Source organism: Rhineura floridana, chromosome 9 (genome assembly GCF_030035675.1).
Source record: "Rhineura floridana isolate rRhiFlo1 chromosome 9, rRhiFlo1.hap2, whole genome shotgun sequence".
Lineage (NCBI taxonomy): Eukaryota > Metazoa > Chordata > Lepidosauria > Squamata > Rhineuridae > Rhineura > Rhineura floridana.
Genome location: NC_084488.1, coordinates 48,857,644 through 48,929,121, shown reverse-complemented (window position 1 = coordinate 48,929,121; position 71,478 = coordinate 48,857,644). Strand labels below are relative to the sequence as shown.

The window sequence follows — 71,478 nt, the reverse complement described above, 5'->3', positions numbered from 1 at the left end:
TCCCAACTGCCTCACTGGAAGAGCAGCACGACAAGTGGAAGGCTAAACAATTCCAGCCAATCATCAACCCCCGTTCATTTCTCCCACTTGAGACCACAGGAACTTAGCCTGCAAACCTACACGTCCTTAAGTGGGAGTACGTTCCATTAACTGAGCTGGACTGACTTGTGGGTGAACATGCATGCCCTCTGGTGACATATATGCTAAACTTGGTTTGAATCCTAAATCAGTTTAAACCCCTGGGTCATCATTTCTCCGTAATTGGCTTGGGATGGGCCTGAACATTTTACTGGCTTGCCTTGTATTTTGAGGATGGTGTTCTGTAACAGTATATCTAGCTACAATTCCTATAGTTTTTTCCTCTGGATGTGTGTTATCTGCCACCTCCTCTGAACGTGGACCAGTATAAAACGAGCTCTGCGGTATAACGAAGGAGGCATGAGCAGGGAGAAGGCGCCGCTACTGATTTTCTGTATGCCAAATAAAAAAGTGGTGTGTGTTTCTTCCCCCTCCAGAAGAAACCCACTAAATAAGCTAAGCAGAGGAAGAGGAAAGTTACATTAGCAGGTATGACTAAGGGTTAAACTGCCACTTTGATTCTGAAAAATTCCAAAGTTCAACCAAAGTGTCGCAAATCAGGGAGCACCAGAACTCTTCATCAGGCTGGGTGTTAAGCAAAAGTGAAAGGGGGAGGGACCTGAGAAAAAAGTTGACTTGGTCTTCAAACGAGAATGCCTCCATTGGGCAAAAAAAATCATTTGTGTTGTAAACTCTTAGACTGGGCGTGGCTATGGAGTTCGTCAGGAAGAGGGCATGTAGCTCCAGAATTTCCCTCTCCTGACACTGGAACTAGGAGGACCACCGCACCCAATGGCCCTCGCTCTGTTTAATAAGCCCTATGTTTTCCTTTCGTCCATACTGATCTGCAAGAACAGTCCCATTGATTTCAAACAGCCGGCGTATAGGGTCGAACTGCCAAACTGTCAGTCCCTCAACTTTGAAGAGGCTGCCATTTCCCTTTCCTCACATGCCGCAGCCGGCACCCTTAGGAATAGCAGTCGGTCTTATCCCAGGTGATATAGCCCAGCATTGTCTGTATCAGCCTTCCCCAACCTGGTGCTCTCCAGATGTTTTGCACTACAGCTCCTATCAAGCCCCAGCGAGCCCACGGCTGTGCTAAGCTAGGGCTGATGGGAGTTGTAGTCCATCTGAGAAAGATTGATCTATATTCTGACTGGCAGAGGCTCTCCCAAGTGTGTTGTTGGGTCCTTTGTTAGCGCTAGAGATGCCAGTAAGAGAACTTAGGGCTTTCTGCCTGCAAAGCATGTGTCCTACCATTGAGCTAAGAAATTCTCAGCATTTCCATCTGAATATTCGGGTGGTGTTTGACTGGCACGTGTCAGTGCCGCAAGCAAACCATCTCATGGTAGGATTTGGCCAGGGCCACCCAAGGAAATCTGTGGCAGAGAGGAAGGAGCTGAGCGCCAGATGCCCTATGACATCCAACGCATTCCAGAAACTGAAACAACCCATAGCTTCCTTCCGTCTGGAGCCCCACGACAGACATCTGCTGTTTGCAAGTTGTAAGCCACCGTTTACTTTACAGACGCTGTGTAAGGTTGTCTGTAATACACACGGCCTTTTTATCAGTAAGATACTACAGGGATGGTCCTCCCCCTCCCTCAGGGGTCCGTTTCTTTCTGTGCACCTATCAAATTGAAAAGAGAGCATCCGATGTCAAGAAGGATTGGATCCAGAGCAAACGATCTAGTCTTACTCTCCTGCATCTTTTGAAATGCCCTACGGATATGTCTGCAAAGGAAAACAGCAACAGACAGCTCAGGAATTAAAATAAAGGCATATTTACTCAGAAGTTCCATTGCCTCTCTTAGGGCTTACGTCCAAGTAAGTATGCAGAGGACTTGATAGTGCACTCCCGTTCAGTAGGCAACTTTAAATAGCACGGATCCAACGCCAGCCTAAAGTCGGGCTAATGTTTTCAAGCAGGATTACAAGCATAAGACTTGTGGACGACCAGATAAAAATAACAAAACGGTAAACAAGCTTTCCATGTCCACAGGAAGCTTCCCCAAGTTGAACAAAAGGAAAGGCGGGACACGAGCGTTAGCCGGGAGAGCAGAAGCCTCGCTCTTGCTCGCTACACAGTGCCAAGGTGGCGATCCAGAATTTCTGCCCATTGCGAAATATCACAGGTTGGCCCAAAGCGTCTTGGAAACAGTGGCATCCTGGGAAGCAAAGCATTCTGGGAGCAGAGAAGCAGTGGCCGTTCTCTCTCTCTCTGAAAACATAAACGCCAGCAGTTAGTGGAATCTGTTTTTTTGGGAAGAATCGGAACTCACAAGTAGCTTGTAAGTCAGAATGGAGAAACATTAGAACGGGGGTGGGAAAGATTAGAATGAAAAACACACGCGCAGAAAACTGTGGCAGGCTTTATGTGAGAACAGCTGGAGATTTTAGACGAAGCACTGGGTAGAGAACCCATCAAAGCCAAATTCGGTAATATCAGTCCTAGTGACTGGGGAAAAGCATGTTAGACATAGTTCCTAAGGTTGGTAGTAAAATGTCACCCGCCTCAAGTTTTAGGATCCGGTTCCTGCTGCATGGCTAAACTGGGTATTCTCCAAAAACAGTCCAAAACGCAGACTGATTGTTATTGGGAGGCCAAGGAGGAGGAGGGAAAGAAGAAGAATCCTCCCATGTGCCTTGATGCAGCCAAACCAACCGGCCTGCAAAGACTGTCTTGAATCGTCGTCTGAAGAATACCACGTGTTGCAGAAGGGGCTGCAAACGGCCCCTCCAGGAGCAACCCGTTTTAAAAAAATCCCCCTTGCCCTCCCCTTCCTCGTATTGTTGAAGAGAGGAGGTGCGTAAGACGTTCCAGGAGGACAGCGGGGTTGCGGGTAGGGGGATCTTGTGGCACCTTCAAAACAGAGTATTAGGCAGAACTCGAAAACTAGCTCACTGTTTTTGTGATTTTGAGTAGCTCCAAATAACGGTATTCTCAGTCTTATTCTGTTCCTTTAAAAAAAAAAAAGCTGAATAAGAACCAACCAGCCTTTCTGCACTTTTATATTAGTTTGCCTAAAAGTTGCTTCGAGTTAGAAGATTCTCCTTCCCACGCATCCACAATCCAATTCAATGCAAGTGCATTGCAAGGATTTGAAACCCACCGACAGAAGCCAACAAGGCGTCTTGAACAGGCAAATCGGAAGCGCCTTCTTTGGAAGCTCGTGCCGTGGAAATCAAAGCAACGTATCCCTCTCAAGTAAACGTGCTTAGAATTCCGGGGATGCCGCGACCCTTACAGCGGATTACGGCTCAGGCCTCAATTGTGCTCTAGCTTTGGTCCCGATTCTGCATTGCTGCACAATATTTTCGGTGCAAGTCTATGCAGATTGTCTCGGAAGTAACTCCCACTGTATTCAATGGGACACACACCTAAGTAAATATGTTTAGGACTGGAGCCTAAGCAGTGTTTTCTATGCATACTTCTATGGCATATGAGAAGGAAAGAGGGGGGGGGACAAACTCGAATGAGAAACTCACAGAATGCAGTTTAGGCTACCATCTTAGACTCATTTCTCTGGCTGAGAGTAACCCTCATTGAACTCAATGGGCGGTACATCCGAATTAACTTGTACAGAGAGGATTGTGCTGTTGCTGTTATTAAATAAGGCCATAGTCCAAAACATCCTTCTTGGAAATGTGTCCCATTGGATTTAGTGGCGGTTTCTTCGAAGTAATCGTGCTTAGGAATGGCTGCAACCCTACAGCATCTTGTTATATAGTGTATAAGCATGTTGTTAACAAGGAAACTTTCCTGGACTTGGCTGGAATTCTGAAATTCTTAGAGGAGTCCCATTTATTTTGAGTAAGAGCTTTGAAGATCACTGCATCCCTGTCTTTGGATATATAATGACATACTTCTTGAATATGGTATTCTGTTTTAACTGTTTGGCCAGCTGATCATTTATTTTACTTACAATCATGTGTGTGTGTGTGTGTGTGCATGCATTTGTGCCCGCAATTAGGGCAGCACTCTTTGGAAACTGTCAATTTCTCCATTATAAAAGAGATTATAACACATCAATATTTGCTCTGAGCAGAACATTAATTTACTAGATTCACACCAAGAGCGAATTTTTTAAATCTAATTATTTGTTTTACATTTAGGGGAGGAGCCAGGGAAGCCAGACTACATTCTTTCAGACTTTTCTAAATGTTATTATATTCATACTTTTATTTATATGCTTATATTATATTTAAAACATCAAGCCTTTATTCTTTCAGCTTTTTTAATAGATCATTTTATCATGTTCTCATGTATTTATTTCAACATACAACACACCCTGGCCTTTGACACCTGAGATATTTTAGCCCCCACTCTACTCTCTTGTTTGTAATATGTTTTAGCTGTTTCTAATATCATATTTTTGAATTGTTGTACCACACGGTGGGACCTCATGGTGAAGGTTGTGGAAATTTATTTGTTTGTTTGTTTACTTATTTATTTATTAACCTTTCAGTGAAATGTATCTCAAAATATTTTTTAGTGAACATTGTGTGAATTTGTTTTTTTGAAATGCATTCATTTTCTAACCATTTATTAGGAATGCAAAGCAAAGGGTATTATGTTGCTCCTTGAATACTACTACTTCCCTTCCTGGGGATTTTTTTTTTTTTCATGAAATCTTTCTACTGAGAACAGGAATTGATGGGCCTTCCAAAGCCCCGGACTAACTCTGCTCTAGCATCTATGTTGTGTATTGAGACATTTATACATTCATTTCAGAATCTTAACTGGACACATACACAAAAATGCCACCAAGAATTAGAAGAGATAAAAAAAGGGAATGTTTGAAAGCAATGTGGACAGACATGAAGATTAAGAACGTGTGCCATTAGGCCTATTTATTTATTCATTTTTTAAAGGATTCAGAAAGTAATACAAGATGCTAGGTACTTAGGTTGTGTATTAGAGGTCGCTGATAAAGGTGCACTTGAAGCACAGCTTAGACAGTACCATAAATAAGTGATGAATGATGTCGATTCTAGACCTAGATTATATCAAGCCTTAGACCATCATTCATAAATCATGAGTGCCCTGGATGAATTTAATATCCCAAATCAGGGTGAGTGGATTTACATGGGATTTTAAACCGAATTTTGGAAGGAGCGCAGGGTGGCATTCAGACATCAGTGGAAAAAGGGAAATCTGACTTGGGATCCTAGCCACCTTTTTTTCCTTTTTACTCATGAGAAACAATGGTCTCTGGCAGCTCAATTCTGCATAATAACAGAATTACTGTGCCATATTTCACAGGGTGTGTTTTCGAATGGGACGTTATTTCTTCCTTGGAGAGACTGGAATTGTCCGTTTATTGAGGAATTAACGTTTTCAACCAGCCAGCCATTTCACTAACCCAATCCACCACCACCCCAAAAAAACCACACACACAAACAAAGCACAAAACCCTAATCGATTCACTGAACTAATTTACCTAGAAGGTGAAATGGCTGGGCATGGAATTGAAAATGTTTTGTCCTGTATGAACAGTTTCAAATACTGGGGATTTCTATTTTTTTTAATGCACGTCTTGTCCCATAGTCGCCTATAGCCCTCATTTTCGGTCAGAATAAAGCTCCAATACAGAGGGTCGGAGTTAGTGGGTTCAGCGGTATGCTGGCTGCAATCGCAAAGTTTCTGGGAAGCAAAAAAAAAAAAAATCCCATTGGATTCACTTTGGTCTCTGCTCGGAGGACTTCAGGTGCTTATGTGCATAGTTGAAATAACTCAAAGTGGCTCAGTTAATTCTTACAACATTTTAACCACGAAAAGGTCTGCTTCCGCCCCATTGATTCCATTCAAGTTTATAGATGGCAGGAGCAGGGATTCCAGGCGACATTTAAAATCAAGATGGCCAAACCATAAAAAGCCCCCAGCATCCGTGACTGTGCAGAAGATTGGACTGGGCACAGCCTTCGAAGACTCGTAGGATCCTCCAAAGGGCTGCGATATTACCCAGCTGGGGTAACACAGAACTGCAGAGGAGCATGCTGTGGTACCTCAAACGGAAGCAATCTGCCCAAGCGGATTGAAGTCCATGGAAGATCAGATCACAATAATGTGAGATAGTCTTTACGGTGCCATAGATCTGATCCGGTTCTTCTATTTCTGGGTGGGGAGCGGAAAAAGAAGTGTGCAGGGGTGGACTTCAGGACTAGGTGTTTCAAAGCAGGTGTGCTATTTAGCAAGGATTCGAACACACACACAAAGCTCTCTCAGGTGCTTCTTTGCTACTCTGCAATATCAGGTTTGTTTGTTGTTTGTTTGTTTATTAGATTTATATCCCGTCCTTTCTCCCAGTTGGGAGCGTGGCAAGAGAACTCTTATTTGGTTCGTGCATTCCTAAGGGGAGACAGAGAAAGGATCCTCCAGAAGCTCTGCTGATTGTACAAGGTTGACAGAAAACAATGAAACTGTTTGGAAAATGATAACTTGCAGTTTATTTTAAAATGCTATTTATTTTAATCAAGACACCCCTGATACACCATTCATTAGAGGACAGCAGGACTCCATAACTAGATGTAGATTATCTAGATCTAAATATTTCCTGGCGGTATGTTTTGCTAGGTTTGTTCAACTCACCTCTGGGCCTGGGTGCTTCATACTGAATAATCGCCCACGAGGGGCCACAATTTGGCCGTGAGCCCATATCATCTGTCGGGCTCTCCCTTCTTCTTGAGTTGTAAGAACTCAGTTGCTGGCTACATTTGCTGATCCAACGATTAGGCGGAGTGAGGCAGCAGAGAGGTCTAGTCCTTCTCTTATTTAAGTTATGATTATATTCTTAGTGCGGGGTAGCATTTGGATTTCCTGCCTCGGGCACTAAAGCCATTCTGATCCTTCTCTGGTTGTTGATTGCTGGTAGCATCCAGGAAACTCTCATGCCACTCTTGGTGTTTGTCTATTATCTGAGGCGGCTTCAATTTCCTGAACTTTTATTTATTATGTTATTTATTATTTGATTTATATCTCGCCCTTCCTCCCAGCAGGAGGAACTTAGAAGCACTACCTTATAAAGCAGCAACCCTATGCAAGCTTGTTTGGAAGCAACCGCCATTGAACAAAGTAGGACCTCCTTCCTAGCAAACTGATTTAAGATTGGCCCGTAAGGGGACCTCCGGAATCTGAGAGGATTACCTTTGCGTTGGGTCATATACTGTGGTTCTGCCTGGGAGAAAGAGGGAACATCAAGAAATATCTTAAGGAAATGGCCTTTGGGAAACAGGACTTTTTTCAAGTATATCACAAGGGAAGGGATTTCGATAAGCTGCCCTAAATGGCGGGGACAGGGAGGGAGAGTGGACATAATAAAATATGGGGAAAATTAAATAAGAGCACACAAAAAATCCAAAGCAAACTAAATTATTACAATGCAGGTAGTGCGCTGATAAGAAAACAATTCAAGAGTTTTTAAAGATTGTAATGTCCTCGGAACAAGGACCTGTCATGCGATCATGCTCCCCAAAGGCATGTGTGTTGATGGCCTGATCAGAATCAATTGGGAATAAATTCCATTAGAAGCAATCCCACTGAATTCCCTTCATTAGAAGCAATCCCACTGAATTGCCCTTCACGTCACAACTCAGACCGTTATTTGAAGGGATATGGGACGGTGTGAAATGGGCAACAGGTCATCGTGAAGGAGTCCTGGGCTCCTACTGGGAGGAAGGGCGGGATATAAAACTAACAACAACAACAACTCAGGTAGTTCCAACAGACGCCTTTTGATATCTCGCCTACGAGTTACAAGCGTTTCCCGCAAGTTCTTCATATTTCACAAGTTACTGGCATTCCTAACTCTAGTTGAAACGCTTTCAAGAGATCTTACAGAAGGGGTGTTGGTGGGGGAGGGGGGAGATGTGTAAATATACAACTTCTTGAACTACAGCATTTTATATGCATGTAAAATAATCGAAATTGCCCATAAGGTTACTCTGTGTGTATACAGTCAAGTTATAGCGTAATGACGCATTTTATGTTTCAGATCGCCGTCGGAGTAAACCATTTCTCAGGTGTGAACGATTACAAAAGGCCACTGTTACACGCAATTTACCGCCACCCCTTAACTCCACCCTCTTTGTTCAGTTTGTTACTTGTTCGCATACTTGTGATGTACAGACCCGACTGGAGCCAGAGGGGCATAGGCTTTGATTCCAACATTAAGCCTGAGCCAGTAATTCCCTAACTAGGATAGACGACGGGGAGGAATCTGGCTGAAAAAGGATTTCAACAACCCATTCCAAAGCCTAGAGGTGCGCTTTAAATCACGGATGGATCGAAGTGCAATTTCTAGTTGGAAAGAGAAATCCTTTGCTCAATGATTTCTTTTTGTTTTTTGACACTGCTGAATGCAAAGAATAACAACAACAAAATAGAGTCCCGACTTATTTAAAACAAAGCACCTGGATTTTACCATATTTTCAAGTAACAGCTGAATTTTTCACTCATTTTTGAAAATGATCTTGGCAGTAAGTTCAAGTGAAACCAGTCGTGTTTTGGACCGAGATGTCATATCGGTCCCATTGTTTACTGAAAGCAAGATGTTTCCAAGAAAGTTTTCTTAGGATCAGCTGAGAAAGCCCATCTAATCAATGTAATTTATTCCCAAATTAATATGCTTACTAAGCAACGCTAGTCCAGAGATGGACGTGAATCTTTGCCCTTTGGCTTAACTGGACTGTGAATTCGTTGTTCACCCAGAGCAAATCAATGGGCAGATGCTTGTTGGGTCTCCAGACTTTTCAGAGTTTTTATGTTTCAAAAAGTCTGCTGTAGAATTTATTCCCTACTTTGTATGTCAAACAGAATGTAATTGTTTACTCTGCCTTCAGTAGATTTCCTTGGAGGTATCCCTGGGATCTATTATTAGGCTGTTTGTCTCAGCTTAATAATTGCGCTTGTGTTTCTAATTGAAAATTTCATTTTAACTCAATGGGGATCACCTGACCAATTCTAGGGTTTTGAACCCTCCACTAACTAGCATATATAAAATCCGCAACTTAAATGCACATGATTTGGCTGCAATCTTATACACACTTACTTTGGAATAAATCCCATCGAACTTACTAGGTCTTACTTCTGAGTAATCATGCAGAAGATTCCGCTGCTAATCGATTTGTGACTTTGGTTCTTAATGAAAATCTTTCTCTCCCACACAAATGAATGAAATAAATAAGTCCAGCTGAAATAATTTCTAATAGCGAATCTTGTGCCAGCCACCTGAAAAGCCAACAGATTTATTGTAGGGTGAGCATTCATGGACTACCTTAATCAGGTAACAAGTAGTGCAGTATGTACCCACAGAGGCATACAGGAGGGAAAATGGTGAACGGTGGGGCCAAAGGCCCATAAAATGCCAGAAGTATAGTAGATCTGTGTACAAACTAAGAACAAGGCGACTCATTCATAAAATATGGTCCAATCTATTTTTTTGGATGCCCACCAAAACCTTATACCGCAACCAATCTAAGTCTTACCCTGAGTCTGCCGCTGCCTTAGCTGGGGGTGATTTGGATGCGGCAAGAATTACTTAGCCAGAGCCTTGACTCACCGGAAAGACCAGCGGCTGCAAAGTACCTATAAGACTATTTCTACCATCTTTCCAGTGGGAGGATCTCGGTATTGGCCTGTCGTTTGCCCACATACAGCCTGCAGGGCACATTGCTGTCCTACACGCGATGGATTCCCTGGCCAGCTAGCGCGCGCGAATCAACTCAGCGGAGCCGAAGACTTTGAAGTTTGGCTCTTTAAACTGAACCATTTGTAGGGGGACGTGGCCTTACTTGCAAGCAAATCTTGTTGAATTAAAGGGATTTACTTCCAAGCAGATGGTTTTTTATTGAGGTAAAAGTCCAATCAAGCCACGCCGAAGGAAAAATCGGATTTGTATCCACTTTCAATCGCACCTTAATCATGAGGCCCGGCTCTTGGACCAAATACCATGCATTCTGCTGGAGCTGAGAATCTTGGGTGATCTCATAGGGGGTTACTTCCAAGTAAGCTTGTTTTGGATCTCAGCCTGTAGAAACTGTGCTATTATTCGTTCATTCAGCTTGCCCAGCCCTTTCAAATAAGTCAATCCACGAAAAGTATCATCTGTCTATTTACTGTACCTATCCATCCATTCTAGCTTCGCCCTCACTCCCAGGAGAAGAAATCAGTTTAAATGCAGACAGTTTGGTCTCACCCGGTTTGCAAATCGGATGACTTCACGCAGTGCCATGCTAGACATGTTTACTCAGAAGTAAGTCCAACTGCTTTCAGAAGAGCTTTCTCTCAAGTGCAGAATTCGGAGAAAACGGTGTATACAGGACTGCGAGCCTCACAACCTAAGCCGATGGACTTTTACTCAAAAGTAAGCTTGACTTTGTTAGGTCTGTGTCGGTAATCCTCTGCACATTAACTCCACTGAACACAAAGGAGACTTACTTCTGAGCAAATCTGCATGGAATTGCATTATAAGTGTAGTTCTAGGCATTTCGATTCCCCACCCCTCACTTTGCAATCCCCACGAAAATTCCATTCCTACATGAAAAGGAAGGCTCTCTGAAACACAGCTATGCCTGTGCCTTGTGTGTGCTGCTTAAGCGGCACACTTTTTAAAAAGTAGCAGATTCCCCCCCCCCATAGATAAATACACACATATTTCACGCGATGAATTATCGTCACGCTGCCAAGACGCCCGGAAATCTAAAGCATTCTGCACCCCCCAAAAGTTATGAAAAGAACGACTTCAGATTTTGGATCTCTCTGGAAAATCAGATCGCGGAGAAGAGGCGGAAGTGGTTGTGTGTGTGTGTGTGCGAATGAGATTGTCGCTGTGTAGATTTCGGAGGGGGAGCGGCAGGAGGGGGGCGTCTCGCAATTGTTTACTGTTCTCCCCGTCGCCGCCAAGACAGCCCCATCAGCTCCTCGGTCTTTGATGCGAGCGCGACTGGACGATGAGCAGAGTCCCCCTTTAGCTGACACGCCGGCCGGAGCCGCTTGGGAGGTCCTGCCCAGCTAATGCAGCCACCGCTAACTACTCCCAACAGGAGACTTTGTGGACCAGCCCAGGGTCACAATTAAAAGCAAGCGCTTTTAAAAAATGGGGGGGGGGGCAAAGGCAGTGGAGGGAGGAGTTTGGAAAGAAAAAAGCCCCTGCCATTATCAGAGGCCAGGAAGGCCAAAGCCTAGCCCCACCCCGCCAGTTTATCTGGAGCCTTTTTGAAGGCTGTGTTTGCTTGCTTGCCCACCAGCCGTCTTGAAGCTGCCAAATCCTATTGAATTCCACGAGGTTTGTTCCCCAGCAAAACCGCTACTCCAGGATCGGGCTGCAAGCAACGGAGGGTGGGTCGTTGGGTCAAATTTGACTGGAAGAAACTATCCAGGATTCGGGGGTGAGGCGAGGACTGTCACAACAAATTCACAGGAGGAAAAGAGAGGCATCACAGATCCAGAGTGGGTGAATTCTTGTCTGAGGCACCCACAGGATCCTCGGCATGCATACAAGCCTCTTTGGTTTCTCCAAAGTTCCGTTAGGAACTTTTCTCAAAATAAGGCCGCAATCCCCTTGCTTGGATTTGGCAGAAAGCCCCACTGAATTTAATGAGGCTTACTTCTGATGAGCCATCTATCATCCACAGCATTGACCTGCCAGTGTTGTGGGCCTCTCTTCCCCCCCCCGCCTCAGTAATGCAAAAGACAGCCATGATCAGCTACCAGCCCTTCACTTTCTAACAGCCGCAGAACCTCCTACTGCTTAAAGTCGCGATTTTCACCTTTGCAGCTGTGCGACTGAACCCAGAACCCCGGGAAGGCTGCAATCATACGCAGACTTATTTTGAAATAAATCCCATTCAACTCCATGAGACTTACTTCCGTACAAAAGTGCACAGGCTGATAGGGCTTCACGCCTAGCAGTATTCCAGCTTGATCCTATGTATGCTACTACCAAAGAAGCCTCGCATCCACTTTAAAATGTGCCGGCTTACTAAACCTTAATAGATGCGTCAAGATCTTTAATAGACTTTCTGTTCCAGTCGCTTGCATTGCGTTGTGGATAGCCGGTCCACTCCACGGTTTCTGGAGGCCAATGGCCACCAGTTCCACTTGATCTGAGCCCAATTCATTCCCAGGTTTGAACTTCCTCTGGATTGGTTTGTGGTCTGGGCTGTTAACATCTAATATACACACCTTTATGACATACGAACAGGACTTCGGTGAGGCATCCTTGGACATATTTTACCTACAGGAACAATGACAAGTGATAAACTACACCGTATATTTGGGTCATCGGATCTCTTCCTTTGTTAAAATGAAGCTGCGACAGGGTCGTGTCATTTTTCAACAGACTATTCCGACTATTATTTTTTTATGCTCGGGTGACCACTAAAACGGAGCATCTGTCCTTATTCGAAGGAGCAAAGATGCTTTCTTTCTGGCCTGGTCAGTTTCCAGACACTCCTGCCTAAAAGCCTCGAGTCTAGGCTATCCTGCAGAGTAAACACGAACGGGGGCGCAGGAGCCTCCTCACCGCCTCGCTCCATTTTCCTCATATGGCGCTTCCTTGCCAGGGAGAAAAAAAAAAAGGAAACGGCTGGTTTGGAATGGCCAGAGGCTGAAATCAAAACCGAACAAAGGATGCCATTTATAGGGCGATCCTCTGCATGCGATTGCTCACAAGTAAGTCCCACTGAGTTGTACTGACTAAACCTTACTTCTTAGGATGGGGGCTTAAGGTTGCAACCCGACATATTACCGAGAAAGGGGGGGCAAATAACAACCACCACCACAATAATAATAAGGCTGAGGTCCAAAGTAAGCCTTATTGAACACTTAACTTCTGGGTAAAAATGCATAAGGATGGCGCTGCAGGATTGCGGTCCTAAACACAGCTACTTGAACCCAAGGATATTCCAAAGGAACACCCACTGGATTTTCTTTTAGATAAAATGTTTTGAGAATCGAGGTGCAAATATCGTTAATAATAATAATAATAATAATAATAATAATAATAATAACCACTTACTTGAAATCAGAGCCAACGTGTCCACTGACTTTAGTGGAGCTCGATTGCAACCCATACTGCTAAGGACATTTCCTAAATGAATGGAGCCTTTTAAAAAACTTATTCCGAACAATAATATAGTGCCAGCTATATTTTTTAATCCTAAAATCTCTTGGGAGAATAGCAACTCGACTCAAAAGGAAAGTGAGTTCAGCATAATCGCTTCCCCCTCAAAGTACCATAGGATTCCATTAGCAGAATCTATACCCTATGATATGTAACTGATGAGAGCAGTGACCCCGGAAATCTCACCGCTCGGAGATTGGAGGCGCGCACCACTATCTACTAGCGGAAGAGAACAGCAAAACGCCTGAATGGATCAGACTCGCTCCCGAAAGTTATAAAGCTGCAAACTGGAGGAATTGTTAAATAACCCTTTCCTTTCTCAAGGCAAGAGCCTGTCTTGAGGGAGGGCAGGATCAAGGGTGCGATCCTCCAATGCTCTTTCTTGGAAGTAAATACTTATGATCTGGGTACATATCAACATAGGGCATGAGAGTTTATCTATAATTACACACAAGCTTGCATACACACACACCTACTTCGGAACTCTCTGATCCTAAACCTAGTTTAAGCGCCGCTCCTTGACCACACTGACGTTGACTGATCAGGAAGTCGAAGCATACCAATTTAGAAGACAATCCCGTTGAAACCAGTTGGAATTACTTGCGAGTAAACAGCCACACCCAGCGTCCTCCCACTTCAGAAACCTGAGGTCCCCATCCCATACTCACTGTCTGCACCTTGAGTGGTCCTTGAACCACATGAGTAAACTTCGTGAGGACTACATTCTTGGGCCAGTTTAGCAATCCAAGTCGAAATCAATTTACATCCCGATCCCAAAAACTTGTGTGTGTACCTGCAAGACACACTTAATGACAGGCGCTGACAGAGGGTCATTCAAGGTGCTAAGGCTGCACTCCTATGCAAAGTTACTTGGGCGCAAGCCTCACTGAAGTCCGTAGGACTTCTTAGGTTTTGCTACATGGCGATTTAAATCCAAGGACTCTTCTTTAACGGTGTGGTGGATCCTGCGAGTAACATCTACATATGCGGCTTAATGACTTTGTGGCATGATAGCAGGGGCGATCCAGACTGCTCATGGTGACACCTCCGTTTTTCAGGATGTGGAATGAGGGATCGGGCCCCGCATTCAACCCACAATGCAAAAGCTGCAGATTATCATCTCAGAGCCCGAAGATAGTCGGGCTCAAGAGTGAAGAGGATGCCTTTCCCGGAGGCAACCGAGAAGCCCTAGTCACCCGCGCCCCGCCTTCTCTCCCCCTGCCCACCCCTCCTTTTCTTGTGGGTGAAGAGGCCTTCGCTCCATAGCAGGAGATCACAGAGAAATGCCGAGCCCCCTGGGACTCCATTTCTTGTTCTGCCAAATCCTCAAGGCCAGGCCCTTTCGGCCTCTCCAGAGCGCGCGGGACTGCTCGGGGTGGAGGAGGGGTGGGGTGGAGGCCCCGTGGAGCTGTAGAGGGGTCGATCAGGGAGCTGGGACAGGGAGCGCCCTCCTCGTGTCAACGCGCGCCAACCGGAGTGGCCCCCTCCCAGCCAGCTGTTTGTTACCTGAATTCTCCTGGTGCGATTCCCTGACGCGGATCTCTCGGGTTTAGACTGGTTGGTGAGGGGAAAGAAGGTGGGTCAAGAGAGGAGAACGGGGGGGGGAGGGTGGGGAGAAGTCCCTAAAACGGAGCCCTGAAAGCCGCCCTTGACTTTTCCCGCTTGAGCTCTCTGAGCGGGGCTGCAGGATCTGGGACACGCTTCTCCTTTTTTCTTTTCCTCTTTTTCTGGAAGACGTCGGTGGAGAAGGGAGGGAGAGTGGAGGGAGGAAGGACGCGAGGGTTCGCCTGGGAAACTTAATCTGCCCTACAGTAGCGCCTGAGTCTGGGATTTGTCACCGCTGACAGCAGCCTCGACGGGACGCGCGCGCGCACACACACACTCACAGGCAGGTCGGTCGGTCTTCAGGCCAACAGCCCCCACCCCTGCTCCCTTCGAAAGAGGGGAGGAAGCTGAGAGAAGAGGCGGGGGCGATCTCTGAGTTCTTGGGGGGAGGGGGAGAACCCCTCTATGCTGGTTGTTGAAGGGTGATGTCCTGTCTCAGGCCCACCAAAGGCCGTAAACTTCAGGCTGGGCTTTGCTGGGGCTCCTCGGAATGACTTTAATGGATAATTTCGGAGACAGTTAGGGCTTGAGGTAATTGCTGCGTGGGTCTATGAAAACCACATTTGGGGCGGGGGTGCTCTTCCAGTCAGGCCGTTTGCCTGCTTGTCAGCAGAAGTCCGCGGCTCAGTGGCGCAAGGGAAGATCGTTCAAAGGCTGCCTGGCAACTCATTCCACCTGACCTGGAAATCCTCCCGTCGAGAGTGGCTCCCGTCCTCCGGGAAGAGAGAGAGGAGGGCCCTTCTGCTCCTGTTCAGTCGAAGAAGGTCCTCACCTCTTCCACTTTTCACGGTGCAATGCCTACTGAGACGTTAGCCCTGTTGAGTTCAATGGGCCTTACTCCCTGGAATGTGCCTATAGGGTTGCTGCTCGATTAGCGGAGGCTCACTCATCGGAGCAAAGGAGGCGATGCTCCACCAAGCTCAGTTTGCCCCTTAGCCAGACCCCACCTGTCTGCTTCTTCATTTACATGCAGTCCAGGGGGTGGCACTTCCTGTCAGCTTCTTCCTGCTTAGTCTTGTTATGAGTTAGCAGAGAATTTAGCTGAGATGCCGCGGAGTTAAACTGGGCATGCTTGTGATCTACCTGAAAAAAGCAGGCTTCCCCCCCACCCCGCATTCAAACCACTGAAACTTTAGACTTTGTAAAACAAGAAAAGCTACTTATAGAAGAAAAGCTATTTATAGAAATACATAGTTGACAAGAAAGACATAACTAGTTCTAACTAACCAACTAAACTGAGGGAGCGTTGACCAGGCTTGGCCATCGCCCCATGCTAGAGGAGAGGAACAGACAAAACATCTCTTCTCCATGGGCTGGATGGAGAAGAAAAAGGAAGGAGAGGAGGGAAGTGAGGTCATCTCCCTGAGAATATCAGAATCAGAATCAAGTTTTATTACGGCCAAAGACCAATATAAAAGTAAAACAAACATCATAAAACAATTATTAAGATAGGGACATTCAAATTTAAAACACTAATCAGGAATTAGTTTCCAGATCTAAATAAAATATTCATTATTCATTCATTATTATTTGTTATAATATAAGGCTAAATATTATAAGAATACAAATCATAATATTAATATAGAATAAAGCATATTAATTAAAATTGCTAAAACTCATCCCGAGAATTTAAAGTAAACAAGGAGAGCCAAAGAGAACTTAATTTCAAGAGTCATTTACCCGGATCCTCCTAGATAAAATTGCAATTACACAAAATTTAGCAACTTTCTCTGTAATAAATTGTTGATGATCTCCAAGTAGATATTCCAAACGCTTATCCTCACTTCTACCAGGTATAAGGTCTAGGATAGGTTTAATTATTTGATTTCTGGAATCATGGTAGTAAGAGCAACGTACTAGGACATGGGCAATAGTTTCTACCTCGTCCTCACCGCAGGGACATTTCCTGTCACAATATGGGATTTTATTATATCTGCCATCAAGGAGCATTGATGGCAGTATATTCATTCTTGCGAGGGAAAATGCTCTGCGGTGACTGGGAATGGTGAGATTGGACAAATATGGCATTGGGGATAAAAAACTTGGGTTATGTCTATGTTTCCTGACTTGCATTAGGTGGTGTTGGTAATCAATATCTTTAATTCTTTGTGAGATATTCATCTTGGCTTTTAAATAGCCCATTTCTTGGATCGCAGGGATAGAAAAGCCCAGATTCTGAATTTTATCTAGTATCAACTTCTCCCAAGGAGATTGAAAATTATCTTGAAGAATTTGGGGAGAAAGCCCAGTGGGATCAAATTTCAATTTCAGCCAAGTGGAAATTCTCAAAGTCCAGATCTTAGATTCTATAGTTGGTAATCCAGCCTCGAGTCTAAGAATAAAGCTAGGAATACACTTAGGGACCGCAAATATAGTCCTCAAAAAAGAATTTTGTAATGATTCCAAAGCAGACAAGTTCTCATGGGTGGTGACTTGTATTCCATAGAGTAGCTGAGAAATTACTTTAGCAGTGAATACTTTAATTGCTGGAATAATAAGCTGTCCCCCTTTATTGAAAAAATATGATAACAGGGCTTTCAGCGTTTTTTTAGCATTCGAGATTGTTGCCTTGATCTGCATTTGCCATGATCCAGTAGATTGGAATGTTAAGCCTAGATACATGACAGTATTTATTTGTTCAATTGAGTGACCCTTAATTTGCCAACGATGTTTCAGTCTTTCTTTGGTAAATATTAAAACCTTAGTTTTCTCGTAGTTAATTGTCAGCAATTCGTTTGAGCAAAATGTAGTCAAAGCTGTTAAGAGTCTTCTAAGGCCAACCACAGATCTTGCCAACAGAACTATATCGTCAGCGTATAAAAGTATGGACCTGGGACTGCCAGCCAGTATCGGTGCATGAGCAGAGATAGTGGCCAAGGAATCTACTATACTATTAATATATAGGTTAAATAGTAAAGGGGCTAAAACACATCCCTGCTTAACCCCTTTAAACGTAGGGATAGGGTTAGATAAATGGCCCTTGTTATTGCATCTAACCCGTAGGGATGTGTCCAAGTATAGTCCTCGAATCAATAGAAGCAGTCTTTTATCAATGTCCAGGGCACTTAATTTCTCCCAGAGTCTTTCACGAGAGATGGAATCAAACGCTGATCTAAGGTCAATAAAAGCTGTGTACATCATGGTATCAGGCTTAGTCGAATATTTAGATATTAAATGGTGAAGAATTAAGGCCTGATCAATGGTTGAACGTCCAGGCCTAAAGCCTGCTTGTTCCTGGGCCAATAGGTTCTTTTGCTCTACCCATGCATTCAATTTTCCATACAAAAGGGTCGCGTAAAGTTTGCTAATTATATTCAAAAGACTTATCGGTCTGTAATTGGCTGGATCGGTATGAGTACCTTTTTTATAAATCAGGATAATTATTGCAAGGCCCCACTCTTTAGGGATTTTTATTGAGCGGTTAATATAAGAAAACAGAGCAGCTAATAAAGGGGCCCACCATTCTGGGTTTAATTTGAACACTTCCGCTGGGGTATTATCACTACCGGGAGCTTTCCTCAGCTTAAGTTTGGCGATTAATTCGAGGACCTCCGGTATAGTAACAGGGGCCCATTCAGGAATTTCATCTTCCGAGAAATGTATTACAGCACCACTATCAGTGTTCTTTTGGTATAATCTGGTAAAATAATTCTCCCAGACAGCTGGGGGGATATGGCAATCTAAGTTGGATAAGGGTTTTGGCCAGTTATACGAGACAAGTCTCCAGAATAAGGTAGAATTTTTTAACTTGGAGGCATGTAGTAGGCGTAGCCAGGATTTATTCAATTCTGTTTTCTTTTTATTTTTAAGCAAATTCTTATATTGTTTCCTTGCCATACAGTAGGTTAATAAATGTTCAGGTGATCTATTTACTTTATAAGTTTTATAAGTTAACACTAATTGTTTTTTATTGTCAAGACATTCTTGGTCGAACCATGATTTTGATTTTTTTTGAAGATTTTTCCTATTACAGTTAGAAGTTGTTAAAAAGGATTTTTGGAAGGAAGCTATTAGTTCTTGAAAGTAGGGTGATGGGTCGTCAGGATAAGATATTGTAGTGATGGATTCTCTTATCATTAAAATAGCTGGAGAATTTAACCATACATTTAATTCATTCTCTAATTTGGGTATCCATCTCAGCCTTCCCAGACGAATGTCTACCTCCTTTTTAGTAAAAGTCTGGTGGTTCAATAATAAAGATGTTGAGCAACAATTAAGAACAGTGTTTAAGGGTCGGTGGTCACTCTCCGGGTGATCTTCCACTTTGAAATTATCCACTAATTGAAAAAGTTCATGCGATACAAAGATTAAATCAATTAGGGATGCTCCTCTTGGGGATAAATAAGTAAATTCCCCTTCAAGATCCCCTAAGGTACGACCATTTAGAAGAACCAAATTTAAATTAGTTAATTTTTGCATCAAATAGATGCCAGTATGATTTATTCCACTATCTCTTGATTGTCTTGCAGGTATGTTAAAGAAGCCTTCTATTATGGGAGGAATCATTTGATATTTGTTGTACAAAGCAGCATCAGACACACCTAGTCTGGCATTGAAATCACCAGCAACTATCAGTAAAGCTTCAGGGTATGTAACAATTAGATTCTCTAAATATCCTTCCAAGCTTAGGACCTTATCGATGGCAGTTATTTTATCTTTACTTGGAGGTAAGTATACATCGACAAGCAATAGAGTGTAGCAGGGCAGTTTTATAATTAGAGCCATAGCTAGGTTTAACAAAGATTCAAGCCTTACAATTTGAGCATTAATTTTAGTTGATACAAAAAGACAGTTGCCACCTTTTGGAGGACCACCTTTGGAACTTTGGGTAGCCTTTAAATAAAAAGGGGCATAGTTATCTAGGCGAGGCTCAGTGATTAACCAGGTTTCTTGTAAGCAGATAATGTCAAATTGAGCTAAAAAATCAGTGATATAAGGGTCTAGATCTTTATTCTTCCATCCTGCTATATTCCAGGAAATGATCTTTAGTTGGTGTAAGCTTGAGGGAGGACTTTGTCTGATTTCAGTAGGCCGAGGGGCAGAAAGATCCCCTGGTGATATTTTTTCGTCAACCTTCAATTCCATGGGGTACAGAATGGTAGGTTGACCCAAAGAGTTAGGGATTGTTGGAGTATGCGTAATTAGTTTTTGCTTGAGATTCCCCTCTACTAATATCTCACAAGGATCCTCACTCTCTTTTCCAGCACAATGTAGAAGGGGCGGATTTGTTGTTTCTAAAAGTTCTGGATTTGCTCGTCGGTTCACCAACCTAATATGAGTATCATCAGGTTGCTCCTTTCCTTTCGCTTTTAAGATAGTCACTAGATTTTCAAGGTTCGTCAAAATTTCCAGTTGTGCTTCTATTGACAATGCAGAGTATGGTTCAAGTAAATGTTGTTGTTCCGGAATATCAAACATTCCTTCCTCATTTGGAGCAGTTGGGAGACTAGTTCTTTCATGGTTTTCTTGGAACTTTACAGCATTTATATTTATATCTTCAGGGGTCATCGACTGGGAAAACAAGTCCCTTGTCCCCACGTTCAGTTCTGAAGGTCGGGGTTTAAGCTCATTTAAAGTCAGAGGAAGTAGACTTTGTATTGGGGCTACATTTTCAAAGACCCTATAACACCTTAAGTTCTGTGAAAGGAGTAAATTTCTATTTTCGTATAGGAAGCTGGCTATTATATTATCATGAAATGTAACTATAGCTCTTGCTTCCATATAGTTAAAGAAAAGGTATTCTATCGAAGCAATCTCCATGCACCAGTCTAGTTTTGGAATAATATGTTCCATTACAGATTGAAAGTGCTTCCTTCGTTGAGTCTGGGTTAGAGCTCCTTTGGGCTTAGGGAAGTTTGTTATAGCTATTTTTTCCTTGCTTAGGACCAATTCCCATGATTTGGATTTATGTGTCTCAGTCGATTCAGGATTATCCAAAATCACTTTAGATTGTTGAGGTTGAGATTTAATATAATTAGATGAGGAGGAATATGAAATTGGAGTATTAAGCTCTGTTTTAAGAGGTTCTTGAGCAGCAGAGTTATTATTTTGCACCATTTGAGCCGAGATAGTTGTATTTGTACTCTTATCCATCTTTGTTTTCTTAGATTTCCTTTTTCTCCTCTTTTTGCCCTTGTTAGGTTTAGGGGTATCCATTAGCTTAAAAAGTTTATCAAATCTCATGTGAGGTTTATTTCGGGTCTTACAAAATTTAATGTTTTTACTCTTCTTAGGTTGGTTAGATGTTTGGGAGCTCGTCTTTTTGTCTAGCATGGTGAAAGATGATTTCAGGCATGAGGTTTGAGTAGCCTGTGAATTTGTGTGTAATTCAGTTGTCACTCCTTCATGGTAGTGTTCTTTCTTAATGATTATATCGGCTAATGTGGAGAGCAAAGCATTCGACTCAGCCACAAAGTTGGAAATTTGTATTAGGGATTGAGTCACCACTTGGGGCCAGTCTTCATTAGCCGCAGAGCCTAGTTGGTTATTCAAATCAGGTCTTTTGTCTTTTCATAAAGATGCCTAAATTCTGAGGAGCTAGACTTGAATTCTTCATAGATTGATGAGGATTCAAGAGGGGGCATTGAGCTGCAAACACTTAAAGCTGAGGTATTAGTTTGCTTCCCTTGAGCTGTTACTTCAAAAAGGGAGTTTCCCTCTGCAGCTGCTGTTAATTCCTGAGCCAAATTATGTCCAAACAGCTCCTCAATGTTTTGAATCCACGACAAAGAGTTATCCAGTGACCAATCATTATTACAGTTCTTACCAGGCATCGTGGATTTGATCTCCTTCCCCAACCCAACTTCCTCCGCTGTCCCCTTTGGGCCATAAAAGTGCGTCATCTTGGTTTGTATTCCTTTAACTTGGAGGGAATTTATATTGGTGCATAGTTCTATCCCAAGTTCTTTACATTTCTTTCTGGTTAAAACCATCCTTTTAACTTGATATTTAGACTTCAGCTACAATAGACCAACAGATCAGCACCTCCCAGGGATGACGCAGCCAAAACAGAGATCAGCTTCAAAGGGTAAGAGCCGCAGTATATTTATGTTTGTATCCACAAGGTTTAAAGGGAGGCAAAGAAGATTAAGATAACTCTCAGCACAGTTTGTTAGTTAATTATCATTCGTCAAGTCATTAGAACCATTTGTTACAGAGCAGGACTTTACCTCCAAGACGTTCCAGGTTCGCAGATATATCTTCCTCAATAAATAGAGAGCTTGCTTTTAGGACTTAGCTTTTCTGGCATTCATGAAGTTTAAGATTTGAAGTTTAGGAAGGATTCCCGTTTATCAGTCTGGGATTTAGTACACAAGGAGGTTGTTATTAATAGTTTTCTTCCGAGCACCACTCCGACTTCAGTAAACACGTCTTTGTTAGTCAGCGGCCATCTTCCTTTTTCCCCTGAGAATATCCATTTACAATGGAAGGAAGACAGGTAGAGGAACACAGATAAGGTTAGACAGCCTAGGCAGCTGGAGGAACCTCTCTTTATCTTCTCTTAGGTGTACAAAGAGAACCATATAGGAGTTGTTCTTGCTACACTTCCAACTGTTATGTAAATTTTGTTGGAAGTGGGGCAAGAGCAACTCCTGTTTTGTTCTTTTGTTTATGTTCCAGAAGGGAGATAGAGCTAGGGTCCTTCAGATGGATAGGCTAGTTTACCTTTACCTGTGATGCTCTGACTGACTTCCTTCTGTCGCTAGACTGTTACGTCTTTAGGGAAGCTTACCTGCCCCTCCTCCTTCCGCCCTTTCCACTCCTTTGTCCTCTGACTGTCCCGGAGAGAGGAGACATTCCTTTTTCTCTGCTCTCTCGCCTAGCACCTGGGCGTTACACGTCCAACTTAGTTAGTTAAACTAGGTTTGCCTTTCTATCTACTATGTATTTCTATAAATAAAGTAGCTTTTCTTATTTTACTAAGTCTCAAGTCTCAGTGATCCTGATGCAGGGTAAAAGCCTGCTTTCTTAGGTAAACGCACACACACACTGGCACACTCGCATTTCAACATCTGCTGTTACTCTGCTGCTGTGGTGTTGCTTTAAACTAAATTAAACACACAAATTACACACAGCCAACAAATTTGTATACTTATTAGCAGAGATTGTCAAAGGTCTAAGATGCCTGTGTGCCAGTGTGTGTATTTTCCTAAGTGGCAGGCTTTTACCCTGCATTTAGATCACTGAGACTGTGGAGAAAATACTCATCTTTTCAGAGAATGGCCAAGAAAGCCCAGATATGAATTTAAAAGTGATTTTAAAGCTAAGAAATCTGACTAAAGAATAATCTGGCTCAGGAGCATCCTGTCATATCTTCACTGATAAAAGTTTGTTTAAAAGTCTGAGACCTTGCTCGAGAAGAGTTTATATGCCAGCAGGACAATGCATTGAAACTAAATTGAAAGGCAACAGAGTGCTGCTATGCAAGATGCCAAAGGTTACCAGAGAGCTTAAAAAATTTATTTAGGTTCCAGAATTTAGGGAAATTTGTTTAATTAATGTTTAATGTTCCCACAATTATGAAATTATTTAATTTGTTTATGGATAGATGCAATATTTATGATCAAGAAGAAATATGTTGTACTGTTAAGCTCAGAGGTGGACTTTTGAAACTGGACCATTTCCAACCTGTGCATACTAACAGTTTCAAAGATGGCTGTAAGTCACAATGTGAATGTTTATGGCACTATAGAATGGGACATGCCATTTCCCCCCAGAATTAATGCCCTAGAGAAGGACACTTTGGCTAGAGGCATAAAAATGGGGAAAGTGCAAGTCTATGGAAAAATGTGAATGCTGTGTGAAAGTTAAGAGTACAAACCCAAGCTTTCCAAAGCACAGTGAGAGGGGAAAAGGCCTTTACAGCTAGGGTTACCATCATTTTGTCATTTCAAAAAGAGTACATTTGGCTTCGATAAGTGAAAAGTAAGAGTATGAACATAAGAACATAAGAAGAGCCTGCTGGATAAGGCCAGTGGCCCATCTAGTCCAGCATCCTGTTCTCGCAGTGGCCAACCAGGTGCCTGGGGGAAGCCCGCAAGCAGGACCCAAGTGCAAGAACACTCTCCCCTCCTGAGGCTTCCGGCAACTGGTTTTCAGAAGCATGCTGCCTCTGACTAGGGTGGCACAGCACAGCCATCATGGCTAGTAGCCATTGATAGCCCTGTCCTCCATGAATTTGTCTAATCTTCTTTTAAAGCCATCCAAGCTGGTGGCCATTACTGCATCTTGTGGGAGCAAATTCCATAGTTTAACTATGCGCTGAGTAAAAAAGTACTTCCTTTTGTCTGTCCTGAATCTTCCAACATTCAGCTTCTTTGAATGTCCACGAGTTCTAGTATTATGAGAGAGGGAGAAAAACTTTTCTCTATCCACTTTCTCAATGCCATGCATAATTTTATACACTTCTATCATGCTGTTGCGCCATCTCAAAAAGAGTACATGTACTCTTAAAAGAGTACGGTTGGTATCTTATTTACAGCTCATCCACTCAGATCTATGTGGGCCCTTAAAGATCCCCTCTCAAGGAGGAAACCATTATCTGTTATCCTTCATTGATGATTATATAGGATGCTGGGCCCAATGTCCTGTAGGACTCTGCAGAGTTGCATAGCAGAATGGAGAGTATTGAGCAAGCTTATGTTTGTTTGAATCTTTGCTAAAGATTATACCTTCCCTGCAAATTATTCAGACAGAGACTTTAAGCTTTAAAATAAGAAATAACTACTTTATTCTGGAAGTACATGTTTGATAGGAAAGAGTCCTATATCTAGCTAACTAGCTAAGTTGAAACAACGAGCACTGATCCCAGTCCTGGCCCTCATGCTGGATGAGAGGGAGAGACAAAGGAAAGATGTCTGCTCCCCTCTCAAGAAAGAAGAAGAATGGGAAGGAGGGAAGGAACTGGGATCAACATCCTTTGCGTATCAGTCTAGCAGGAAGAGAGAGACAGCAGGAGATCAAAGGGATAGGTATAGCCTAGCAACCAAGAGGTCTCTTTCTAGCTACCCTTTTTAACCCCATGCAGCCTCAACCCACAAGTTGGAGTTGAACCTCATACATTCCAACAGATTATTTGAAGTACACTGTAATGCATGTGCTAAGGGAAAGAAGTCAAGTGCTTCAGAAACTCAAAGATTATGTCAAAGCTGTTTCCGATAAGTCTGGCTGCAAACTACAGAATCTAAGATCTGATAATGGTGGAGAGTATGTCTCTAGAGTCATGGAACAGTTCCTGTGTGAAGAAGACATAGCACACTAGATCACTGTGAGTTATTCTCCATGGCAAAATGGGGTCGTGGATGTTGGAAGTGGGGCAAGAGCAACTCCTCTTTTGTTCTTTTGTTTAAGCTCCAGAAGGAAGATAGAGCTAGGATCCTCCAGATGGATAGGCTTTGTTTACCTTTTACCTGTGATGCTCTGACTGACTTCCTTCTGTCGCTAGACTGTGACACCTTCAGGGAAGCTTACCTGCCCCTCCTCCTTCTGCCCTTTCCATTCCTTTGTTCTCTGGCTGTCCAGGAGAGAGGAGACTCCCTTTGTCTCTGCTCTCTCCAAGCATGAGGCTAACCCCCACACCTGGGCGTTACGCCTCCAAATTAGCTAGTTAGTTAGAACTAGATATGCCTTTTCTATCTACTATGTATTTCTATAAATAAAGTAGCTTTTCTTATTTTACTAAGTCTCCAGTCTCAGTGATGCTGATGCAGGGTAAAAGCCTGCCTTCTTAGGCAAATGTATGCACATGCTGGCACACTCGCATTTCAACATCTGCTGTTACTCTCTGCTGCTGTGGTGCTGCTTTTAAACAAAATTAAGCAACACAACTACACACAGCGCAACAATGGAATGCTGGAATAAATCCATTTTGGAGGTGATTCATTGTTTATTAGAAGATGCACAGTTACCACAAATATACTGGGGGGAAACAGCAGTTACTGCCACCTACCTGCAGAATTGGATTCCTACAACTGGAACCAACAAAACACCATTTGAACTGTGGCATGGACACCTACCAAAAATGACTCACCTGAAAGTGTCTGGATGCAAGGCCTTTGTGCACATTGCAAAGGAAAAGAGATAAAAATGCAACAACTCTGCAGAGGAAGGAATATTTATTTGATATTCTGTCAAGCAGAAGGGGTACAGATCCCAAGACCAGTGAAGTTGGAGTGTACAGAGTTGTTCACTTTGATGCAGGAAAGTACACACACCAAACAGAAGGGGTGCCACTTCAAGCAAATGACAACAATGATGATGAAGTAGAAATTGAGCTATTCATCCACAACAAAAAGGATGATTACAATGTGCTAGCAGAGGAAGATGAGAAATCTGAACCAGAAGGGGCATTGGAGCTAGAAAGGGCAGCTGTGCCACCAGCACCCAGATACTCTGAATGCACCGACAGAGCTTTACCATCCCTAAGACTTGCCTACCTCATGAGAGATGATGAATGTCCAGAACCAGAGACCCAGGAAGATATTGAAGACTTCCCCAAAGGCTTATCAGGTTGAAGCTGATAAGTGGAGGCAGGCAGCCAAGGAAGAGTTGGAAGCCCTAGGCAATAATAAATCTTGGACACTGACCAATCTTCCTCAAGGGAGAAAGGCAGTAGCTTGCAAGTGGATCTTCAAGAAGAAGCCAGACACTGAAGGAAATATGGAAAGATATAAGGCAAGACTATTTGTCAAAGGTTACTCATGGAAATAAGGATTAGAGTATGATCAGACCTTTGCTGCAGTAGTCAAGAATACTACCTTCAGGATACTGCTTAGTGTCACTGCCAACAAGAAAATACAAGAGGAGCACATGAGTATAAAAACAACATTCCTGCATGATGAGGTAGAAGAAATGCTTTGATCTGGATTCCTGCACTGAGCAGGGGGTTTGACTTGATGGTCTTATAGGCCCCTTCCAACTCTACTATTCTATGATTCTATGATCTACATGTGCCAACCACTAGGGTTTTAAGTTCAAGGAACAGTAAACCTAGTATGCAAACTGCAAAAAACCATCTATGGACTTAAACAGGCTGCTAGAGCCTGCTATGAGAAACCCAGCCAAATGCTCCCAAAAGAAGGCTTTGCAGGGCATAGCTGAACCATGCTTGTACAGCAGATCAGGAACAACAGGCTTGCCTTTTGATTTACATAGATGATCTGCTGTTAGCTTATGAACACCCACAGGACAAGTAACAGTTAGTGAATCATCTAAACAAGGAGGTTGAGTGCCTATGTGATGTTACTCACTAACTCAGAATTCAAATGGAAAGAGAAGATGGATCCTTCTTGCTGAGTCAAACACAAAATATCCAAGTTCTTCTTGAGAATCTGAGACTGAAGGATGCAGATCTAGCACCTACTCCAATGGAGATAGGATACCTGAAACCAGATCACAGCAACTAACCATGGGAAAACAATGAGAGCTACAGAGAAGCCATCAGGAAACTCCCTTATATCAGCAATTACCAGGCCAGATGTGGTGTTAGCAGTGGGATACTTGTGCAGGAAAACCAGCTCGCCAACCTAGTAGGACTGGGAAGCAGTCAAGATTGGTGAGATACCTGAAGAGCACTGCAGACTTAAAGCTGAGGTTAGTAGCTACCCAAAATCCCTTCTAGTGGACTATGCAGACACTGACTGGGCTAAATACACTACAGATTGAAAATCTATCAGTGGAAATGTCTACTACTATGTAAATTCAGTTATCTGCTGGGCAAGCAACAAAGAAGAGACTGTAGCACTCTCTTTAAGGAAAGCAGAGTACATGTCAGCTTCTGGAGGAAGCAGGCAATGGGCATGGCTGCTTGCACTATTTAAAGGATTAGGCATCTCTATACCAGGTCCTGTAATGATGCATGAAGACAACAAATAATGCATCAGACTCATAGTCAGAAGGGGTGAGTTCATGAACCAAGCAATTGATGTGAAGCACCACTGCATCAGAGATACCTGTAACAGATGGCTACTCAAGATGGAGTACTGTTCAACTGAAGAGATGGCTGCAGTTGCTCTGACCAAGGTGTTAGGCAAAGTCAGACATCAGAAGTTAGCAGGCAAGATAAACCTCTTGGCCTGAACCTAACACTTGTTGAGAAGGGGTTCTGGAAGTGTGACAAGAGCAACTTTTATTTGTTTCTCTTTGCATACCTAAGGAGAGAAAGGGGGGGGTCCTCCAGCTGGCTAGGTTCCATATCCTTAGCTATGTTCCTCTACATGTCTTCCTTCTGTTGTAAACTGATTCTCTCAAGGAGATGACCTCACTTCCAAACTCTCCTTCCTTCCTTCTTCTTGGACCAGCCAAGGGAAAGCAGACATCTTCCCTTTGTCTCTGTCCTCTAGTTGGTTAGCTAGAACTAGAGCCTTTCCTGTCAAGTATGTATTTCTTTTAATAAAGTAGTTTCTTCTTGTTTCACAAAGTCTCAAGTCTCAGTGATTCAAAGCAAGGTAAAAGCTTGTTTCTTCTCAGCTAAGCCACACACACACACTCTGCACAGAAATGCTGGGCAAGTTACACTAAGCTAAACTTTGCCAATTTACCAGTACCCTAACAATACTTAGGATGTTATTCAGCCAAGTAATACGCAGAGTAGACCTATTGAAATGGATCTATTTAAGTCCATTTATTTCAATGGGTGTACTCTGAGTATGATGTTGTTGGATAGTAGCCTTAGGATTGTACTATACCTCCTTTGCAACTCTTTCAACCCATGCTTACTTGGACCAAATTCACTGGGACTTACTTCTGTGTAAACGTACACAGAATTCCAGTACAGGACACTTGCTTTCTGATTGTAACCCTGAAAGGAAGACCACTTATTGCTATGTGCAGTTCTCCAATACTCTTTCTGTAGAATTTCATTTAAACACCAGATTCCTCCAAGTGCAAAAATTATTTATGTCAACTTTGGAGGAAAGCTGCCCTTCTCATCCAGTATCCTCTAATATAAATACAACTGCACAAATGTCTAGTGTCTTCATTTTGAACAATTTATTAATTGCTCCAACTGCTTCAAAATAAGATTCAGAGGAGACTCGTGTCTATTCAGAAGTAAGCCCTGTTAAATTCAATAGGCCTTACTTTCAAGGTAAAGGGGTTTAGGACCGCAGCCTTCTACTAATCCTAAATCCCTTTAGTTGCTTGTCATGGGCCTTTACTGTCATGTGTTTAGGGCGCAATGCCAACTTTAAGAGCCACTGGTATCCCATATCTGAGTTTTTTTATAAACTGTTGCTGTTTTAATCTCGCCTGCTTAGATGTACATTTCATTGACACAGATCAAGATTTATTTCCGAATAAAGAGTTTTCCCTTTTTCGAAATGATAGCAATCGCGTCTGTTTTTTCTCTTGATTTTAAGACTCTAAATCAACAAAAGTGTTTGGTTTTTTTCTGTCAAGCCACAACTCCCCATTTTTTTCCTTACGGATGTGGTTGGATCAGAATCCAAACCCTCCGCTCCGCATTTTCCTTGGTTTAACGAGGAACTGTGGTTTCCCTTTTGGAGACAGGGAAAGCGTGTCTGTGTCATTGGCTGGAGCACAGAAAGCCTCCCATCTCCAAGGCCAATCAGAGCCCTGGCCCGCCTTTGGCGTCGTCTCTTAATCCTGCGCACAAATAAACCCAAGACTATCTCTCTCCCGCTGCTGAAGATAATATCAGCCTCCCCGCCTGGCTTTCCCTGTCCCACCATTTTAGGAGGACTTAAAAGAGCCGCTGGTTGTACAATCTTGCAAGAGAACACTCCCAACCCCACCATTTAGGAGTAGGCTTGCCAGGATTCCCTGGGAGGTAGAACTGAATTCGGATCACGAGCTCAAGAGGCCTTGATATGAAACAGAAGTCCGCCTGGAACCTTCTCTCAGTGGCAGAGCTGAGATCCAGAACCCTGGAAAGAAAGAAAAAATCATTCTCTGTTCAGAGTGCATTTGGATTTAGTGCGGATTGGACCAGGGCAGAGGTAGAACACACTTTTCAGCCTGAGGGTAGCCTTCTGGGTAGCCTTCTGCTGGCAGTAGGATAGCGGTGGGGAGGGCCAAAGCACGAGTGGGCGGAGCAACACATGTAAATATTACTTTTGTTTAACAGGCTGGTTGCTACACGCCCGCTCACACACCTCTTTCGATCCTCCATCAGGGGAAGCAAGAAGCATTACCAGTTTGCAAGGTCTCATTCCAGACAGGCAAAAACACTCAAGGAGGATGCAAAGCGTGGTCCGTGACGGGTGTGGCTGGGGAGTGTCCCAAGGGAGAAACAGAGTGGGTTGGAGAGTTGCCTTTGGGGCTCTGACCTGAGGTTACCAACCCCTGGGCTGGTGTTTTGAAGGGATGGTGCTGCTTCTGGTGCCCTCTCTTGTTAGATAGTTCTGGTGCAGATAGAAAGAATTATACATAGCAAAAGAAGTGCCTTACTGTTTACAATCCAGCCACGTACAACTGTGTGATGCTGTAATAATTTCTCCACTAGCGGTGCCTGGTGACCATTGTGATTAGAAGGGCCAAAGGCAGGCAGCCCAAAGAACAGGTGGAGCTAGAGCCCGTTTGGCCCCATTTTCTTCCCTGCTGTGTTCTGCAAAGGCAACAATGAGACCAAGGAGAAGGGCAGGGTCTCTAATGCTCCCATTTTACAGATGGGATGGCAGAATTCAAAGGAAGCTAAATTCACAAGAACGTCTGAAAACAATGGAATGCATAATGAAGTGTGGAAGACCCACTAACTGTGTGTTCTCTGAAAACTGTACTTCCAGAATAGCTGCATTCTCCTGTGCTTTATTCTGTAATGAGTAGCTGCATGACAGTTGGAAAATCAACAAAGTATTTTCCCTTTTTTGAGATGCAGTGGTTAGGAATGCTGCACCTGCTGAATTTCTGCCTGATCTGCAGCTTGTTGAAATGTCATTCTCTCAGTCAAAAAAAAGATGGCAACACAATGTTTCATGGGGCTGTTTTCTGACAACAGTGCAGTGTAGGTAAAATAGAAAAGAGATTGCAATGTGTAATATTGTTAGTGTTCCTCAAAGGTTCTGGTGGCTCTGGATCCTGCATTTTCCATTCAGCTTCAAGGAAGATGTATTGACTTATCAGTCCTTTGCATCAGTTCCTACCAAACAGATAGAAGAAGATAAAAGCAAGAAGAGTTTTTAAAACTGGCACTGTGCAGTTTTATTTTGGGTTTACAAGTGGTTCTGTTCCTCCCACAACCACTAATACAGTGAGAAGCCCCATTACATACCTTTAAAAAGTATATCCTCATAATGACAAAAAGAATGGAGATTGATTTTTTAATTCATGGAAGGAGGCCCAAACATAGTCCCATATTAATGTGTAATTTTTTTTCTTAATTGGTTATCTTGACATATTTTTCCAGTCATGAGTGGAGAACTGAATGGGCATTCCTTCCATAAGGCCCCTTTTGGAAAAATGGGGCATCATCATTTATTTCATCAGCCTGAGCCCTAAGAGTCTAGTCAAAGAACAACCCAACCTCCTGTGGGAATTCTACTGAGTTGCGTAGCAGAGTTGCGTAGTACTGCGGAACGGAGAGTATTGAGCGAGCTTAGTGTGTGTGTGTTTGAATCTTTGCTAAGATTCTACCTTCCCTGCAAATTAGTCAGACAGAGACTTTAAGCTTTAAAATAAGAAACAACTACTTCATTCTGGAAGTACATGCTTGATAGGAAAGAGTTCTATATCTAGCTAACTGGCTATGCTAGAGCAGCCTGCACTGGTCCCAGTGCTGGCCCTCATCCTGGTTGAGAGGAGAGACAAAGAGAAGTTGTCTGCTCCCCTCTCCAGAGAAAGAGAATGCTGAGAAAGGCGGAAAGGAACTGGGATCAACATTCCTTTGCTTATCAGCCTAGCAGGAAGGGGAGAGATGGCAGAGGATCAAAGGGATAGGTATAGCCTCAACCAGCAAGAGGTCTAGCTCTCTAGCTACCCTTATTAACCCCATGCAGCCTCAACCCTCCAACTTGGAGTTGAACCTCATACATTCCAACACCCCTTCTCAAGGAGAACTTGGTTCATTCTACAAGGTGCATCTTGCCTCATAGTTTCTGGTGTCAGACTTTGCCCAGTGGTTTGGTCAAAGCATCAGCTGTCATCTCTTCTGTTGGACAGTAGGTCATCTCTAGAAGTCCTTTCTCCCTTATGTCCTTCAGGTAGTGGAACTTCACATCAATGTGCTTCATGCGAGAACTTTGCCCTTCTGATTCCACGAGTCTTATGCAGGCTTGATTGTCCTCAAGTATTCTGATAGGCTCTGGTTCAGATACGCCCAAGTCTCCTAGAAGCTTGCGTAGCCACAGCATTTCCTTGTATGCCTCATCAGCTGATACGTACTCAGCCTCAGTTGATGAGTGTGCTACAGTCTCTTGCTTTCGACTTGTCCAACAGATAAGTGACTGCCCATAGTAGAACAAGTCTCCACTGGTTGACTTACGATCTTTGGTGTCTCCAGCCCAGTCAGCATCAGCATATCCTAGAAGTTTAGGATTTTGAATAGCTGATAGCTTTAGTTTTACGTTTGCAGTGCCTTTCAGATATCTTGCCACTCTCTTGACTGCTTCCCAGTCTTTCTTGTTTGGCAAGCTGGTTTTTCTGCAAAGGTATCCCACTGCTACCGCCACATCTGGTCTGGTTATTGTGCTGATGTATAGGAGTTTCCCTATAGCTTGTCTGTACCTTTCGTTGTCTTCCCAGGGTTGATTGTTCTGGTCTGGTTTCAAGTATCCTACTTCCATTGGTGTAGGTGCTGAATGTGCATCCTTCAGTCCTAGACTCTCAAGTAGGTCTTGAATCTTTTGTTTTTGGTTTAGAAGAAAGGATCCATTGCCCTCTCTTTCCATTTGTATTCCAAGGTAGTATGTGATGTCGCCTAGACATTTCACTTCAACTTCCTTGCTTAGATTATTAGAATTGAGATTTCAGGTGATGCCCTCAGCGTATTTACAAGGTAGATATTTTGGTATCCCACATGCCGAACGGTTATGTATAGCAGGGTGTAAGGTGCCAGAAGATTTGATTCATTATATGTTAGATTGTCCAATGTTTCTTCTTCCGAGAGCAAAATTTTTACTTCCAATGTTCCATATGAATAATGATCTCAGTGGGTCCCAGAAAGCGATTTTTTTATTATCATCTGTACAGCCACACATAATAATTTCCACTACAAATTTTGCTTTGGCAGCAAAGAAGTTCAGAGCTAGCTACGTCAAAAATAGTTGTTGTAAATAATGCCTAAATTCTGCTTATTTTAATCTTGAGTTGTTAGTTTTCTTTGTTTTTATGTATACATGCTTGTAGCACTTTTGTAACAGCCAATGGCTATATACAAATTATTAATAAACAAACAGATTATTTACTAACTCTTGCTTGTCTTGTGGATTCTCATAAGCCAATAGTAAATGATCTACATAAATCGAAATATCAGTCCATTTGTTGTTCTTGAATCTGCTATATAGGCATTGGTCTGCTTCGCCTCTTTTATAGCCTTGTTTCAAGAGCATTTGGTTCAGTTTGTCATTCCATGCTCTTGCAGCTTGTTTCAGTCCATAGATGCTCTTTTGCAGTTTGCATACTAGGGTTTCCTTTCCTGGTATTTCAAAACCTGGTGGTTGTTGCATGTAGATTTCCTCTTCTATTTCCCCATGCAAGAACACTGTTTTTATATCTATGTGTTCCACCTGCATTTTCTTCTTAGCAGCAACACTTAGTAGAGTTCTGATTGTTGTATGTTTGACTACAGGAGCAAAAGTTTCATAGTAGTCTTGTCCATACTTTTGAGAGTATCCTTTGACCACTAGTCTTGCCTTGTATCTCTCAATGTTCCCTTCAGCATCTGGCTTTTTGTTGAATACCCACTTGCAACCTATAGCTTTTCTTCCTTGAGGAAGCTTGGTAAGTGTCCAAGTTTTGTTCTTGTGTAGAGCTTCCAGCTCTTCCTTGGCTGCCTGCCTCCACCTCTCAGCTTCAGCTTTGAGTAAGGCTTCAATATCTTTCCAGCTCTCAGGCTCTGGAAGTTCATCAGCTCTCGCCAGGTAGGACAGTCTCAGTGGAGGTACACCTCTGTTGGTGCGGTTAGAGCGTCTTGGTACAGGACTCTCTGCTGCCCCTTCTGGCTGTGCAGGTTCCCCTTCTTGCTCTGATTCCTCACTGTCCTCCAGTGCTGGCATGTTGCTGTAATCTGTAGTGCTGTATGGTATTTCTACTTTATCTTCTTCACTGTTGTGGGCTTGGAATAGTGCCCCTTCTGGTTGGAATGCACCTTGACCTTCATCAAAGTAGACAGCTCTTTGGATTTCAATCCTTTCTGTTTTGGGATTTAGGATTCTGTATCCCTTTTGCGTTGAAGAATATCCAACGAAGATTCCTTCCTTTGTAGTGTTGTCCAATTTGGTTCTCTTCTGGTGTGGAATGTGACCATACACTTTTGATCCAAACACCTTTATATGAGCCAAACTGGGTATGCGCCCATACCATAATTCGAATGGAGTCTTATTGCCATTCACCTTTGTTGGCAAATGATTGTGTAGATAGGTGGCAGTATACACTGCCTCTCCCCAATGTTTCTGTGAGAGATTGGCATCTTCTAGCATGGATCTCACCATCTCAATTAGGGTTCTGAATTTTCTCTCTGAGACTCCGTTCTGCTCTGGGTTGTGGGGTACAGTGGTTTGATGCTCAATCGCATTTTCAAGGAGAAGCTGCTGGGTAGCATGTTCCTATTATCAGAACGTAGAATCTGTGGTTTTCTCTGAAATTTAGTGGTCACCATTGCCACATATTCTTTGAGTTTCTGAAGAATTTGCCCCTTCTCCTTCAACATATATATCACAGTGAATCTTGAATAATCATCAATAAAGCTGACAATATATTTGTTTCCACCATGTGAACGAATTGGCATTTCGCAAATGTCACTGTGAATCAACTCTAGGGGGCGCTTAGTCTTCCTTTCACTCTGTTTAGGAAAACTGGGTCTGGTCCCTTTTGCTTTAACACAGCATGTGCATCTCCCCTTTTCTTGACAGGGTTCAATTTTCATGCCTCTTACTAAATTATTATTTTGAAGGGTTTTAATCTTTTCAGTATCTCTATGCCCTAATCTTTTATGCCATAAATGTAAACATGACTTGTTACAGCATTCTTTCACAACATTAGCTTGTAGACTTTGCTGATCCACTTCATACATGCCTTTTCTCTTGGTAGCTGTGCATAAAATTTCACCATCTCTAGAAATTATGCAAGAATCTTGTTCAAATAGCACTTTGCATCCATTATTTGTCGCTTCACTAACAGACACTAAGTTGTTTGAGATTCCTGGGGTCCAGAGTGCATTCCTGAGATAAATTTCCTCAATGCCGCTTGGAGTCTGGCAAAACAGCTTAGCATCTCCCCGTGCCTTTATAGGCAGGACTCTCGAGTCAGCCAATTTAACTGTGCCTTCATATGGGGTTAAATCTTCAATCAAAGCCTTTTCATTTATTAGATGAGCACTTGCTCCTGAATCAATATAGAATTTATTGTCATAACATTTTTCAACATGAGTTACTTGAAAGTCCTTTGCACTTTTCTTTTCTGTCCCTTTAAATTCTTTATTTCTTGTCACATTGGTCTTTAAGGTGTTTTTCTGAATTGCATAGATAGCAATGCTTGGCTTTCACACCTTTGGATTCCCTTTGTTCCTGAAATCTGCATTTGACTGGCTTTCAGTCAGCTTGTTTACTAGCTTGTTTGCTTAAGAAAGAGGAGACTCCGTCTTCTCTTGCATCAGTTTTCCCCTTGTTCTTCTGAAAGAACTGCACTCTAACTTCAGAAATAATCTTGTTTAGAGTTTTGTTTTGTTGTTGCATTATAACTACGAAAGTCTCCATATATTTTGGAAGTGAGTCCAGAAATAAAGGTATTTGAACCGGTCCTTCCAAAACTCTGCCTGCTTCCTCTATCCCTTGGACAAGCACCATGAATTTTGTAAGATGTTCCTCAAAAAAATCATCCCTCATTTGCAAATTAATAAGGCTATGTAGCATTGCAATTAAATGCCCTCCGCTTTTTGGTTTATGATGGGATTCAAGCATAGCCCACATCTGTCTGGCACTTTTACAAGTCATAATCAGGGGAATCTGAGAGTCACTTATGCATTTAGTGATCAGGTCTTGTACCATTTCGTCTTTCTCAGTCCAAACTCTTTGTTCCTCCCGAGAAGCATCCTCTCTTGGTTCTGATCCTGCAATAACTTCTAACAGTTTCTGTTGCTTCAGGTGTTTTTGCATGCAAAATTTCCACAGTTTTCATCCTCTGGGTTCCGCTCTGTGGAGACCTTGCTGCTCCGTCATGCTGGCCATCCTGAAGTAAAAGCCTCAACTCTTCACTGACTAAAACTCTGAAGGTCTCTAATAGCTTCCTTGATTCAAACACAATAGCTCCTTTAATTGCTCAAATCTCCATTTGCATGGCTGGGCCCATAACCTGTGGGAATTCTATTGAGTTGCATAGTGCTGCGGAATGGAGAGTATTGAGCGAGCTTAGTGTGTGTGTGTTTGAATCTTTGCTAAGATTCTACCTTCCCTGCAAATTAGTCAGACTGAGACTTTAAGCTTTAAAATAAGAAACAACTACTTCATTCTGGAAGTACATGCTTGATAGGAAAGAGTTCTATATCTAGCTAACTGGCTATGCTAGAGCAGCCTGCACTGGTCCCAGTGCTGGCCCTCATCCTGGTTGAGAGGAGAGTCAAAGAGAAGATGTCTGCTCCCCTCTTGAGAGAAAGAGAACATTGAGAAAGGCAGGAAAGAACTGGGATCAACATCCCTTTGCTTATCAGCCTAGCAGGAAGGGGAGAGATGGCAGAGGATCAAAGGGATAGGTGTAGCCTCAACCAGCAAGAGGTCTAGCTCTCTAGCTACCCTTATTAACCCCATGCAGCCTCAACCCTCCAACTTGGAGTTCAACCTCATACATTCCAACACCTCCTTCCTCCTCTCTAGCAGTTAGTGCCTGTGCAAGACCATTGCAATTTAAAGGAAAAGACATCACGCTAATCATAGATAACATCTATTGAATGTTCAGACTATTGTCAGCTGCAGATATAAAATCCAGCAGTAATAAGTTCTTCCCCTTACCTGCCCAGTGGATCAACAATGAAAAAATATGAGTTGATGGGAAGGAGGCAGTTTGCTCATACTTTGGTCAAATTGACTGATTATGTCTCTAGATCTGCAGTGCTATTGAGCACATAGTACAAATGGTACATACTTGAAGATGTTTTATTATGTAAACCAGAAACTTATACAACAGCCATATGGTCTTGGGATGTAATTTCTTCTTTTTCAAGGTGTGAGATGCAGTCTTATTCTGAAAGCTGTATCTTCTAACCTAGAAAGGTTTGCAACTTACTACCAGATTGGAAGAGAAGAGCCTCCACCTGAGCTTTGTTGAGCCATTGTGGAAGCAAATGAACTTTGCACATGCTCAGAAGCTATCTTTAAATATTATCACAGGTGTCACATTCCAGGGTGTGCACTGCCAAAGCCAAAAGGGTCAGTGCTGGAGGTGACCCACCCATTTTTTCTTTCCCCCCTTTCTGTCTCTACCCCCTTGTCTCTGTCCCTCCCTCCCCCTCTCATACACTTATCTCTCTCTCATTCTCTGTCCCGTTCTCCTCTCTCTTCCCCTCACCTATGAAAACCAACCCCTCCCAGGTCTGCCTTTTGCAAATAGGACTTTTGTTTCTAACCTGAATTGCTGCAATGAGGGCAGGCTGAGCTGAGGAGGACATGGGTGGATCCAAAATGGGTGCTGGCCACATCATGCCCACGGCTGGTAGTTCCCCCCTCTTGCCCTTTGTAGACCACACTCAACCTGTGGCTATTGGGTTTCAGACAGCAGAAGCCAACAACTTTGTGAAGACCCTTCTCAGGATTAACACACAAGTATTAACAATATTTGCCAACTTGAGAGTCCGTTTTTTAAAAATTCCTATGGCACTTTACACAACGTTTGGAAGTTTCATTCAAAAGCACACTGGGAAGTGGCCCTGAAATTTTTATAAATTTTTATAAATCAAATTTTTATAAATTTTTGTAACTCAAAAATAGAATTTTTATTTATAAGGTCTTGTTGATTTTAAAAGAATACCAACAAGCTCATCTCCAGTAGTGTAGTGGCAAATCCAGAAGTGCAGGGTCCCTTCATGATAGTTACAACCACACACCCCTCCTTTTTGCTGCTGGGTTGAGAATGAGGTCCTTGTTAATGCTTTCTCTCACAACAACGGATATCTCTCTTGGGTCTGAGAAGAGTCATCTCAGTGGTTGACTCACCTCCTTTCCCGCTGATTGGCTCCAATCAACAGGAAAGGACAAGGAAGCATGTTAGAAGCCTCTTAGCGGCTAACATACTCCCCTTTCATGCTGATTGCCTCATAAGGATGCTGGAGTCATAGGGACTCTGCTCCCAAAAAAGTAAGGGATCTAAGACCCCCCCAGACCCTGGTCAACTGTCGGAATGTATGAGGTTCAACTCCAACTTGTGGGTTGAGGCTGCATCAGGTTAAAAAGGCGTAGCTAGAGAGGAGACCTCTTGGTTGCTAGGCTATACCTGTCCTTTGATCTCCTCCTGTCTCTCCCTACCTGCTAGACTGATATGCAAAGAATGTTGATCTCAGTTCCTTCCCTCCTTCCAGTTTCTTCTTCCTTCTCAAGAGAGGAGCGGACATCTTTCCTTTGTCTCTCCCTCTCATCCAGCATGGGGGCTAACACGTAGCTCAATGTTAGGCTCTCCAACGTAGCTAATTAGCTAGATGTAGAACTCTTTCCTATCAAGTATGTACTTCCAGAATAAAGTAGTTATTTCTTATTTTAAAGTCTCTGACTAATTTGCAGGGAAGGTAGAATCTTAGCAAAGATTCAAACACACACATAAGCTCGGTCAATACTCTCCGTTCCGCTACACAACTCTGCAGGGTCCTACAGGACATCGGGCCCAACGTCCTATATCAGCTACACCCCTGCCCATCTTCCAGCAGTAGGGCAGATACTGTGGACTCCTCTCTCTCCTCCTGCTTCCTGAATTTTGTGAACAGAAACAGTAAATGCAGAGCAGATTACAAAATACGGGGAAATACTTTGCACTAAAAATCTAGGCGTGTGTGCTACATTTTGGAACCAGGGTCAGCCCTGCCATTAGGCAGAGTGAGGTGGTGCCTTGGGGCTTTTGGATATCACGAAAGGGCAGCAAGTTGCTGGTTATTTAAGTTATTATCATTCTAACTGTTTTCCACCACCAGTGAGGGGGAAAACGCACTTAGGAGATTTTCTGCATCAGATATCAAAATCATTTGCCAGGCCTTGAGGAGGGGCAGGCCATTAGCCAGGGGGGCTGGGTCACCTGTAAACTTTTCAGCCTCCCTAATTTTTTCCAAAAAAAGGAAATAATTACATTTATTACAGAAAAAAATGTTCTGCCTCCTATTGTTTCGGGTGCCTCTCCCCGACCTTTTAGGCTGGCTACTGGCCAGAGGAGGGGTGCGTGTGACAGCGCCTTTGTGCTTTCCCTGAGGCAGCAAAACGTCGTCCTGGATCAACCCCTGAGGAACCCTGGAGAGAAGTGGCTCTGGAGCTACAGGCCAGTGAGCTCAAGCCTTTCTCAGGCTTTGTCCAGAGCAGATCTTTGTCATCAGCGCCGATTCTGGGGCAGACCTCTACGCTCAAAAGGAGCTAGAGTTTGAGAAAAGCTTTGAAAAGCATGGTTTTATTGGGGGGGGGGAGAGGGGCAGACAAAATACAATATGAGATCCCAGACTCTTAGAGATCTTTTTCTCTGCTTAGACTAGCTGGTCAGAAGTACGGGTTTTTTCTCTTCTACCTTCGCTTCCAGCAAAATGAAAGGACTATTGTATGCAAAACCTCAAGAAGGAGGAGAAAAGTTTTCTTGGATGAAAACGCGGAATTAAAAGAGAAGAAAGAAAAGAGAAAGGGGGGGAACGAGTAAGGCAAACAACAGCTTGCTAGCCCATCAGCATTCCAGCTGGTGGCCTGGAACTTCAGCTGGTGTTTGGAAAGCGGTTTGATGATTACACCCAACTCTGGAGCACGATGGCTCCTCGCCGTCTGATCTGACGTCAGGGTGTCCGTAGAGGCTCTCCTTGCGAGACAGAGCGAGCGGGAGGAAGGAGGGTTCTAATCGCTGCCAGATGTCCTTAATAGCAAATATCAAGACTTATATGGTGCCTAAGAATAAATTTGTAATCAGTGCTCCGCGACCCCATCATCAAAGCAGCGACATCGCTTGAGGAGGATACTCAGCCTGACTGGCTACCTTTGGGGAGAAGGGGGGGAGGAAAGGGGCGGGGAGGGCCACAAAGCGTCCTCTAAAAGGAGCAGGTCTCTCCGTCTCCCTCGCCTCACTCTCCAGGCTTCTCAGAATTGACGTGAATATATAATTCAGATAACAATTGCGCTCTAATCTCCACAAAAGGGGAAGGCTGAAACAGCTGAACCTTAATTGGCCCATTAGAAATGGAAAATACTTGAAGGTGCTTCTTTTTTTTTTAGGGTTTTTTTTAGCCTGTTTCATAGGCTGGAACTCAGAACCACGAGTGTGAGAGAATGATAAGTCTGAGTTATAAGCGTGTAAGAGGTCATAACAGTGGCAAAAACGCCGGATTTTTTTTCTTTTCCACTGTCCAGGGAAGGCCAATTTCGAGTGACTGGATCATCCAATTAAAATATGTCTCCCATCCTCGAGTCCAAACGCTTCCATCTCCCACAATAGGGCTGGACGGACTTGGCAGTCAAACGCTTTGTTTCAACGCGACTTTCTACTACACTGAGCAGGGTTCGCAGTTTTAATGTTGTACATCCACGGAAAATATTCCCAAGCGTTGAAGACCGGCGTACAAAGCAATGATGAATCAAATCAAATCAGTTAAATGGGCTTGAGTGGCTGCAGCACCGTCAAGTAGTCCAAACTGACGTGTCAGAACGCGTTCTTAGAAGTGCAACCCTCCTATACGTGTCTACTCAGTCCATTTAAGTTCAACGGGGCTTACTCTTTTGTAAGTGGATACAGGATCCTCCAGTGACAGGTGGATCGCAGCCTAAGAAGACCAGTGAACGGCTCCCCACGTCACTCTGACGCCATCTTTGACGTAGAGGCGAGATTAGCAATCGTTATCGCGTTCTAGGAACACGCCGTTGTGAAATGTCAGGAATGGGGGTGGCGTGGGGTTAGGCTTCCGCTCAGGCAATTTGGCAGTACAGAAAACTCGCAAAAACACCCACCAAGCTGGTCCCAGTGCTTGAAATGCGGTCTGTGAATTCCTGTCGCTTTATTTCTAATTCCTACTACTAAGCCATCTGCTGTTTTTGGAATAAAGACCAGAGAAAAATGAATGGAAATATTTCTTTTTCATCCTGACCTATTCATCGAAACATTTAACAAGAATAAAGTTATATTAATGCTGGAAACGCGCCCGCGCCCGCGCACACACACATAATCGCATAAGGTATCATCTCTAGGACTGGGAAATCTTTGTGGATTAATAGTTCAATCCTACCGATGTCTGCTGAGAAGCAATTCTCATTGAGTACAATAGGGTTTAAGCCCACGTAACTGAACTGAACACAAATGACTGCTTACAAAAGCGTTGAAATCTCTTTAATAACTGCATACGTGCGCGAATTGGTAGCTACCGAGGACGGTTCTTACGAACGAGAATGAGAAAACCTTCAGTTGTTATCGATGGGTGAGCTGTGCCCTCCAATTTCCATCGGCCGCGGGCGGCATGACATAGCCAGGTATGATGGGAGTTGAAGTCCACCAGTAAAAGGATGGCCCCACCTTCCCCGTTCCTCGGCTATAGGACTGAAGCCTAATCCAGGCAACTCGTCCATCGATTGCAACTGGAGGTTCTCTAATTATAGTTCATGAGGACTGTGCTCCATCACCACCAAAACCGCACAGGCCTACATCTATTTAAGGAGTTTCAATACTGTTGTAAACAATCCTTGGTTCAATTCATACAATGTAAGATAATTCCGAGCAGAGGAAAAGAATAGTTTTAGAGAATTTCTTGTGTAATTGAATATATTCAGAATCATTCCTCCCACTGAGTACCTTCAATAGGAGTTTGATAATGCCAGGCCCACTTGCCCCTGGTCAGAGCACTGGAGATTCGTTTCCGTGTAAATGAGAAACTGGGGGTGGAAGAATGAGTAACCACAATACTATTACTACTACTACAAGCTATTCAGAAATGTGTGGACAGGAGGAAACTATCTGTAGTAAACAGGCAAGCAAATCAACATTATCTTATATTTATATGATATTCGAAGTCCTCTCTCTCCCCCCATTTATATATTTGGAAGCAACTCACTTGGAAATGAATGGTACTTCTTCGAAACAGAAGAGTAGGGGACAACCGTTTAAGATGAAATATTTGGGAATTATGATAGTAGCCCAAATTGGACATAGATTGAAACAGAAAAGTGTAAGTCCACAGATTTATATTACATGTTAAATGAAAGAGATTTATAGTGTAATCTTAATAGGTGTGTACTCAGAAGTATTTTTATTTATTCATATTTAAATATGTAGAGACCCATTCTTCTCCAATAAATACGCTGAAGGCTCCAACTTGAAATAATTTGGACTTTGGCTGGATTGTAGCCACCAAATGCAGGACCACAGCAACTACCCTGAGCTGAGTCAGGTCTAGTTCAAATTTTAATGTTAAAGAAAGACATTTAAAGAACTCTGCATGTTAACTTTTTTTAAAAAGTGGGCTAGGTGAAAAAGATTAAAAAAACAAAAAACAAAGGACAACCCACTCTGGTTTGTAGGCCTTTGGTGGTGGAAATGCCTCCCTGAGCTCCTTCTGGGAGGAAAGGGGAGATAGAAATTAAATAATAAAATGTCCATTTCTGTATATTTATGCAGTTGAAGCACGGGGTTGTTCTTATCTGCATATTTTAAGCAGACCCTAATAAGATATCACTTCAGGCGAGTACTTAAACGCTGTAGATTCTTACTCTTTTCCGGTCAGCACCTTAATGGACCGATGCAGATCACTGCAACTTGAAGTTCCCTGCGGGAAAGAGGGAAAGCCAAGCGCTCATTCAGTGGCTCCCAGCGAGGGCCCTTCAACCCCTATCCTAAAACCTAACATCCCCCATCTATTTCAATAGAATCCACTTCTAAATAAGCAGATTTCAGATCCCAAAATAGCTTTACTCTACACAAATAAACGATTTTCACTCCCCACTCAAAAAAAATCACCGCAGCACTGCCGAAGCTGTAAAAAGGTAACACCCCATGCTGAAGACATTATAGATAAGTGAAGTCCCACTGAAATCAAAGGGAGTTAATTCCAAGCAAATGTGTTTAGGATCGGAGCGCCTGACTGCAGTCCGCAAGCCAGCTACTCTCACGTAACTGCAGTTGCCTGTTTAAAACGAGTGATTGTAAGGAACGAGTCCAAAATGGATTTCCTATCCCACATTCACATACAGGAAAAGCTAGTCCCACTGAAACCAAAATGATCCCAGTCTCCCAGTGCATGCATTTTAGAACAAGGAACATGCTACGCGGTCAAAAGAGTGAGCAGTAGATTGTACAGCCGCGATCCTGTGCGTGTTCACTTGGAAGCTCATGAGGTTTAAGCTCAAGAAAGCGTGCATAATATTGCAGCTTTTGAAGCATTCCTAAAAACAACCCTTTTCTAAAAAGAAAAACAGAAAAAGAAAAAAGGGAACATAAGTAACGATTATTCTCGTGAATAAGGAAGACTTTTACAAGCCTGTTGAATACGATTCTTTTCGGTATTCTGTTAAAGAAAAAGAAAAACTAGTTTTGAAAAGGAGGACGTCACTTCTTAACACCTTTCAAAAGTAAACACGTTTATCGGCTATATCTGAAAATCATTGAATAGCATGTGATGTGCTATGATCGCTTTATACATATATTCAGTTCTCGCAAGGCTTTGCCTGCAAAGTACATTTATTTGGAAGCAAGGCCCTTGGAGTTAATTGTGCTACTTCCAAAGGAATGACCTGCCACCCAAGCTCACACAGGTTTGCTCCCAAGGAAGTGAGCCCAGGCCTGGTATACAACCTTACAGGACAACCGTGGATTTCAGGAGGAGGCGGTCTGCTTCTTAATCATATTTTATGGAGCAAGAAAACCAAATCGAAAGTCGGCAACATTCCCTGGCCTGGAAGTGAATTCGGGATTAGGGGGATGAGGACCACAGTTTGGCATGGCGTCTGATCCTAGGAAGATTTCCTGGGAAGTGTGGAGCACAGCAGGCTCCCCTGCCTTGTGAACGCGAGGCAGTCGACCCCACCGGACTTCCGCGTCCATGTGCAGAGGGATCGGGCTGCGAGGGTCAACTGCGGAAGGCTACCACCCCTACCAGCCTGATCCTGTATTTTTTCGCTCCGAAGCGAATGAACAGGCCTAACAGAGGGGCTCTTTTAGGATCCCAGCCGCTTCAGTTCAGCTCCCGGCTTCACTTCCAGGCGCTTCGACCTTTCAGTGATGCGACTGTTTCCAAACCAGCTGTGGAAGATTCTCTCACTGGCTGTGGCCCATTCATTAATTTCCCCTCTCAGATTACCTACCAAATAGTTGCTGCAGCCTTTTAGCCACGATTGCCAGCCAGACGACAGGCGAAAAGGCTCCTGACCTTTTCTCAGGCCTCTTTTCCTCCCTCTATCTCTTTCCCTCCCTGTGGCGCTCATGGTGGAGCAGTTATCATCTCAGGGAGGGGGTGGGAGGATGGACAAGGCGACGGAGGAGTTCAGGCCTGACCTTAGCAAGAACTTTGCAGAGAGAGAGAGAGAGAGAGAGAGAGAGACTGACTGACTGACTTCCAGGCCGTCCCAGTTCCCAGAGAGTCGCTGGCCTAAAGGTCCACGTAGCAAAGCGAGAGGGCCTTATCACGCTCCCAGCTCCAGCCGGGCGATCTGGGGCCAGGGCTCCTGACATCCCAATCCACCATCAATTTACCTTCCACCGCCCCGCTTCCCCATTTAGCTTTTAACGTCAAAAGCTACATTTTTGTCGGCTCCGGCCTGTCTAGGGCTCTTGCGATTTAGCTCCAGGAATGATTGCTCCTGAGAAAATAGCAACAGCCCCATTACCGAGCAATTAAAAAGGATCCCCCCCTTTCTCTCTCCCCCTTCCATGCTCTTTCCTCTCTTAACCCTAGCCCGCCCACCCGCCATCACTTTTCAGAGGGTCCGATGGCCCCGCTAGCTCAGACAAAGAGAGAGGAGGAGGGATTGAAAGCCCAACGTCCTATTGATCAACTAGTGGAAAGGAAAATGCCAGCCAGACGGGCAGCCGGCCACGACCTGGTCTATTTATAAGGCTCACATCGTCAGCATACTTACTTAGCAACACCGTTTCACTGAAATCGGAGAGAACTTACTTCCAAGTAACTGTTGCTGGGTTTGTGTGTATGTGTGTTTGGCTTTTGTATGCGAGAGCTTGGATCGCTCGCACTGGGCACGCAAATCTAAGGCAACGCCCAGTACACGCCGTTAAACACGAGCTGAACTCTGATATTATTAGCATCAATGATCGAAAACGGTAGTCTCTATAAATACTCGGAAGTCAGTCCCACAGATCTCAGTTATTCAGGTACTAACTCCCAAGTAAGTGCTTGACTTTAGGTGGGATCCTGCCGATTCTGTAGCGTCTTTTCATTCTACCTGGGTGAAAGTTTACAAGCCATTTATAAACACGTTCTACTCAGTCCCTCCCTTCCCCCACCCCATCCACAATCCAGTTTGGCCTAAGAGACTGGATGACTGGTTCCTTCGCCAGTGCGATGGGCCTCATTCCCAAGTAACTGTATTCAGAAGAGCGGCGGTGACCCTATGGGCACGCGCACGCACGACTGCGAGAGAAAGCCTGGATCGCTCCAGTGTACTCTCTATTGTAAATGACCAGATGCAGATTTTCCTTCTGTCTGCTTATTGGGAGGAAAAGTAGAGAGGTTTGAGTGAAGAATAAAGGGGGGGAGGGAGGGACGTTTTCTTCATTAAATTGGAAAAGGATATATTTCATCCAAAAAGCGAGGGGAGGGAATCAACCCCAGAGACTCGCTATAACCAGGAGACTTAGAGTCCTAGTTAAAAGAATTGTGCTGATACAACAGTAAAAACATAATATACTGTGCACAGAAAGACTAGTCGGTCGACATTCTGGGCCAGGAACCTGCAATTGGAGGCCAACACACTATGACAGGGGTCTGGAAGCTTGCATGACCCTGGAGTTAGGAGTTTCTCTTTTCTAGCTAGAACCCAGAATATGAACAAGATCTGTCGGAAATCGTATGGGGTGGTGGTGAGGGAGCTTGGATCTAGCTACAACAGCAGCTGGAGTTAAAAGAAAACCTTTTTTAAAAAGTATCTTGTACATGTGTGTTATTTCCAAGGCAAGTGTCTGTAAACACAGCTACGCGGGCCAGCCCCAGCTACCTGACCCCGAGACGGGAAGAGGGCACACCGCGTTGGCCTCGTTGTTCTAACCTCGCAACCTTCCTGTTGCCAAGGCGGCCTGGCTCACGGTGTAAAAGGCCTCTGCTTATCTTTTTATGGGCAACGGGAAATCTACCTCCTCTCATTGTCAGATTTCGGCCGGGGCAAGCCACTTTGAAAAGAAAGCGAGCGATGAATCTGGGGGAGAGTCAGCTCGCCCCGATGCCGAGTTCTATTCACGCAGAGAGCCCGGAGGCTACAGAGAGATAAGAGTGAGCTGCAGACAAAGGAGGAAACATCTTCTCGCTTAACCCTGAAAGCCCGATTAAGACACAAGCAAGATTCCTTAGGGGGACAATCTTAAACTCCGTGCAAATCGACGGACATCATTTCGTTCGCGTTGCTTAACCCAAGCGCCGGTAGCGAGTCTACTTTTAAACCAGTCAATAAAAAGGCTGAAATGCCAGGCTCGAGCAGTATTAGGAAATTAACGTTCAAGGCATGCCGTTCTGCAGAGGGAGGGAGAGCCTTTGAAAGAGACGCAAACCTCGGCCCTTTCCTTTTTCGCGGTTCCTAGCACGCTGCCTCGCCTACTGGAGGCGATCAAAGGCGCTGTTTAATTTCAAGGCGGGGGGGCGGGAAGCGGTTTCCCAGCCTGGCGGGGTTTCCATCCCGGGGAAGTTCCGAGAGGCACCAGAGTCGCCGGGCCCCACTCCCCTCCGCCATTTGCAACATCACAAGGTCCAATTCGCAAGCCCTTGCCAGAGTAGGATTTTGTGTATATATATTAAAAAGGGCTTGTTGCAGTCAATTGGAAGGAAAAGTGCAACCCAGGAGAGTTTTGGGGAACCACAAAGTTAATATTAAGGTCACTGAATCTCACTGTAAATCTTACGTTTCCCTTTCTCCCGCAATCCCTAGCCTTGTCCTCTGCTTCATACTTGACATAAAGTTACTTGTTACCTAATCACTTCCACTAAAGCTCGCTAAACCTTTTTTTGGCCTGCCCCCCTCCCAGCCAAAGCACTAGGGCGACCCCACCTCACAAACCGCTCCGTGCTACGCCCTGCCCTGCCGCTGCCCCCCCTCTGAGCCTAATACACCCAGAGCACAGCTCGCTCTGATAAGTATGAAATAAATATCAAGACTAGCTTCCGTCGACAGCAGCCTCCCCCATTTGCAACCAAACACCTTTAAAAGGCCACTGTAAATTATTACAGCTTCAGGAAAAATAGACTCTCTCTCCAGAGAAAACAAAGCAAACCTTGTTTCTGAGTTGCTTTAGTGTTGTCCTTCAGCCTATATAAAATACTGTATTGATTACAAACGAAGAAATGGCACCAAGCAAAAGCGCCCCTACCCCTTGAGCTCGTTGGAATTTACTGTCGAGAAAACGTGCTTCGGACCGCAGCCAAAGTCTCAAAAAGACCGTCTCCCGCTTTTGCTATTACCACTTCTAAACGGTGAAAGTGCTCTCAGTTTCCTTTCTCCATCAAGAGCCTTTTAAAAAACACACAAACTTACGACCCGATCCTCCGCATATTTACTCGGAAGGAGGAAGGCAGCGCCCCAACATTCAAAGAGGCTTTTGAATACGACAGCCCAAAGGGCCGCACCTTGCGATGCCATCCTGATCATTTACTTCCAAAAGTTATGGAGACAATAGACAAAACTCGTAGATTTGGGGGAAAATAGGGTTAAAAACATTTCGAGGTATAAAGCATAAGACTGGTTTTTCGCTTTAAAAAAAACACACACAGTGGTTTATTGAATACGTACAGCGTTTACACCTTTCAGTTATTAAATTCAGCTCCACGGATGATTTTCTCTCTCTCTCTTTTTTTACATTTTTAATGTTTGCTTTGCTTCCTTAAGGACCGAAGTGCACATTAACAAAGAGCTGTCGAAAATCTCTTCCAACTCTTGAGCGACCACAATGGCGAGAACAAAACGCCGAAGCCCCGAACTGAACCCAGGTGGGGACCTCCTTGGAACTGAGATTCCCATCAACGTGTTTATCCGACAGGGCAAATATTAAACACAGACACTTCACATAACACACTAATGCCTGCGAGATTTTTTCCCCCTCTGTTCCGTGTGTTCTATACAAATAAAGCAAAAATAACATTCATGGGGCGAGAAAAAATAATAACTATGGAGACATTACCCCCTTACCACGCCGGAGTTTTCCTCTTCCTAGATTCAAATCTGGAATGCTTTTCTTCCAAGATCCGCATTTGAAAGGCGAGACTGGGGGGGAGGGGGAGGGAAATTGCACATAAATAAACCAGACGATTCCAAAACAACAACAGAAAAGTCCTCAGCTCGACGAGCGCTCCCTCGAAGATCCTCCAGCAGGGCTCGCAGCACCTCACTGCTTGAGCTCCAGAGCCCACACGTGCTGCGGCCAGCCAGTCCGCCCTTTCGTCTTCTTGTCGTTGCTGCTAACTGTGCTTTTCAGGATCTCGTTCTGTTGGCGAAAGGAGGCGGAGAGGAAAAGAGATCAGCTCCCTGGGTTTTCGGGGTTCACCTCCTCCCACCCGCCGCCCCTGTTGCGCTGAAGGCGAAGACGCCTCCTCGGCCCATTTGTGAGCGGTTCAGGCTGCGGCCGGCTGAGGCCTCCCGGCAGCAGATCAAACCGAGCGCTTCTCCTTAAACTGTCTTTCTGGAGGGCGCAGATTCCGGCAGGAATTTTGGCTTCCACCGCCGGGCCCTTCGAGGGATCAGCACAGCGGTTAGGGCTGCAATCCTCTACCGACTTGCTCGATGGAGTGAGCTTATCGGCATGTATAGGATCGTCTCATAAACCGGATAGGTCTCACAGTGCATCGCTTGAAGACAAACGCGACGGAAATCCAAGCGACTTTCCCTGCAGCAGCCCACTAATACACCTCCACCCCCAACAGTAAGCAGCAGTGAGTTTAACAGGGTTCACACCAGGCAAAGTATGTCCAGAACTGTAGCCTTACCCTCCCTTCCCTTACTATGGCCCGATCATTGTTCCGGTTTCACGGTTTGCTGCACTGGCTCGACCTACAAACGGGACTGATCGGGTTGTATCCATGATCGGCCAGGCGCGATTTTAACTATAAAAATATTTTTTATTTGCGGGAACCCGACACACGCGCACGCGAGCGCGCGCGCACACACCTTCGCTTAAAAGCAAAAATATCTCTCACATCACTGAACAGCTCAATAGTAAGCTATCAAAATTGGAGGCTCCTGGACAAATGGCCTGTGGCTATCTGGGTAGGAAAGGTATAGGTTGTGGAACATGCCTAAGTAAGTGTGTCTAAGTAAACATTGAACCTTCAGAATAAATCAGCTCCCTCCATGACTTCGCATCCATACATTTATCATTTCCCACGCACATCTGCCTAGTGTCTACACAACGACTCTTTCTTAACTGCACGGAAAACTAATTGATTTAAATGTGTCCGATACACACGTGTTACATGACGTTTACTGATTGTAAGCGGCCAATTCACAAGGAGGGATAATTCTTGGGAAGCCCAGGACTGAGGTGAGGGGAGTTGTGGACGAGGAACTCTTCTTGGAAAGGACAGGAACCGCTGTCTGCTTGCAGCCTTCCTGCCTTGTCCAAAATGTTTCCTCCGAGGCAAGGAATTTCCACCCCTCGGTATCCCAGCTAAGGAACTGATGTTTGAGATGCGCCGTATGTATTAAAAATCCAAGGGCGATCTCAGAGAATTGTCACGGGCCCTGATCTGAACTGGAAGCACCTTCCATCGATTTTCTTTTCAAATAGGCATGCTTAGGATCCGAGAATATTGCTCTGTGGAGTATTCTAAATGGACATTCTTTGAACCCCGAAATACTTGGAAAGATCTTTCATTTTTCTCGTGGGATCCTCTTTTTCGAGCACACTACACTCCAGCTCTTTTTTGGTTGTTTTTCCAGCCCACAGTGCTCAATGCAATTATTTGGATAGCCCATCGATTTCAGTGGAAGCTGTTTCCTCGCTCTTAAGATTACAGCCTGAAGGCCAATGTAGGGAGTCTAGTTCAGATTTATTTTATTTTTAAAAAAATATATCCCAAGAGTTTATGATCAAGATTGTTTGTAACCTCAACCATTCTAATCCGGGTTGAGATTCCATTTCCAACTCCCAAATTACTTAGCAACTACTAATTTTATCCTTCCAGAATATATTTATAGAAAAACAGCACGAGAAAATTTACGATTGTAACCGGTTCTCTCCTCCCTGGCCCCCCGATTAACTAGGCTAGGTTAAATTCTTGACTCGGAGGAAACAAAGAGGGTGTGATATTTTGAATTATTGTTAAAGGATGGAGCCGCCCCCTTAGAAGACATTTGCCTGGTAAATTGCAAAGTAAACAGGACAGCTGAAGGCTGCTTAGAGCAAGACTGGTGTCCACATCCTAGCCGGAAAAGGACAGAACCCCACGGTCGAGTTTCACTGACAACATTAATGCAAGCAGAAAGGAAACCAACCGAACTGAAATCGATGGGACTTTACTGAGGCAATTGCGTGATCAGCGTATGCTATTCTGGGATGCCAGCTAAAACGTTACAACATGAATTGCAGATTGCAGCTTTATGAGGAAGATCCCCAATAGCACACAACCCGCAACTGGGACCACAGTCTGGCATAGCACCTCTGGCACGCCGCTGATGTTGTGGGATGGTTGTGTCCCCTCCCCCACTCCCGCCTCCGAGGGATATGCCTTTTGTTCGACGTTTCTTTAAAATCTTTGGACGGACCTCTCGGGAGATCTGCTAGCTGGGGCCTCAATCCACAACCCTCTCCATTCAAAGCAATCCCCTTTGTTTTAACGGCAGTTCTGCGAGTGAAATGAATGGTTTGTGCGTTAGGAAATTGAAAGTTTAATCTGCAACCTGGAACATTTTCCAGTCGGACCCGCAACTGGGTGAAAGCGAAGAAATGCTCGCATGAAAACCCGACTGGAGACTTGCCCTTGACATCAACGGGGCCTAAACGAGCTCCCATGCTCTGTTGTGCCGTTTTGGTTCGCTTAATAACATGGATTTTCTTTTGCATTTGTTTCTGACAGTTTGCTTCCCTATAGAGCAACCCAGCTACCTCGGCTTTGTGTGTGAGCCAGCCGCGGATCGTGAAGCTGCTTCCCCCCTTCCCGAACTCTCGCGACTGTTCCTTTGAAACAGGCCCCTTTGATTTTCAGGGCAACTTTCCTTTCGTAGGGAGTCTGCGTCTCTTAGGGTCAGGGTTTGAAACAGCATCAGTCCAAACGCATCCTTTGAACCGGTTTCGTAATCAAGGCCGCAGCGATGAAAAGCACTCCCTTGGAGCTAGAGGCTGGTTGCGGTGACACGAACGGGGTTTACTTCCCAAGATAACGGGGATCCCCACACTGATAAAGGCTGAGGCCCTGAACCTCAGGGCTTCGGAAACAAGCTCCAGAGAATTTAATGGCGAACACCACCCAATTCCGTATTGTTGGAAGGACCAGGAAGAATTACAGCAGGATAGCCAAGCGCATGATCTCTCTGCACTAAGGAAAGGGAGCCTGTGGCCCTCCAGTCGTTGGTGGACTACAAGTCCCATCGCCCCAGATCGTTGGCCACTCTGGCTGAGGCTGATGGGAGCTGTAGTCCAACAAACGTCTGGCGGGCCACAGGTTCCCCACCTCTGGTCTAAGACGTGTCAAGTCGGGGACGGGAAGAGGACTGTTAGTTCTGCCGAGCGACTCCCTGGAACCCTCACTGCATTTTCGGATTTAAAGCCTCCCTGTCCAATAAAGGGCTCGTGTGAGAGAGGGTACATATATCGGCGAACCGGTTCCCCGCCTACTGTGATCCCATCTGGGAACACAATCCAAAGGGAAAGCATCCCACCGTTCATTTTGCACACCCCAGAGCAATCGACGGAAGCTGCGATCCCTCAGCGCTCTTCTGTGAAAATGAATGGGACTTGGGGACCAACTCAACGTGTTTAATGAGGGTTGTGCGCAGCGGTCATCTGCGGCCCTCAAAATATTTACTTGGAAACCAAATCCCACGGACAGCAAACACGCCACGCTACTTTCCCTCACAACGACGCGGAGGCAAATCCTATTGAAGTGAACGGGATTTCCTACCGCGTAAATGCGTTTCTCGGTTCACCCTGCCCGTTTCAATGGAAGGTGGCTCCAGTTAAGGGTGCTTAGATGTTGCTTTCCTTACACTCGCTTGGAAGCTACCCCCCCCTCCTAAACTTGTTTGGTTACAGAAGGGAGCCCTACTGAACTTCACCGAGCCTTGCTTTTCAGGCAGCAACCGGATCTTTAGAGGGACGTCCCCTACGCATTCCATAGGGCAGGCATGGGGAACTTGTGGCCTGCCAAGTGTTGATGGACTCTATCCCTTCTCCTCCCTGCCCATTGGCGGTGCTGACTGGGTCTGATGAGAACCGGAGGCTAACACCATGTGGAGGACCTCTGGTTCTCCGTTCCAGAAACAGAGCTCGACTTCTAAGGAAGCAGGCCGTTGGATACGGCTGCTCCTGGGAAATAAGGCCCGCTCCTTCTGCGCGGAAATGCGTTTAAGTCGGTGGCCCCAAATTTCAGCTGGGCGCATGCAGGAGAAGCGGTATCACCATGAGTGTGTGGGTATGGGCCCTTCCTGACTCCCGGGTTGTGCGCCCTGCCCCCCCTTCGCTCCCTACCCGGCGGGGCTGTACTGACCAGCTCCTTCTTCCTCTTGTCCTCCTTGACGTCGGTCTTCTTGATCTCAGCCTTGAAGGCCTCGGCCTCGCCGTTGGCTTCGTCCTTGGCCAGGAGGTCCATGAGGTAGGCGATGTAGCTGGTGGCCAAGCGCAGCGTCTTGATCTTGGAGAGCTTGGTGTCGGCCGGCACGTTGGGGATGCACTCGCGGAGCTCAGCGAAGGCGCTGTTTATGCTCTGAGTCCTGCGCCTCTCCTTGCGGTTGGCCGTGCCGCGGCGCTTGACCGGACGGGGGCCGCCCCCTAGGCCGGGCGGCCCGCCGCCGCTGCCCGGGGGGGGCACGCCGCCTACGTAGTGGTGAGGATGCTCCAGGCCCGGCGCTCCGTTAGCGTACTCGGGGCTGTAGGAGAGCGCCATGCTGTAGTCGGGCGGAGACATCTCGGAGGGATGGCTGCTGATCAGCCAGCCGTGGAAGTACGGATTCTCCTCGTGGCTGCAGCGGCTGGCGGCGGCAGCAGCAGCGGCAGCGGCAGCGGCGGCGAAGGGATAGCCCTCATGGTGGACCACCGGGTGGTGGGGGAAGCCCCCCACCAGACTCATCGCCGGGGCCCGGGCGCCCCCCGACCCCAATCCTGTGCCCTGGATCTCAACTCCCGAGAAGATCCCCTCCTTATCACAGGCTGGTCGCCATAGGAGGAGAGCGGCAGAGTCCCCAGGGCCCCCTGGAGGCAGGATCAGGGCCTCCCTCGGCAGCACTCATGCGGGAGGAGGGGGGCTGGATGGTCAAAGCAAGAAAAGGGAGCAGCCCCCCACCCTCAAAAAAGGGAACCCCGCCCCCTGGCCCCGAGGTTAGCTGCACGCGCTGCCTTGCCTTTGCGCTCTTCTTGGCCTTTAGAGGGATTTTTTTCAAGAAGCCAGGCCGAGGGTGGATGTTTACTTACACCTGCATTTTCTGCAGCAGCCCCCGCTTGGCCGAATCGTTTCCGAAGGCCTGCCCACTGTCTCCAGTCCCTTCTACTCCCTGGACGAGCCGCGGCTCCTACGGTTAAAGAACGAGGGCTCCCATTATTTTTCCTCCATTATTTAGTTAGCGGTGGGGGAAGAGGACGCAGACAGCCGGCCTCTCCGGGAAATCCGCAACTCTGCCTCGCTCCGGCGGAGGAACTGACGAGAGGACGATGAAGAAGAAGCTGGGGACGGGGAAAAAAGTAACACTCTAAGGGCTTTCCAGTCTCGGAGCTGCGTAGGGCACTGGTCAAATTTCCCAGCCTGGTCTCCATGTACAGCTACATGTTTAGGGCAGCTCGGGTTAATATATGTCGTCAGAGGCTTCCCAGGCCAATCGGCGAAACCGGTAGGCGGGGCCCCGCGCTCCAGGCCGTAAAACTTTTTTTTTTTTTTTATCTTAGCGGGGCTAATGCTTCAGCTTCTCTTTTAAGATTGGCTGCTGCTCCTATGCATAATATAATTAAAACAAACGAGGGGAGGATTTGTCTCTCCCCCCCCCAGCATCAACAGAGGTTAATGCGAATATTTAGCAAAGCTTTGCTGTAAGTATGCGGGTGTGCATGCATATATTTGGGTTGATGATATAGACAGACTGACAGATAAAACAACCCAAAGAGCTGATCATCTCAGTTAAGGTGTATTATGGCTCCAAGGTTTGCATGGAATATATTATGCTAATACAATATAACGATAATACACATATATTGTCTACCAATATGGCTGTATATTACAATACGACAGGGATTGCGGCCATAGAGTGTCGACAACAGCAACCGTGATGTGATGGCTGAATGAAGTTTCAAATGTTTGCAGTGGTGATTGCTGCAGGAGTTTTGGGGGTGGGTGGCTGGGACGATCAGAAGTTTTTTCTAATTAATGATACGATTTGGAAGTACTTCCTCTCTGACATCTTCGAGATCCGCTTCTACCTAAAACGTACTCTGCATTGATGTGCCAGTGAGAAATGCTCTGACTGTGCAAATGTGCTTGCAGTGGGCCTTATGAATGGCTTTCCTTCTGCAAACCACTTTACAGCAGACTCTTAGACCTCCTGGTTTGTACAGGATTTCTCCGGCTTAAATTGATTGTCAATCGCAGTATACGCCTGGCAAAAACTAAACAACAAACAAATCCTAGAATGAATCAGTTGTGAACCAGGGAATGTGCCTCTCACCGCTACAAGACAGCCCGTTGCCCAAATGACCGAGCAAGGGAGCCTTTAAGGAAGAAAGCACTTTTTCAAAAGAGAGCGATGTGAATCCTAATCTATTTCTTTCAGCAGTTTGGGCGTTCAGACGATTGCTGCCTGAACTCAGGTTCCCTTTCACTTAACCAGCCCAGCTGGGTAAGTAACCAAATCTTTTTAACAGCATGTCGAGAACTTATTTTCTCGTTTCTGCCCACAAAGATTTAAAGATCTGCTTGCCTTTCTCTTGTTTCACCAATAACCCTAATACTGATAATATTATTTTTAAAATACCGAAATGCCCAGACAGCTTGAAATAAACGGTGTTCTTTCCTCCAGCTTATTGGTAGGGAGTCGTTAAATAGATATTTAATAGGCAGGGCCGGCACAACGCCAAAAGATAGATGGATGGATTTCTGTGCTTGGGGGCTGTTGAATTCATTGATACAGGAAGAAGGATTCTAAACTGCATTTCACAGAGAAACTAGTCGCTCAGAGGTAGGAATATAAGCCAAGACATTTCCTGTCGCCTTCCCTAAAGACGACTCAAAAGGTGAGCAAAAGAATCTTTCCAGTCTTGGCAAGAGAACTGGTGTATTTGGAGTAAATTCGGACGCAGTTCCTAACTAAGTGAAGGGAATCTGTTGAACGAACAAACCGTCGATACAGGAATCCGCGAATTAAAGACGCCTTCTTTATTTGCGGTCGCTCCAGCTGACTCAGATCCATGTCGATCGGCTTCATGGTTTGAGGATCGCAGTCGTCGCAGGCTTTTGCAAGGGCCACACAATGTTCTTGGGTTCCTGATGCTTGGCGACAGGTTAAGGCAGATTTGAAACAGGGAGACGCGGTTCCATTCCAAGGTCGCTTCTCGTTGTTGTCACTGTCCCTGCGTCACGAGGTTACAAGCTAATGGAAGGAGCAAAATATTGACGGGGAAAAGTTGAGGCGGTAGTCCTGTGCGCTTTTTCTTGAACTGGGAACACGTCCTGTCGAACCCTGTAGGATTTACTCCCGAGTAAGCATGCTAGGACTGCGGCGAAAGGCTTACTCCCCCTCTTGTTCCTAATTCACTCTGAAATGCGCAGTCCACCTAACACTAGAAGATAAAAGTGGAGTGAAAGGCCAGGGTTGCTCTTTTCGACTTCAATTTGTTTAGGGTTAAAAAAAAAAGGCTTATCCCTTGGTTCTGTTCTACTTGAACGGAAGTGCAGCCCAGAAGTGCGATGAGACTGTGGCTAGGATTGCAAGCTTTCCAGATCAGAGTGTCAGGAATGATCTGCTGTGGCCGATGATCCTAAATTCAGGGCGATCCCTCTTAATCTTACAGCTCCTGGTGTAGTTTGCTCCAGACGGAACGCCGTGCGCCTCAAATGAACGTAAGTGTACGTATACGCTTGTGTGTGTGTATGCGTAGCTCAATCTGGGAGCGGAGACTTGAATTAAATATGCAGCGTAAATAATGGTAGTATAATAATAGATACAAACGGAAATATAAGCCATCTGAATGTAATAATGAGACGTGCAGATCTGTTCTCAGGATATTGCAGCGTGTTCCTGTTTAAATCCAGGATCCTCTCGTGGTCGGCTATTATTCTTATAAAACCATTATGCACAACACTGGGAAGAACAGTGAGTGCTATCCTAATGGTTTTCAGCCTCACCAACATTTTCCCATACTTTTCAGTGGGACTTGGGTGGCAGTCAATTCCTGTGAAGGATAACTGTCAGGAGAGCATTAAGCATGGCAAAATCCGAGCCCCTTCAGGAACCAGGTTAAATCCAAATATTTGGCCTGAGCCCGATTTCCCGGTTCAGGCACTCTAGCAGCGATCCTATTTCCACAGTTACTGTGGAAAGACCCCTAGAATTCAATAGGACTTGCTTCCGAGTAGACATGCATAGGATTCCACAGTAAGGCAATTTACACCCCGATCCCAAACACTTTTTATTTGGAAGTAAGCACCGGATTTGCCTTCAGTACATTTTGCTTGTAATGTTGATATTGCAATCCTGGGGAATAAGCCCGCTCGAAGAATAGGACTCATTTCCTCGCAGGATAAACTCCCTTCGTTTTAGGATCTGACTTGTTTGGGCTACCAGCTGGATTTGAGCTTGTGGATCCGACTGCCCAAGCCTTAGCAGGGTTTCTTGCAGCAAGGAAAACACTTGGGGGCGAAGAGAGAATGCAACAGTCTGTAGGAATAATAGTATCGCTTTTACTTGGATGCATGTTGGGGGTGTGTTAATTATTCAGAACACAAATGCGGACTCCGCTGGGGCTGAATGGATCTATTTGTTTGCAAACGCTTTTGAGTCCAAATAAATTGAGCTCAGCCTTAGGAGATGCTCAAAAGTGTCTGAGGAGCTTAGCAGCGCCTGTGGTAAACCGCTGCAACTGGTTCCCTAATATCTCCAGGGATAAAAGCCCTGGCAAGCAGGGGGCAGAGCGAAATGCGATCAGAGCTACCTGAGATACAGATCAGAAGAGCAGCCCGCAAACTGTTTAAGGAACTGAATTGGGGAAAAGAGCGGTTTCCCTTATCTAGGCGTCCAAACCACGGCCCTTTATTCACCACGGTCCGATGGCTTATTGATTTGCAAGCGTGCCAGTAGGGGGCCGCGCCCTGCGGCTCTCAGAAGTGGAGGTTTATTTATTTACCTCAGTCCTCCAGGCCGGCGCATCCTGCACAGGGTCGCTTGTTTTTCCTTCTGATCGTCTCCTTTGAAATCTTCTCCATCAATATACTTCCCCGGCAAACACACACACACGGGTAATAATAATAAAAGTGGAGTGTCCCCCCCCCGTTCAAATCCTAAAGTGTTTTGGCATGGAAGTCTCATTGAAATTAGCACTTCATTCCCATTTTAATACAGGATATAGGATTGGAAGATTAATAATGGTATTCTGAGTTTTAAATTTCAAGTGTTTTGGCTTGGGGGAGTTTTGTTTTTTGTTTTTAAATCCATATACTAATGCTTCTTATAAACTGTTAACGGACAGAAGCTCCATTTCAATGATGGTGCTAGACCGCGCCATAATATACTCCAGTTCAGAGGATGTTAGTTTACGCTTAAATTCTGTACACTTATAGGTTGCTTAAACTCCACCGAAGTAAATGATAGTTCAGCAACTTAATTACGTGCAGGAGAGCAGTTTTGGGATTCAGTCGAATTGGAACAGAATTCTACGCGCTTTTTTTTTTTGCAGAGCAGACGTGTTCAGGATGTTGGATCCCAGTCGGTTTCCGTTCCAGTATTTCTGCTTCCTGGGATGCAGAAAGAAAGATAAAAAGGAAGAAAGATTATGACATAGACTGAGGATGTACACAGTTATGGATTATGAAACAGGAAGGGTAGAGCAGGCAGGGTTGATGAGGAAAAGGATAAAGTAAAGAGAAAATTATGCAATACATGGATGACTATGAGAAAATAAAGTTAAAGAAGGATACTGATGAGGAAGATGATGGTGGTGGTGATGATTATAATGATGATCAACACTTATTACCTGCCCTTCACCAGCAGGTCCCAGGGCCGGTTACAACAATTTTAAAATAGGACATTAAAAGCAATTAAAAACAGACCCAAACCACAAAATAAGATAACTTCTCTGTCCTAAGAGGAAGATTAAGTAAGAGGGGAAAAAGAAAAAGAGGGTAAGAATGAAAGGAGGTTGCTTGCTCGCTTGGCCTAATTCGGGTCCCGACACACATTCACAGCGGTGTCTTGGTTATCTTTCAGGGGCCTTTGTTGTCCTTTCGGTCAGCCAGACCTAGTCTGTGGCTTGAGGTGTTGTTTTCAAGCTGGAGTGGAAAAACAGGAGCAGCCTGGGCGGAACTGCAGGAGTCCAGCATTTCGGAATGGACTCGAGGGAAGTCCGAGGCAGGGCGTCCTTCAGCAAAGGCTCTCACTGAGCTGCAGGTCAAGGTTCAGCAGTCCTCAGATGGTCCTCAGCTATGGATGCCGGGACGGCTTCTTCTGAACACAGATTAGAGCCCTCCAAGTGCAAGGCGCTGGGCATGACGTAGGCTCGATGGCTGCTCTGGGACCGGCAGTCCTTTTGGTCCACATGCTTCCAGGCCGCATATGGAGTTCTTGGGAGCCTTCTAACTTCCGTTTTTCTTTTTTTCTTTCAAAAAGGAACCCAAGCAGGGGAAAAGATGTTATGATTTTGTGCGTGTGTGCGTGTGTCAGAGAGCAGTCTGGGAGCATAGATGTGCACTCTTTTGCAGATCTTTATTTTTGCTTGCAGAATTCTAACAGAGGGAACCGTAAGAACTACTGTCCAACGGGGGGGGGGAGCCCACCTTTTATGGGACCCTATTTCTGGTTTATTTAACTATGAAAGAAGTGGCAGATGGCTTTAAAGTGCAATTATTTATTTATTTTAGCCAAAGAAAAAGAGTAAAGCAGGAATATAATGAAATTTGATTCATTGTGGTGAGGTGTTTTTTTTTAATGCGTGATACAAAAGCACTCTCTCCCCTAAAATAAAAAGCCCTGTGCAAAGGGATCTTACTCATGTTTACTCAGAGGCAAATTCTACTAACGATTTCTTTACTTATATGCGACTTTTCTACTCCAGGTGACCTCCCTCCCCACAATCCGCTCCCAAATTCAGTAATGGACTGCTTTTAAGTCGATTCTGACTTGTGGCGACCCTATGAATAAGGGTTTTCATGGTAAGCTGTATTCAGAGGGGGTTGCCATTGCCTCCCTCTGAGGCTGAGAGGCAGTGACTGGTCCAAGATCACCCAATGAGCTTCATGGCTGTGTGGGGATTCGAACCCTTGTCTCCCAGGTCGTAGTCCAACACCACTACACCACACTGGCACTCCCCAAATACAATAAAAATACCAATAAAAGGATGACTAAGACTTACTCCCAAGTCGAAGCATCCATAGGGCAGCAGGTATCGTGTGGCCATTATCACCTTATCCTGGGCTCTCATTCTAATCTCATTCTATTTGCCGCCCAAGGCTCCTTCTGGGAGGTAGGGTGGGATATAAATTTAATAAATATATATATATATATATAAATACACAAATAATAAACTATACACATCCTCATGTGAAGTTGTCTCCATATTTTTTTGCACCCAGTCTTCTTTTAGGCAATCGCAAGTCAACAACCCAGTGAAAGACCCCTTGCATTTAAAAAACGAACAACGCTCGGATCCGAAACACTTTGCTTTAGAAGATAATACTATCTTTCTCTTCCCCATACCATCTCCAGTCTATGGGTTCCCATCCATATTGGGGATTCTAAGGCATAATTCCTTAGAATCCACATTAAAACCAGTAGGATGATAGCATAGGCTATGAGTGTTTAGGATTGGGCTGCAGGTATGCTCTTTAATCCCAAACAGGTTTCTTTGGAAGTAAATCCCGGTAAAATAACATCAAGTGCTCTAGTTTTAAACGGCTTTAAGATCAATTTCTTCGTCTTAGCTTATGGATCTTACCAGGACGTTCTTATGCTGAGACAGATAAAGCTCAGATAAAGTAAGGCGAGTAAATAGTTGCAAGGTGGAACCTAAACTTCGTGCATCCTACTCCTTTAAATTTTTTCTCCCTGTTGCCATCATGTGATACTTTGTTTGCTAAGATATTTTCTACACCGCCTTCCATTGCAACAGCAATATCTTCCCGCCCCCAGCCATAGAACACCTTTCCTTAGAAATACATGCCATGGATTTCAACATATACAGGCAAATCGCTGTGTTTATCTAAACATGGACTCCTTCATGAGAATTTGCAATGCCCATGGAGAGAGATCTTTCTAGGGAAAGGTCATCATGATGATATATTTCTTATAGTTATGTATTTATATACCGCTCTTCTTTCGGATGTATTCCATTCGTTTCAAACGCAGCTCCTTTGAATGGCAGTTCCCATTCAAAGGACTCTCGATTTACTTCGGATCACAGCCAACGCCCAGCTCATCTGCAGGGTTCCATTTAAAAGCCGCCCTGTGACTCTCGCGGGTTTGCGGTTTGTGTCTCCTATTAAACCGATTAGGAGGCGCAATCCAGGATAAATGGTTGGCCTAAAACGCCGCAGAAAGGAGTTCCATTGAAATCATACGGAAATACCCCCAAGTAAGCGTGTGTGTGTTTAGGGCGGGGGGGGGGGAAGGGTGTCAGGCTATAGTTCGACAGGTTTATTCTTAGGGGCTGGGATCATCTTTCCACCAAACTTTCTTCTTTTTCTTCAGATGAGTAATTTATGCGGCAATCTGGGAGACTTGGCCAGCTGACATCTGGCTGGCTGCTTCTCCCCCCTCCTCTCTCTCCCTCTCCCCCTCCCCGCTCCCTCCCCCCACCAGAAGTTCTAGTTAAACAAATCTAGCAGGGGAGTATAGAGAAGACTTGTTTGTGGGTGGGTGGTATAAAGTGGCAGGGTTGGGCCGCTTCAGTGCGCCGTCTAGGAAGCCAGAGCGCTTCTAGGCTCTTCAGTCATTTCCCAAGGTTACGATTCGAGAAGCCAGAGGCCTGTTGACGGAAGGAACGCCCAGGCGAGCCGCAGATTCCAGATGCAAGGCAACAAACACCGCTCTCAGGCCCCGCCGTCAAGCTCAGCGTTACTATAGCTCGATCGGCGGTCATTTCTGCCCTAGGCCAGAATCCTAGGAGGACACTCGCTCGAGGGGCTTTTGCTTCCCACGTCCGCCCCCTCTTTGGGTGCCTACAACTCTGCCGATGGACATCGTGTTTAAACAGTTGTTGCTCTTTCCTCTCCCTCCTGTAATGTTCCCCCAACCAACCACCACCCTAACCACCCACCACCCACAGGTTGTATACTTTTGTCTTGACCATTTTTAAAGGTCAAAAAGCAAACATCTCTGGGGGATCTTGGTTCCTTTCTGTTCTGCCTTGTGTACGAGTGTGCCAAGGTCACCAGACCGATAGCGAAAAATCGACAGTTAACCAGAGGATTACTTGTGACCTTTGTTGCTATTCCCTGCCCTCTTTAGACATATAAAATCAGGATTTAGATGAAGGTGATGGACTTGGATGTAAGGCTGTCAACACTTCTGATCATTTACTTGGAAGAAACTAGCGTTTTGCGCGGGCATGAACTGCTTTCAAGCCTGGCATAGGGCTAAGTCTAGGTGAAAGCAATAGATTGTGTCCAGTGTTAGTCCTGCTCCGAGTCGATCGGTTGGAATTAATGGACCTGAATTAGTCATGTCCGTTCACTTCAGTGGGTCTACACCGCGCAGGACTAACTTGGATACAACCCAGCGGTCTTGAAGCATGTTCTTAAGGCAACAATTCTAAGCACACTTACTGGGGAGTAATCTCTGCTGAACACAGTGGAACTGACCTCTGCGTAAATATGCCTAAGATTGCAGTACAGTATAAGATTATTCACTAAAAAAAATAATATCCCGATTTTATATTCGTTAAGGCTTGGCCTCAGGTTAGGCTGAACATAGGTACAAGCTGCCTCTACTGCTGTACAAATGTTTGTGTGAAAGAGTGTACACTTTTAAATTTTTATGCAACTTGTTTTTTATGTTTGCTTTTTTGGCATTTTAATGAATATTTTAGATTGGCTTTTACACCCTGGGATCCTTTGGGAGGAAAGGCAGGGCACAAATTTAATACATTTAATAAATAAATAAGCAAACCCACTTAGAGGTCTTTTGGTTTGGATAAGCAGTATACATATTGTTAAACAAATGAACAAAGCAAACTTGATGGTTAGAACAGCTCAGCTGTTGTATCCGCAGGCAGCAAGATTGTACCCTGGTTGAAACTTAAATGTGAATAACTGGACAAGTGAGCATCTCAACTGTCTGCATGCACAGGTGTACAGATTATACACTTGTTTAATGTAACATGCATATACCCCTCTGTTGATGCATGTTTGATTGTTGATGTTTTTATTGTTAAATCTTTTGGGGAATGTTTCATGGGAAGCCATTCATAAATAAATAAATGTATTTCATGATTAACTATTTTAATTTATATGTTACTTAATATCAGTTTCTCAGAGATATAAATAACAGTGTGCATGCTGAGGATTTCTGCCTTAATCAGTGGGAATTACTTCCAAGAAAAGGTATGTAAGGTGGGAGTCCCATTGACTTTGAGTTGTATTGTACTCGCAGAACTTTGACTTGGGGAGGTGGGTCAGCCTGTGTATCACTTGAACAATACCCATTGCTTTCAGTGGAGTTTATTTCCATGTGTGCTTTCTGTTCGAATATATGGGGTTCAACTCCAACTTGGGTTGAGGCTGCATGGAGTTAAAAAGGGTAGCTAGAGATGAGACCTCTTGGTTGCTAGGCTATACCTGTCCCTTTGATCTCCTGCTGTCTCTTCCTTCCTGCTAGACTGATATGCAGAGGATGTTGATCCCAGTTCCTTCCCTCCTTCCCAGTCTTCTTCTTGCTCTTGAGAGGGGAGCAGACATATTCCCTCTCTTCCAAAGCATAAGGGAAAGCACTGGGCTCAGTGATTGCAGCTCCAACTTAGCTAGTTAGCTAGATATGGGACTCTTTCCTATCAAGCATGTACTTCCAGAACAAAGTAGTTATTTCTCATTTTGAAGCTTAAAGTCTCTGTCTGAATAATTTGCAGGGAAGGTATAATCTTTAGCAAAGATTCAAACACATACACATAAGCTCGCTCAGAACTCTCCATTCCCAGCATCCAACACTTTCTTAGGAGCAGTGGCTGCTGGTGGCTCCATACTTAGGAGGACTTCTTTGATTCCAAGTTAGCCAGTGGAAGAAAATTAAATCCAATCTGAGTATTTTGGCTTGGGTTGGTTGTGAACTTGGTTTTGCTACAGGCACCTGCCCCTCACAAATATAAATATTGCATTGTTCTGTTTGGCAGTGGAGGAACTGCGGTGGAAGCTGAAAGAAAGCCCAAAGCTCTTGAGCTAGTAAAACCCCTGCATCAATATCCAATGGGAGGGAAGGAAGAGGAATAATTTAGGACTGAACCCCTAGATCTATCCATCAGGAAGTATATTCCAGGAAACTTACTGAACATTCCTTCTGAGTAAACATGTTTAGGATTGGCCTGCAAGGCTGCTATTCTAAACAGAATTTGTGCCACTGAGAGCCATGGGTGCTTGGGATCATGGTGTAAAGGAGCTCTCAAAGATCAGCCAGGACACCTGAGTCCAGTCCTCAGATACAAACTTTCTAAAATATTATGGCGCAAAGTCTTTCCCACTAAACCCAGGGGAAATGACCACCATTTGGGGAGGAGCACTCTCTCTACAGATCGCCTGAGCCTAACCCTTTTGGATAAAGTCAGGGTGTCGTACTGATAGCAGTGTCAGACTGGGGCCTGGGGCACCTGAGTTCAAATCTGCTTTCAGCTAAGAAACTCACTTTGGGCTAGTCACACTCTTGGCTTAACGTATCTCACAAGGAGGATAAAAAATGATGATGTGTGGAATTATGTAGGCTCCTCTGAACGTTTTGCAGGAAAGGTGTGGGATATAAGTGTCATAAACAAAATTATCCAAAGGGATGGATGACTTACCCACTGCATGATCTATTAAATCCTGTGGTAGGGTACAGGAATATAAAGTATCTGATACACACTGCCCAACCTAGCTTTAAGATGATCCAATGTTTATTTAATGTTTGAATGAATGGGGCAGGCAGGTCACACATTTTGGAATTGGGTAGTTCACCATTCCATTGATCTATATATTTAAATATGATTTGTTTTAATCCTGCTCTTCAGCAAAAAAAAAACCAGCCATCCAAGCACAAAACCCAGAGAAGCTTACAGATCAATAAAAATAAGACAGTCCCTGTTCTCATATTTAGAATCGAAATGACAGGACACAGAGGAATATGGACTGGGAGGGAGGAGGAAAGAAGTAAATTTGGGCATCAGCTCTTTGTTACAAGTTTGACTAGGAACCAGCTGCAATGGAAACAGTTAAAGGAGGAAACAAAAGTTGTTGGTCTCTCAGCTGCAAAGGAATTCCCCTGCATCCTTTCTCTTCACCCCTTTGCTGCAGCCTGATGGAATAGCTACTGCCAGGTGATAGCTGCTGGAAGGAGAAGCCATGCATCCCTTCCTTATCAAGGGAACATCGCCTCTTTCTCCCGGCTATCCTCACAACCCTACAACTGTGGCAAATGTAGGCTTGTTGCCATCTCTCTTCCTGGCAGGGTGCCTGTGACTTTAACAGAGGCACTATAGGCAAGTTCTACCTGGCCTGTAATTGAGAGAGGGCAGAAAAAATCTGAAAAGAAAAGATGGCAATCTTAAACTGCAGATATGAAATTAACCTACAGGTAGAACAGGATAGTGTATGGGTTGGTGATGATAGTAACCTAAGCGATTCGTGGAGAATCACCACAGTCAGAGGTCAAGCATCGTTTGGAAATATGGTGGGGGGAGGGGATCACAGTAGTGGTTAAGCTCTTGGGGAGGGCTGGCACTTCAAATTTGTCCTATACTACCATTTTGTTGCTTTGGGAAACTTCTTATGCTGGTTTGGGGCACTGTTAGTTGTTCTGAGCTTTAGAGATCAGGCGAGCTTTAAATTGCCCCACTGATGTTTCATGGGAGAGTTAAGCACTTGCTGAAATTTCTCCCCTCGATCTGGGCTGGATGGTTGACTACATCTTGCTGGTGATTTACTGGGCACCCGTTACCGTTTCCGGATGGACACCGTCTCCTTTCGACTAGCTTTCTGCAATTATGGCTCCCAGCCTCAAAGCACCTCCGTCCATTGTACACCCTTTGGCCGGGTCTACCTGCGGGATATCACCTCACCCAGACAGGCCTGAAAGGCTGTGCGAAAGGCTCCACAGCGCTCACCCACTTCCAGAGAGGTGTCAGCGCGCCTCTATTTTGGATAGCCAACCCCTCCCTCATTCACCCCCTCCCCGGGTCTCTCCGTATCTAAACGTAATTGATCTGGCCGAGTGAGGCCGTTTTGGTAATTTGGCTATACCAAGTCTCCAGATAATGACATATAATCAGACTTCAGGTCACTTGGTCATTCGCTCCTGACAAACTCCTCCTGCCGCCTCTGATCTCCTTTCAAACTAAATTCCCCAGAAACAAATAAAGCAAGACAGGGCAAATTCTTACAAAAGGCGCGGGCGCACACAGGGGAATGGAGGATATGGGGAGGGGAAGCCATATTAGAAAACCGCTGTTAATGGTGAATGGTAAACATGCTAAGGGGAGGAGGGGGGCGAGGAATATAGCAGGGGATAGAAGGAAAGAACATCTTATCGTGAAGAGAGCCATTGTGTACAAAAGGCGAAGGGGGAGGAAAAGGCTCTGGCTCATGTTAAGAATGACATAAATTAAAAGAAAAAATAATTACAAGCAGAACATGTCGCAGCGTCTACGCAGGGAGGCTTACTGGAAAAGCGGCTCGGCAGCCAGGCGCGGTATTGGGGAACCCGTCCCTTCGCTGGTCGCCCGCCTGCACTGCCTCTGTTGCAAGAGGCCTGGGAAACGACGGTCCCCTCAGCTGGAAAGGCGGGAGGTTGCGGAGACGAAGGAAGGCGGGCGGAGGGAGGCGGGAAAATGCGCATATTAATCCCCGTGCCCAAATGAAAAGGGGGGGTGGGGGAGGGAGAGACTGAGAAGGGGGAGTGAAAATAGAAAAGGATCCCTATAACTTACTGGGGGGGGGGTCGTTGGGCTCAGCACAATCCTAGCGATAAACAGGAAAAAGCAAAGCCGAGAGCAAGTGGGGGCCTTTTAAAGACGGACGTGGCTCACCTGTGGCCTCCAGATGCTGTTAGGCCCTCATCCCAGATCATCGCCCGTGTCGGCCGGGGCTGATGGGAGTTCAGCAACATCTGGAGGGCCACAGGTAAGCCTCAACAGACTTGCAGTGCAGCACTCTAGCTATGCCCACTGAGGAGTCAACCCCATGAAGTTCAACGGGGACTGACGCCCAGACAAGTGGTTCGGAGCCTTCTCCGCCTGTTGTGGCATGAATTGTCCTGGGCAAGGGGCCACTTTGTCGGATGCACCAAGTGGACAGTGAAGAAGCTGTGGGAAGATGGATAGGCGGACAGAGATACAGGCGTGCGGAGGAGCTGGATTGCAAGATGAGAATACAAAAACGAATGAACACCTCCTGGAATCCGAGATAGCATCCACCCATCAATATAAATAACCCTTTGGAACAATTCTCAGTCTTTGCTACAAGATTTCTCAGCTGCACTGAATAGCATGACCTTTTCTAACCGTGATGAATGAATGTCCAAAGGAAATGAGAATTTAAAATCAAAGAGGCCTCCTTGGACAGTTCTTCCTATTTTCATTGCCAAAAAAATACTGTACAGCTGGTGTGCTTTTACCATCTTTTTGAGTCCTCCATTTCTGCTTGTTGGGAATATCTTATCGGGATCAAACCGGTTGGAATAATTTTAGACAAAATAGGCATTCACTCCGAACCTCCCAGTAATAACATTTAACACTTGAAGAAACTAAGGGGAAAGGAAGGCCTATCATTTATCGGTCATTCTTAGGATCGGGATGCTGAATTTTGCTAGGGAAAGGTGAATTAGTGAAAGTGTAAATATACCATCGCCAAAACACAAACAAACAAAATAACAATGTTGAATCTGCAGACAAAGGGTGACATCCAAGTAAGTCACACTCAGAGCAGACCCCTTGAAATCAATGGTCTAATATTGGATATCAGAGAGAGAGAGAGAGAGAGAGAGAGAGAGAGAGAGAGAGAGAGAGAGAGAGAGAGATTATTCACACCAGGGGTAGTTAATCAATGGAAGGGCTTCAGGAAACCCGTGAACCGCCCCCTCCCAAATCAATTTCCAATGCAATAAAATTAATTTTTTAAATTTATTTATGTGGGTCCATAGCTTTAGTCAGATTCTCAAAGAGGTCCATGAGCCAAGAAAAAGCTAAGAACCGCTAATATGGACAATCAAAGCATACCTATTTGTAAGAAATTTTTCCTGATTAAAGAGATCTAGTGTGGTGTAGGGGTTAGAGTGTTGGACTACGACCTGGGAGACCAGGGTTTGAATCCCCACACAGCCATGAAGCTCACTGGGTGACCTTGGGCCAGTCACTGCCTCTCAGCTTCAGAGGAAGGCCATGGTAAACCCCCTCTGAACACCGTTTACCATCATAGGGTCGCCATAAGTCAGAATCAACTTGAAGGCAGTCCATTTCCATTTTTCTACAGATTGAAATCTCCATCCTACAGAAATCATGGCAAAGCTGTATTGACTGGACTAGATCCGGATCGTTCCCAAATTAAGTAGCCTATAGTATACCACTTGAGAGCCAGTGTGGTGTAGTGGTTAAGGTGTTGGGCTACAACCTGGGAGACCAGGGTTCGAATCCCCACACAGCCATGAAGCTCACTGGGTGACCTTGGGCCAGTCACTGCCTCTCAGCCTCAGAGGAAGGCAATGGTAAACCACCTCTGAATGCCACTTACCATGAAAACCCTATTCATAAAGTCGGAATCGACTTGAAGGTACTCCATAGTATACCACTTACCAGCCTATCTTGGTCTTTCTCTGGTTACTCCAGAAACAGATATTTGCTCTCACTAATAAGCCGCGTATGTCGACACAAGCAAACACTGAGCAGTAAGCAAATGGAAAGGAAGAGCCCGAGGGAGTCTTTTCTAAATGGCTTATTCCACTGTTTCAATTTTGAGCATCACACACACACGAAATATTAATTCTTCACATCTTGTGAACCACGTGTGTAAAATCAAACAACAGCTGTTGCAAATTGAACTATGGTCTAGACTACTTGGTACACGATCAGCCCTCTGGTTTTACATACAGAGATCTAAACAAGAGTTCCTGATAACCCTTTCCCGGCAGGGATTATCTGAGTTCATCCTTTTCTTCTTTCTGGACCGTTTGAGGAAAGTCAGAAGCTCAGCTTCCTTTCCTAGATCCCAGCGTCTTCCGGATTGCTCAGTGAGAGTGATGCATTAGAGTAACTCCTTCTTGACACGCATGTCCTTTGGAAGAGGGAGGCAAACCCATTAGGAAACCTCTGGAAAAGCGGAAGCAAAAGGTGTGCGTGAAGAGGATGTGGTGGCGGGGACTGGGAATCAGTGACCCGCGTGGAGACAGCGGTCCTGAAGGCAGTTTAAGGAACAATCCTGAAATCAGTGACTCTGGACTTGCTTCTGCGCCGAAGTTAAAGCCCTAAGAAAAAAGTGGTTTGGAGATGATCTCTTGGCTATGTTTAGGATCGGAGCAGCTTGTTCAGGATGCTGAGAATACTTAGCTCTGTGAGGGGGAGGAACACCACAGTTCCCAGAATTCTTTGGGGGACGGAATGTGCTTTAAAAGTATGGTGTAATCCCTCTGGAGAGGGGCCATGCCAGTGAGCAGGGGCTAGAGAACCACGTAAAACTGCATAGCTCTTGGTAGCTGCTGGGTTGACATTGCTGGAGCGATATGCTGGGCTTGATCAGCTGTTTGTGCTCAGAATGTATAGCAACATTTATATCCCACTTTTCCTCCAAGGAATTTTAGGTGACATACATGGTTCTCCCCCTCTCAATTTTATCTTCACAACAACCCTGTGAGGTAGGCTAGACTGAGAGACAGTGACTGGCCCAAGGTCACCCATTCAGCTTTATCTCATGGCGGAATGGGGAATTGAACCCTGGGCTCTCAGGTTCATAGTCCAACGTTCTAACCACTACAGTAATACACTGGACTAGGGCGGAAAATAGCCAGGACGAGTTACTGCCCTTAAAGCAGCATTTCCCTTATAAGTCTATTGTGAAAAGCTTCACAAGATGAGAAGGACCTCATAGTTCGAATTAGTTCATTCGGAGCAATCAAACACCCCTGACTGGGACTCACAACGGATGGAAATCAATCCACGAACATATTCTGAAAGTGTAGCAAACACATCTGGTGTAAAAGCCGGCTCTTTCGTTAAGCTCTCGGTATTACTTATTTATTGTTATTTATTAGATTTATATCCCGGCTTTCCTCACAGTAGGAGCCCAGGGTGGCATACAGTGGTGGAAATAACTGCCGTTCAAAACAGTGTTGAACTTCCAACTAAGGCATGTGGGGTAGGGTGTAAGACGCCATCTGCGATTGTGTTAGTTTGTTATTTAACAAATACTGTAACATATTTCTTATGTCATAAGCTTTCGTGGGTTAGAGTCCTCTTCATCAGATGCATCAACTTTTATTCTCAGTCGTCAGAGACATATAATGGGCATATGAGAGAGAGAATGTAAACAATGGAGCCAGATGGCCACAAAATGCAAAAAGTATAGTGCGTGACAATTCTATACAAGATTTAAGATAAGCAAAGTGACCACAGCTTTACATAGGATTGATGCATCCTTTGTGTGTGTGTGTGTGTGGGTGCGTGCGTGCGTGTTTCGTGGCCATTTGGCCTGCTCACTGATTACATTTCCCCCCTGGTACCGATGTTTATGATTCGTCTTTCCCACGTCTATATGGGAGGATAACACTTGATGAAGCGGGCGCTAGTTCGAGTTGCGTTACAATAAATCTCTTCGTCTTTAAGATAGCAGAAGCCTCATTGCTTTTCTTGTAGCATACTAACTGGACTACTCTTAGTGCTCACAGACTGAATATGTCATCTTCTAAGCTAAGGCGTTCCAAACAGACGCCAAGCGTGGTTGAGTTGAAGCCCTGTTTTTCTGTGGAGCAATTATTCTAGGGAATACGACGAGGATCCGACCAGCGTGCACATCTTGCACAGACGAGTGTCTGGGCTAGTGATTCCAGGGCCATTCTCGCCCAAGCCCCGCCCCCGCGTCCTCTGAGCCAGGCCTTGGGTTCTTCGGCGCCCTTCACATTATCTAGGCGCGCCTGGAATGAGGAGCAGGTCTGTGCTTTCAAGGACCTGTTAATCCTTCCAGCAGCCTCCACGGTTTAAAACATTCTCAGAAAGCTGACCTCACTGTGTGGGTTAGCAGGTCCTGCGGACCGGGGCATACTGGGTGTGTTCCCTAAGAAGCATTTTTCACAAAACACCAAGATGCCTTTTTAATCTGAGATTTTAAATTTCACTGTGGACGCGGTTTATATACTCTGCATGCTATGTGTGCACTCTAATGTGCACATGTGATGCCATGATTGGCATGTGTATGGGTGGGCACCCCAGCAAGGATTCTTACATTTGGTGGGAAATTTTTCTAATTTTCTGGAAAGGGGTATCTTTAATGCAAAAAAGCATTCTGGCCAATATTGCTATACAAATCGCTTGAAGCAAGAACATTGTTAACCTCCTGTGTGAAAACACCCATCAGTTTTATGTATTTTCTATCCATTGTTAAGTTTTATTTGTGCTAATTATGTAGAAAATGGTGAAAAAAACT

The 71,478-nt window shown here is 44.8% G+C and overlaps 1 protein-coding gene and 2 long non-coding RNA genes across 6 annotated transcripts; 2 read left to right on the top strand and 1 right to left on the bottom strand.

Annotated features, from left to right (window-relative positions):
* The first annotated feature begins 21,538 nt into the window (after positions 1 to 21,538).
* LOC133364142 (uncharacterized) lies at positions 21,539 to 41,178 on the top strand. 2 transcript variants are annotated; one of them, XR_009757845.1, is made up of 3 exons: positions 21,539 to 21,640; positions 21,760 to 21,834; positions 40,490 to 41,178. It is a non-coding gene; the product is annotated as an uncharacterized LOC133364142 (long non-coding RNA). The 2 variants fall into 2 exon arrangements; XR_009757846.1 differs by having other exon boundaries at positions 21,539 to 21,653.
* A 6,851-nt stretch (positions 41,179 to 48,029) lies between these two features.
* Positions 48,030 to 54,252, bottom strand: HAND2 (heart and neural crest derivatives expressed 2). Of its 2 annotated transcripts, none has more exons than XM_061584300.1 (2): positions 52,975 to 54,252; positions 48,030 to 48,758 (listed from the first exon to the last, which is right to left on the bottom strand). In XM_061584300.1, the coding sequence occupies exons 1-2, from the start codon at positions 53,551 to 53,553 to the stop codon at positions 48,660 to 48,662; spliced, it is 678 nt and encodes a 225-aa protein (XP_061440284.1). In that variant the 5' UTR covers positions 53,554 to 54,252; the 3' UTR covers positions 48,030 to 48,659. The 2 variants fall into 2 exon arrangements, with proteins under 2 accessions (XP_061440284.1, XP_061440285.1); XM_061584301.1 differs by having other exon boundaries at positions 48,648 to 48,758; positions 52,956 to 54,252.
* A 96-nt stretch (positions 54,253 to 54,348) lies between these two features.
* Positions 54,349 to 63,071, top strand: LOC133364141 (uncharacterized). 2 transcript variants are annotated; one of them, XR_009757843.1, is made up of 4 exons: positions 54,349 to 54,503; positions 55,244 to 55,306; positions 56,478 to 56,526; positions 58,889 to 63,071. It is a non-coding gene; the product is annotated as an uncharacterized LOC133364141 (long non-coding RNA). The 2 variants fall into 2 exon arrangements; XR_009757844.1 differs by having other exon boundaries at positions 55,241 to 55,306.
* Positions 63,072 to 71,478: the final 8,407 nt, after the last annotated feature.

Excerpts from the sequence above, each read along its gene's own strand:
- HAND2 (XM_061584300.1), bottom strand. The coding sequence starts at position 53,553 with ATGAGTCTGGTGGGGGGCTTCCCCCACCACCCGGTGGTCCACCATGAG. Across the intron at positions 48,759-52,974 it reads ACAAGAGGAAGAAGGAGCTG|AACGAGATCCTGAAAAGCAC; the intron begins GTCAGTACAGCC and ends TTTCGCCAACAG.